This window comes from Mustelus asterias, chromosome 15 (assembly GCF_964213995.1).
Source record: "Mustelus asterias chromosome 15, sMusAst1.hap1.1, whole genome shotgun sequence".
NCBI lineage: Eukaryota > Metazoa > Chordata > Chondrichthyes > Carcharhiniformes > Triakidae > Mustelus > Mustelus asterias.
Window position 1 is genome coordinate 13,206,296 of NC_135815.1, and position 72,089 is coordinate 13,278,384.

The 72,089-nt window shown below is 44.2% G+C and overlaps 2 protein-coding genes across 2 annotated transcripts in view; both read right to left on the reverse strand.

Moving 5' to 3' along the window:
* Window positions 1–2,631: 2,631 nt before the first annotated feature.
* On the reverse strand, window positions 2,632–24,576 carry srd5a2a (steroid-5-alpha-reductase, alpha polypeptide 2a). Its single transcript, XM_078229509.1, has 5 exons — window positions 24,196–24,576; window positions 17,416–17,579; window positions 12,626–12,727; window positions 9,229–9,379; window positions 2,632–3,155 (listed from the first exon to the last, which is right to left on the reverse strand). The coding sequence occupies exons 1-5, from the start codon at window positions 24,477–24,479 to the stop codon at window positions 3,089–3,091; spliced, it is 768 nt and encodes a 255-aa protein (XP_078085635.1). The 5' UTR covers window positions 24,480–24,576; the 3' UTR covers window positions 2,632–3,088.
* A 39,669-nt stretch (window positions 24,577–64,245) lies between these two features.
* Window positions 64,246–72,089, reverse strand: part of srd5a2b (steroid-5-alpha-reductase, alpha polypeptide 2b) — a 10,620-nt gene continuing 2,776 nt past the window's right edge. Inside the window, exons 2-4 of the mRNA XM_078230526.1 lie at window positions 71,913–72,014; window positions 66,081–66,231; window positions 64,246–64,312 (exon numbers count right to left, since the gene is read on the reverse strand). Of these exons, the coding sequence (XP_078086652.1) occupies window positions 64,246–64,312; window positions 66,081–66,231; window positions 71,913–72,014 (320 nt within the window). The remainder of the gene's footprint in view (window positions 64,313–66,080; window positions 66,232–71,912; window positions 72,015–72,089) is intronic.

Consider the following 72,089-nt stretch of genomic DNA (forward strand, 5'->3'; position numbering starts at 1 on the left):
CTCCGTGTGTTTGCGTGGGTCTCCTCCCACAGTCCCACAGTCCAAAGATGTGAAGGTTAGGTTGATTGGCTATGCTAAAATGCCCCTTAGTGCCAGGGGGACTCGCAGGATAAATAAGTGGGGTTACGGGGATAGGGCCTGGATGGGATTGTGGTTGGTGCAGACTCAATGCGCCAAATGGTATCCTTCTGCACTGTGGGGATGCTATTTTTAAAAATGGTCACGATTCTCCAATCCTGCAGCGCTAAAAGATTAGCGCAGCAGGCCAGGAGATTCTCACGTCGCCCGATTTGTGGGGTTTGTGTGAGTGTTTGCTTATGTCTCCCAGTGCCGGATTTCCATAGGCATCTGTCCGTGCCAGAAATCGGCAGGGAGGCACAAAGACCATTTACATGGTCATTGTAATATAACTTAAACACGATTAGCTGGCCTAGGACTGAAGTCTCCAGGCCCGCGAGCATCTCCCACCCCGCCAGAATATTTCACTCCAGCGGGGTTTAGAGTAGCTCCTCAGTAGCAGGGAACTAGTGGCCCAACCCCACTAGAGTGAAAGGGGGCAATCTGTGCCCCCAGAGGGTTGGTAGGGGTGATGCCCCAGGGCATTTAAACCCTGGCAGTGCCCCCAGCACTGCCCAAGGGGCAAATTGCCAATGCCTATGGGGCACTTTGGCACTGTCCATTGGGCATGGGGCAGTGCCAAGGTGGCAGGGCCTGGTTGGGCAGGGAGCGATTGGTGGGGCTGGAGGGTCCCGCTCCCACTCTGCAGAGGGAATGGTGGAGGAAGTAGGGAGGCCAGCGATTGGGGCAGGTTGGGGTGGGCAAGTCGCCCAATATCTCTGGATATGTTAAGGGAACCTCCTGCATCCCATTGGAATTTGCGAGGATGGCCCCCCCACCTTGCCTTCTACAGGTCTCCCGACACTATCTCACCGAGCATTATACATCTTACCCTGTAGAAGCCTACTGGAGCATGCCACACTGGTCCCTCTGTTACAACCCACCAGAGCTAATATAACCTCTTTCATATCTTCCAATTCCTCTCCCCCTATGTTCTGGGGAGTGGATAAAGCTGAATTAATCAAAGGACATTAAAATTAATTTTACCTCTTTCGTAACATCGAGCCGGTATAAAGCCCTTTGTTGACGGGTAATCTCAAAGAACATATGGGGATCAGTAAAGGGGTCACAAATGGGGGTCTTTTTAGCTATTTCCCTTAACTGTGTTAACATATGTAGGGTTGTGTAGGTGACTGAATGCGGGTCATCTTCACCTTCCATGTGACTAATACTCACAGGATTCATTGGAGCAGAGGCAGGTTCTGGGGGCACTGAGGGATTCAATGCCGCCAGAAAGGGAGGTGGGGGTTCCCAGTCTTTAATTTGTTCGACTCAGGAAGTGTCAGGTCACATCTCCCAGGACAGGAAATGACTTGCTGCGACTTTCTCTGACCTGCATCTGTGTTTAATACAACTTGACTAAAATTCCCAGTATGCCTGATTGTAGCTCTTATCTATTCCTGTTGTCACTGTTATGGTCGCTACTGCCCTTGCCATTGGTCATCCAGCCACAAGTAGAAGGAAAGTGAGAAAATTAAAAGGCAATTTTGATGGCCACTAAGGCCATGGGAGATCATCAATAGGTCTCCCCGTGGGATTAGTGGAGTATGAGCTGCCTTACTGAGTGAGCAGAGGCTCACCCAATGAGAAGCAGTCAGCAGGGTTTATTAAACCTGTTACTCTACTCGGACCGTTTTTGCAGAACCCCAGGTGAAGACCACCTGACTAAGCCGTGGGAGCAGCCCTATCCTTTGGTGCACAATAAAGGGTGTTGGTGATGGGAAATTGGCATTTGGCTGAATTACAACAATGACCATGAAATGACTGATATAAAAACCCATCTGGTTCACTAATGTCCTTTAGGGAAGGAAACCTGCTGTCCTCACCTGGTCTGTCCTACATGCGACTCCAGATCCACAGCAATTACTTTTAAATGCCCTCTGAAATGGCCTAGCAAGCCAAGGCACAATTAGGGATGAGTAACAAATGCTGACCCAGCCAGCAATGCACACATCCCATGAAAGAATAAAAAAATCCTTTCCCTACTCATGTTTAGCCAATTTGCTATCTACTCAACTATTTGTTCATTGACTACCCGGTCACCTTGAGCCTACCATGTGATAGATTATCAGCTTGTGGATTCCATGTATTGACTTTGCTCTGTCAATATATTTTTTATAACCGTTTGCCCATGTTTTCACCGTCCATAAGCAAACCCATGACTGTGAACTGAAACTTGAATACGAAAAGTATGATTCTAAAAATGTCAGAAATTGATCATTTTCCAAGTGAGACAACACTTGAGAAAATATAGAGCAAAATAATTGCAGAAAGTATTACAATATTTAACTTGAACCTTAAACTGCTCGTAAACAAACACAAAACAGTCTGAAAAATTACCATATTTTGCAAATGACTTACTACTCCTCCATTCAAGAATAATCAAGTCTGGTTTCAGAGTTAATTATCCTATGGGATGTGGAAGTCATCATCATCTTTTGATGTGCGAGATGGGCACTCTAATTTATGAGTTCCAATAAAACGACACTTAATATTCCATAGTTAGAGGTTTCAGCAATTTATTACAATTTTTTTAGGCAAAGATCAACAGCAAGAAAGATAAGGTCTTGTGTCTTATGTGAATATCTATTTAATATCATTTTAAAAAATATAAAAATTACATTTTACATAAATGCAATTATAAAGCTCTAAATCAAAATTACTTTCAGTCTTCAAGCCCTAGTCAATCATGTAATGAAATTATCCTGTTGTACAACTACATCAAATTACATTTTTCCTTGGACATTATTTTGTCCAAAATAGTGGAAAGAGCTCCCTTAAAATAATCCCCTCATAAAAGTGAACATTACAGTTTGGTCATTAGCTAACACTTTTGTACAATGTTGTCTTTAGCGTAGCTCTTAAATATATTCAAAACACAATCCTTTAATGTTGAATTAAGCATCCAGTTTTTGCAGCCTGTAACAGAATAATTAGTTGAAACAGAAAGAAGAGCCTTTCAATTATTATTTCAAAGTAAAAAAGGAATCAGAGCTTTTCTAGATTTTGGATACTCCGGGAACTTCTCCACGTAAAACCTGGAAAAGCAACAAAACAAATAAAAATTAAAGAAAAACATAACAGTTGCCCAGTAAAGCTTCACAATGAATGCATGGATACTTTTCCCTTCTAGAATATCCAGAACACGTTTCGAACCATGTTGAAATGATGCAAACTGTAAATAATTTTGCTGGAAAAAAAACGTGTTGTCAAATTTTTTTGTCTGGCACTCATCAGGACAGATGCAAGAATGCCAAATTTCAAAAGTGAACAACAATTCATGCTGCATGAGAAGAGGGGTACTGATTCGTTGACAGATTAGTTTTGATTAGTCGAGATATTGGTTGTCATGGTGAATTTATCAGGAAACTTTAGTTTCTTTAAAAAAGAAGCATTGTCTGGACATGTTAATTTTACTTGCTGAGGACAAATACCTGCTAAAATATGCAAGTGCAAGTGAGGTATTTGTAAGTCGGACTGATACACCAACAGACAAATTAAGTTCATTTCTTAGCATACTCGGATTGTCAAGCAAATTCTGCCAAATCACATCTAACATAGACGCTGGGAGGGATTTTACGGCCTCGCTCGTCCCACCAGAGGTCAACTGACCTTCCCATTGTCCGCCCCTCGCCCACTTCGATTCCCGTGGCAGGTGGGATAGTAAAATTCCGGCATTTATGTTTTGAGTTTGCAAGCACTGGTTGGTTGAGTACAGTCAATGCTCCACCTATTTTCGGGCAACCAGAGGAATATGCTGCTTGATTCACCTGTTATTGGAACACATGGCCTACATATCTGGCATTGCACCAGCACTGAAGTTCATATACCACACTACTGATGTTGCGAGGTAAGCAGAATGTCTTTTTGGCTTGTCGGCAGCTTCCTGTTGGTGGAAAATAGCACGCTTATTTCCACTGCATAGTAGCAGCATGAACTAGCCAGCTTCACCTGTTTTTAAAGTACCTTACCCTTACAGGGTAGTTGAGGTAGATTGGCCATCTTTCAGGTCCAGAATTAGAGCCTTAGGCCCATTTGCGAGCATTATTTTATTCATTTGTGGGACATGGGCATCGCTGGCTGGCCAGCATTTATTGCTCACCCCTAGTTGTCCTTGAGAACATAGAACATAGAAAAAATACAGCACAAACAGGCCCTTCGGCCCACAAGTTGCACCGGTCATGTCCCTACCTACCTAGGCTTATATATAGGCTTACCTATAACCCTCGATCCTATTCAATCCCATGTATTCATCCAGAAGTCTCTTAAAAGACCCTATCGAGTTTGCCTCCACCACCACTGACGGCAGCCGATTCCACTCACCCACCACCCTCTGAGTGAAAAACCTCCCCCTGACATCTCCTCTGTACCTACTTCCCAGCACCTTAAACCTGTGTCCTCTCATAGCAGCCATTTCAGCCCTGGGAAAAAGCCTCCGAGAATCCACCCGATCTATACCTCTCAACATCCTGTACACCTCTATCAGGTCACCTCTCATCCTTCGTCTCTCCAAGGAGAAAAGACCGAGTTCCCTCAGCCTATCCTCATAAGGCATTCCAACCAATCCAGGCAACATCCTTGTAAATCTTCTCTGCACCCTTTCAATCATTTCCACATCCCTCCTGTAATGAGGCGACCAGGACTGAGCACAGTACTCCAAGTGGGGTCTGACGAGGGTCTTATAAAGCTGCATCATTATCTCCGGACTCCTAAACTCAATCCCTCGATTGATGAAGGCCAGCACACCATACGCCTTCTTAACCACCTCCTCTACCTGCGAGACCGATTTAAGAGTCCTATAGACCTGGACCCCAAGGTCCTTCTGATCCTCTACACAACTAAGAGTCTTACCCTTGATATTATACTCCTTCATCCCATTTGACCTGCCAAAATGGACCACTACACATTTATCATGGTGGTGAGCTTCCTTCTTGAATCGCTGCAGTCCATGTACTATGGGTTGACCCACAATACTGTTCGGGAGGGAATTCCAGGATTTTGACCCAGCGAGTGCGAAGGATCAGCAATATATTTCCAAGTCAGGATGGTGAGTGGCTTGGAGGGGAACTTGCAGGTGTCGGTGTTCCCAAGGGTGTTTGCTGCCCTTGTCCTTCTAGATGGAAGTGCTTGTGGGTTTGGAAGGTGCTGTTTAAGGATCTTTGATGAATTTCTGCAGTGCATCTTGTAGATAATACACACTGCTGCTACTGAGCTTTGGTGGTGGAGGGAATGGATGTTTGTGGATTCAGTGTCAATCAAGTGGGCTGCTTTGTCCGGATGGTGTCAGACTTCTTGAGTTTTATTGGAGCTGCACCCATCCAGGCAAGTGGGGAATATTCCATCACACTCCTGACTTGTGCCTTGTAGATGGTGAACAGGTTTGGGAAGTCAGGAAGTGAGTTACTGCCGCAGCATTCCTAGCCTCTGACATGCTCTTGTAGCCACTGTGTTTATGTGGTGAGTCCAGTTGAATTTCTGGTCAATGGTAACCCCAAGGATGTTGATAGTGGGGGATTCATTGATGGTAATGTTAAACTTCCCAGTTGCAGTCTAGTATTAAAAGATGATGCAAGTCCAGCTTCTTCACAGGTTATCATTGAATATCAAGAGGTGGTGGTTGAAGTGTCTCTTATTGGTGATGGTCATTGCCTGGCATTTGTGTGGCGCGAAAGTTACTTGCCACTTGTCAGCCCAAGTCTGGATATTGTCCAGATCTTGTTGCATTTGAACATGGACTGCTTCAGTATTTGAGTCGTCGCGAATGGTGCTGAACATTGTGCAATCATCGGCGAACATCCCCACTTCTGACCTTACGACGGAGGGAGGTTATTGGTGAAGCAGCTGAAGATTGTTGGGCCTAAGACATTACCCTGAGGGATTCCTGCAGAGATGCCCTGGGGCCTAGATGACTGACACCCCCCCCCCCCCCCGATAACCACAACCATCTTCCTTTGTGCCAGATATGACTCCAACCAGTGGAGATTTTGCCCCCCGACACCCATTGATTCTAGTTTTGCTAGGGCTCACAAATGCACACTCGGTCGAATGCAGCCTTGATGTCAAGGGCTGCCATTCTCACGTCATCTGTGGAATTCAACTCTTTTATCCATGTTTGAGCCAAGGCTGTAATGAGATCTGGAGCAAGTGCAATATACCAAGCAATGATCTTACCAGGGTAGCCATTGCCCCACAGGATAGCTTTAATGTGCCCATTTCGGCAACAGGTTTGCACGGTGAGCAAATGGCTCAGGCCTATCTAAGAGATTACCAATTAGACCAATCTTGTAGTGCATCTAAGAATCCCAAATGCATATATTGACCAGTGATGGTAGGCTTGCAGTAAACAGTAGTAGAGAACCCATTAGCGATTTATCAGCTCACACAGAGGAAAAGGAGCTCGTTACATTGCTCTATTTAAAAATATGAATTTGAAAATGGGATGGAGCACATTGGTGTTTAAGAAATTCTTACATGTAGCTGCGGATTCAAAGATAGCAAATGGATCATCTACATATCGGAAACATGCATATTTGTGTGGGACATAGTGAATCATGAGGATGAATCCCACCATAGACACCACAAGCTTGTTACTCTTGCATAAGTGTAACAAACGTTTTTGTAAATTTCGTAAGTATAACGAGCTGCCTTGTGGTGTCTGACAGGATTTGTCCACAAATGTACGTGCTGCCCAAGACACAGAAGTGGTGTCTCATTTCCTTATCTAATAACAGGTTCTGTACAACATGAACTGGCCAAGTGGTTTAGCAAGGTGCTGTAACAGTTCTGAGTGAGTGTTCCATTCAGATAAAGGATTCCTTCACTTGCAGAGATTATACGTGACTTGCATATCAACAGCAATGCTGCGATTACATGCTTGTTCAACATTGCTCCTTGATAATATCCCTTATGTGGTTTAGTGCCAAACTATATTTGATAATGCTCTAATAAGTAGTTCAGGAGGTTTTACTATTTTAAAAGTACTATATAAATACAGTTGCTCTTGCAGTGAGCACATGACAGGGGAGTATGGTGAAGCAATAGGAAGTGGAAATTACCAAGTTAGTTATTATTGAAGTAGTCTGAAACAATATTTCTAAATACTACAATAACTGGAAATGCTAATGTAAGTCTCCCAAAATACTAAAAGAAATGGGAAACCAAAAAATATCACTGGAGATTCCTTGAAAGAAACACCACCTGTGATTTACGAAACCAAAGCACGGCGCGGGCTTGGAGGGCCGAAGGGCCTGTTCCTGTGCTGTATTGTTCTTTGTTCAAGTCATTGGCATGCAACATGGAAAATGGCAAAACAGTTTGTACATTACCATAGGTTTACTGAGGCCTATAAATTTGGTGAGAGGAGGCATAGGAGTTGGCCTGACTGATCTACACTGATGTTTACACTTCACACAAATCTCCACCTACCCCATCAGTCCTAACTTCTATTCCTGTCTTCCACATATGCTTGACTTGCTCCTCTCAAATGCATGTGCACTATTTGTTCCATGTGGTAGAAATTTCACATTTAATTGATATTTCTCTCCAATTATATAGATATATTAGTGATCTTATATTCATAGGCCCTATTCTGCTCTTCCCCAGAAGGGAAACATTTTCACTACATCACCTCTATTAACTCCTTCATGATTTATATAAGATCACCTTTCAGCTTCCTCTTCTTTTAAAAGAGAAAGAGTCCCAGCTTGCTCAATAAAAGGTAGGTGAGCTCCAGATGCAGGCAAAATTGGTTTTGTTAATAGATGTAGAAGTGTTATCTCTGGTCACTGCAAATTATTAAATGAGGAGGAGAGACCAATGATACCATGTACAAACTGGGATGACTTGCAGTTGGTCAGTAGCAATGGTGAACAAACTGTCCAGATTTGTCCCTGTTAAATCATATCAATGTTGAACATGCCTTGGCACGCTGTACTCTGCAAGTAGATTAATAATTGATGGAGGTAAGTAAAGATGGACTGTTTTCGTTCAAGCTTCACCTAGGACTGGAAACATTGAAACTTTTTAAAATCTGCAAGCGTATAATAATGTTTAAATGAAGGAGTTGCTTTTAAATGCAATACATTAAATCATTTAGAAAAATATAGCATGTAGTAACTTTAACACATACAGTACAATATTCAACAGGGTAGGTTTCCTCTTCCTAATCTGGATGCTATTAGATTACCTGGGCACAGCAAGATAAATCAGGTGGGAAGCAATGAATGATTCTAAGCTAGTCTGTTTTTGATCCATCACTTTAATAGATGGGCTAATAATTTTGCTATTTCCCTCACCCATTATTTTACTTTTGTTTCCACCTCCATGTTCACTTTCCAACCAAATCCAATATCTCCCCTCTACAAGAACAGCAAAAAATTTGCTTCATTACTATAATGACTCAGGAAGTCTGACTGGTAAGGAACATAGTTAATTACAGAATACAAAGTAAAACTACTACCATGGTGTACACACACTAGTCCCTGCCTGGGACTACAGTTCAGCAGGCCCAGCCTCAGCCTGCCATATAAAAGGCTCAGGTAATGAGTTCTAGCTGGGCAGGCCTCACCCATTGCTTTACTTTCTATTCCATCTCCATGTTCATTTTCCCAGGAAATACAATATCTCCCCTTTACGAGGACAGCAAAAGATCTGCTTTATTACATTCAATCTTTAGTTGTAGGACATCATGGTATTGTCACTGGATTAGTAATCCAGAGATTCAGGCTAATACTCCAGGGACCTGAGTTCAAATCTAACCATGTCTACTGGTGAAATCTGAATTCAATAAAAATCTGAAATTGACAGCCTAATAAAACGATTGTCATGAAAAACAATCTGGTTCAATCAAGTCCTTTAGGGAAGGGAATCTTTACCAACCTTATCTACATCCAGAGCAATGTGGTTGACTCTGAAATACCCTTTGAAATGCCCTAGCAAGCCACTCAGTTCACTGGCAATTAGGGATGAGCAATAAATGCTGGCCCAACCCATGATACTCATATCCCATGAATAAATTTGAAAAAAACTATGCTTAAATGAACATAGCCGAAATGTGCACCTAAATGTGAAAGAAATAAGGAAGAAACGTTTTGCTTTATTCCTCAATATTACCTGTGATGATGCAAAGCACGAGATCCTAAGCCAAGGGCTGTAAAAATAGCAAAAGCAAAGGCTGGGAAGGTCCATGTAGCTATGGAATAACCAAACCACTCCACAATCTCACCAAAATAGTTTGCTACAGAGACATATTCAAATAATCCTCCTAAACAAAAAGAAAACAGAATTGTCAGGATGGTTATAATGTGTATCTTCAGAAACAGGAAATATAACTTCCTATGTAATTTTTACTATCTCTGAATCTTAATGCATGGCAAATTAATTCATGCCATTAGAGTTCCAAGAGTCAGATGCTTTCATTATTTTGCATAACAAATAAAGTTTTACCTTCATTTCTCTTGCGGGAATTGTTTGAAATGCTAACTTTCATTTCTGTGTCTATAATGGCCGGAATTCTCCAACGTCGTGTGCCCTGCCCTGACTGACTACCAGCCAGAATGGAGAATGTGGCACTCAGCCAAATCTCAACTCACAGCAGTGGGGCTGGAGAATCCAAACTGCAGGCAAGGTCAGAGAATTCTGGCCAATATATACATCTAGTGAAAGTAGGTACTTGCACTAGATATATATATTTCAATATATAATATATATATATATATTTAATCTGGAAGAAGATGCTACCAAGTAGTTTGCCAAAACAAATAAGGCTTTGATCATTTCTTCATTCACTGCTGACCTGTTTCAAAATTAATTCAGAGTCACAGCTGCAAAATCCATTAGGCTGATCAAATGCCAGGACTGTTTACAATTTAAAGAAAAAAAATAGTGATTAGTACTAAAACAGGTTTTTCTTTGCCTCTCCTCCCTCACATCCCACGTTAAAGTCAGTACCAGACATTCCTGGGCCAAATACAACATGGCAACTGCCAAGTGCCCTTAATTCGGACAGAAGAAACGATGGTGTAATCAAACCCTACCAAGTTAAGAACATAGAACATAGAAAAAATAGAGCACAAACAGGCCCTTCGGCCCACAAGTTGCGCCGGTCATGTCCTACCTACCTATGCTTATATATAGAGACTTACCTATAACCCTCGATCCTATTCAGTCCCATGTACTCATCCAGAAGTCTCTTAAAAGACCCTATCGAGTTTGCCTCCACCACCACTGACGGCAGCCGATTCCACTCACCCACCACCCTCTGAGTGAAAAACTTACCCCTGACATCTCCTCTGTACCTACTCCCCAGCACCTTAAACCTGTGTCCTCTCGTAGCAGCCATTTCAGCCCTGGGAAAAAGCCTCCGAGAATCCACCCGATCTATACCTCTCAACATCTTGTACATCTCTATCAGGTCACCTCTCATCCTTCGTCTCTCCAAGGAGAAAAGACCGAGCTCCCTCAGCCTATCCTCATAAGGCATGCCAACCAATCCAGGCAACATCCTTGTAAATCTTCTCTGCACCCTTTCAATCATTTCCACATCCCTCCTGTAATGAGGCAACCAGAACTGAGCACAGTACTCCAAGTGGGGTCTGACGAGGGTTTTATAAAGCTGCATCATTATCTCCCGACTCCTAAACTCAATCCCTCGATTGATGAAGGCCAGCACACCATACGCCTTCTTAACCACCTCCTCTACCTGCGAGGCCGATTTAAGAGTCCTATGGACCTGGACCCCAAGGTCCTTCTGATCCTCTACACAGCTAAGAGTCTTACCCTTGATATTATACTCCTTCATCCCATTTGACCAACCAAAATGGACCACTACACATTTATCCGGGTTGAAGTCCATCTGCCACTTCTCCGCCCAGTCTTGCATCCTATCTATGTCACGCTGCAGCTTCTGACATCCCTCCAACCTATCCACAACACCACCAACCTTCGTGTCGTCGGCAAACTTACCAACCCATCCCTCCACTTCCTCATCCAGGTCATTTATGAAAATGACAAACAGCAAGTTGTTGAATAGTTTTTTCTTAACCACTAGGTTAACGAAAACAGATCAGTGGTTCTGTTGAAATAATACATTTCATGCAAATGGGCTGATTAGCAGAGTGTAATTTAACCCAATTTATGACAATACCTTCTATTGCACGAATAAGAAGGTTTTGCATTTCCCACCTCATCTCAAATGTTGTCAAAATTTAGTGTCGAACATTTTATAATAGGGATTGGATTTACTAAAGTCGCTCAAACTGATTTCCTGTGTGCCCTTCACAGACTGCTCTAATCTGCATCGGAGTTGGATTCAAACCCAGGTGACACATAGATGACAACTGAATACAAGTGATAGCCTTTTGCTAAGCCAAGAGTAAAACCTCAGGTTTGTTAACTTTCAGCATTTATCATGGAAACTGTTTAAATTACCAAAAGTTTTTTAAGGTTTTCTTTTCCTAATTTAGGACTATATGTATCAGACAGATTCGCAAATTACTACTTCATTTGGTTAAAGTCTCAGCAAATTTAAAATCAGAAGGCAGTAGCTTCTGTGTGGGTCTAGACTCGCAGTTTCATTGCATAATGTTAATGACTACTGAAGGTTTACCAAGTCAAGTGCCTGAAACTTAAGCGAAAGCAACTATAGGTTTTAGGGCAGAAGATTGATGCACCATCAATCGAGCAAAGACTTGTTTGTATGCAAGAACAAATAGGCTTTTATTAGCAAAAGACTTGGAACACACCCATGCTGATGAACTGGTCCAGACTGAGGCAGGGGGGTGAGAAGCAGTCGCCTTTATACCTGGACTGGGGGGGGGGGGGGGGGGAGTCTCGGGTAGGGCTGGCAGAGATGTGTCCAGGCATGTCACATATACAGGTAATAAGCTAACAGTGGTTTACCACAAAGATTTTAGAGTGCAAGTTTTGTCCATTGCAAGAACCAGCCTGATCAGGTGATCTCTGAAGAGGAGCCATATGGACTCAAAAGGTCAACTCTATTTCGTGTTTCACAAATGCTGCCAGACCTGCTGAGGTTTTCCAACAGTCTGTTCTTATTTCAGATTTCCAGCATTTGCAGTGTTTTATTCTTATGATCAAATGATGCTGTTTCATTTAATCTCCAAGATATTAGGGCATTTACATTAATCAAATGATTTGTGTTTTAGATAATTAATCTCTTATACAGAGAAACATATATGCAAAGAAAACAATTTTTTTCACAGGACTGCAAGAGAGAAACTTTTGAATTTGGTTGAAAAAGACTTCACAACAATGGTACCAATTCCACTTTTACAATAACTACTGGCATCTCAGCATTTGCTGGTGGAGTTTAGCTAAAATGTAAGAGTATATATTGTGATTTTCCTGGTACTTGCATACCATAGTGGCTTCAAAAAAAGGAAACAAACATTAGCCTGTTAAATTACAAGATCTTAATTTACTATATAGATGGGAGTTGAAGAGATGCTAAATGCAAGATTCAAGCACTGGTCTCAGGAAAGAAAATTACCTGTCGGAATTTTGTAAGTTGCCTCTCCAGGTTTTCTCAACTTCCTTAACAAATGATCACTGTGGATATTGAAGGCCATTCCTAATATGAATAGCATCAGCCCTACAATACAGAAAGATACCTCATTTCTTTGAACGCAACAGAAAAAAAACATTTATGTACCATTTCAGTGTGGATCAGACTTTTATCAGACGTCATAATTTTTTAAGGCCACAGCATGGCATCATCAGATTTATTTTGTCTTCTCTTGTACTCTTTTCAACCTTGTCCAGTGGCGCAGGCCTCAGCTCATCTATATTTCTCAAGATAATGTTCCAAGATTTACCAAAGAGGATCAGATGAGTCTTGAACTCTCTTCCTCTTTTTACCCCATATTCATGCAAGGTTTTAATTGAAGATTTACCATTTACAACAGAGATTGGCAAGATGCTAACTCGCTCTCCTAAACCAGTCAAAATTGTATTAGATTACATGTGCCCATCATAACTGAAACTCAGTCCAACACTTCTCAAATGTTGCTGTTTAAGGCACTCAAGTGACTTTGTTTGCAGAACATCTTTAACAATAAACATCAAGAATTGCAATGAGCATTTTCCCTACATCAATTGACAGCCTAAAATTATCTATTCCAGTCCAGGTAGTCATCTTCTAACTGCTAAACATAATCTCAAGTGGAATTTGCCAATAAATGTATGGTAGAACTACAGTGTCCAAAACTGAGCAGTAACTGAAGTTACGTTTACAGTTTATTTACAGTGTGTCACTGACACATTTCAACAATAACAGGAACATAAAGCTTACAAACTCTTCCTTAGTAGGCAAACTATAGCACTGACTTCATCTAGACTGATTCAGCTTCTCCAAGATTTCCCTAGAAGATTGCAATGCATATGGCCCATCACTGCCTTACTTCTTTGACCATCTTCCCGTTCTAGCTTAACTAGTCTTTCATTTTAATTATCTCTCTGCATTGCGTAGTCACATTACATTAACCAGCAGCGACTTTGCAAGTCTGTTCAAAGGAGAATCATGATGTGGAAATGTGGTATTGGACTGGGGTGGGCACAGTAAGAAGCCTCACAACACCAGGTTAAAGTCCAACAGGTTTATTTGGAATCACAAGCTTTCGGAGCGCTGCTCCTTCATCAAGTGAGTGGGCCTGCTTACTTACAGAATACTGAGAAGCCTAGATAGAGTGTCCCTTCACCTCAGAGTGAAAGGGTGCTCCTTTAAAACTGAGATGAGGAGGAATTTCTTCTGCCAGAGGGTGGTGAATGTGTGGAACTCATTGCCACAAAGGGCTGTGGAGGCCAGGTCATTGAGTGTCTTTAAGATAGAGATAGATAGGTTCTTGCTCAATAAGGGGATCAAGGGTTACGGGGAGAAGGCAGAAGAATGGGGATTAGAATCATATCAGCCATGATTGAATGACGGAGCAGACATGATGGGCTGAATGGTCTAATTCTGCTCCTATATCTTATTTTGGTTAGTCGCAAGCCAGGGACTCCAATTAATTGGCAGGTATGTTTGACTTCTTCAGGGATGCTTTGAGGACATCCCTGAAATTTTCCACCATCCTCCTAGTTTTCATTTGGTACCAGTCAAGCAGGCACTATCATCTGCAAGATTCAAGTATTAACCCTTTAGTTTTACAGAATTTCTGAGTGTGATATCGAATGTCCCGCTTTCCTACAATGATACTGAATTAATATATCAGCTTACTTTGAAAAGTAATACATTTAACACCATTAGTTTTTCTATGTTAATGTGATTTTATGATGTGGAGATGCCGGCGTTGGACTGGGGTAAACACAGTAAGAAGTTTAACAACACCAGGTTAAAGTCCAACAGGTTTATTTGGTAGCAAAAGCCACACAAGCTTTCGAGGCTCTGAGCCCCTTCTTCAGGTGAGTGGGAATTCTGTTCACAAACAGAACTTATAAGACACAGACTCAATTTACATGAATAATGGTTGGAATGCGAATACTTACAACTAATCCAGTCTTTAAGAAACAAAACAATGGGAGTGGAGAGAGCATCAAGACAGGCTAAAAAGATGTGTATTGTCTCCAGACAAGACAGCCAGTGAAACTCTGCAGGTCCACGCAACTGTGGGAGTTACAAATAGTGTGACATAAATTCTGATTCTAGGATCGCATGATAAAGACTCAGGAGGAAAAAAGCAGAAATATTTATGTGAAATAGTGTGACATAAACCCAATATCCCGGTTGAGGCCGTCCTTGTGTGTGCGGAACCTGGCTATCAGTTTCTGCTCCGCGACTCTGCGCTGTCGTGTGTCGCGAAGGCCGCCTTGGAGAACGCTTACCCGAATATCAGAGGCCGAATGCCCGTGACCGCTGAAGTGCTCCCCAACAGGAAGAGAACAGTCTTGCCTGGTGATTGTCGAGCGGTGTTCATTCATCCGTTGTCGCAGCGTCTGCATAGTTTCCCCAATGTGATTTTAAACAGCATTAATGCCATAATTGGATAACATGGTAAATACAATAGCATTGGGATATCTTATTAAGAAAGTTTCCCTGTTTTCCTATAATGCTTCAGGATAAAAGTACAGTTACACAGAGACACTTAAGCCAGATGGCACCAAGCTCTTTTCTTGGCTTGTACAAACATCCCTGCCAATTAATTGGAGTCCCTGGCTTGCGACTGACCAAAATAACATATGGGAGCAGAATTAGGCCATTCAGCCCATCAAGTCTGCTCCATCGTGCTGTGCTGTGGAGCAGTCATTTTGTTTATATTGTTGAAAAATGATGATGACTGATTTCTAATGATCAAATCCCCACTTTTCCTTTTTAAAACTAACTGATGACGATAGACTTTGTCCACATAGTTAGAAATATAATGCTCTATAATTTTCTGAATGTCAATTGGTTGAGTCTGGATGATTAATAAAAATGTGAATGAAGTTTTGAGCTCTTTCTCCCTTTCCTCTGCTATGGTCTTTAGAGTGAAGGAGTGTGGTGCTAAAAATCTGCCCTAAAACATGCATTCAGTAAGAACAGTGGCCCTCTTGATGCAGACAAATCATGATTACTCCATTTGCTTACTTGATGCCAACAAGTGATTAATGAAAACCATTACATTAATTAATCTGCTAAAGTGATCTGTTAACCCCTAGTAGATTGCCAATTTACAAAACCCAAACATTTAAAGTGTACATATTTACTCTAATAGCAATTACCTTGCAGACAGCAAGCTAAAGAGTCCCCAAGTATTTACAGTATGTTCTCGATGATTATTCTTGGTGCCCAAATTGAGAAACACATTTCTTTTATTTCGTTTGTTTAGCCAGAAACCCTCTTGTAAGGAACTGGGGGGAACCGATAGATTTCTCCTTCCCCACCTCCTGCCGTCAATCCTTTCCAACCCATTTTTTTTTTTTAAATGCCCATTAGAATCATGAACAGCAAAGAAAATTGTGAACCTTGCACAAGAATCTAAACATGTAGAAAATGGTTTCCATCCTTAATATGTGTGAATGAAATACTTAGAGAGCTATCCCCCTCACCCTCAACCCCTTTCAACACTGCAATCATTTTACATGTCCTACCAAGCAACAACTACATTTGACATATTTAAAGAAAAAGCAATGTTTCTGTTGGTGATTTTTACTTACTTTCAGTGTAAACGTAGTCACACAGGACTCACATTTGAAGTGATACCTTGCTGCCAGACCACAGTCTGTAACCTTTTAAGCATGGTTTAAAAGCAAGCAAAACAACATTTGAAGTGACCAAAGACATAATATCAGTTAAACTTTCGGTTTTGAATTGTGCCTAACTTACCAATGGACAAATGGACCAAGAACCTCCATTCCAAAGCAGATTGCCTATCAATGCCCTCCACGGAGGGGAGCAGGTGATTTCAGTTTTTTAATCTTCAAAAAATCTTTTAAAAAGCAGGGTAATGTTACCCCTCCCACCATCCAACAGTCAGAGTTGTCTGCACATTTAAATCCCAGTGTCAAACATGACCAGGAGAGTTTGCAAACACATTTATTTCTACATTTCGAATGCATTGTGGAACTTTCTTTAATGAGAAAAGTGCTGTAATGCATGTCAGCACTTATATAATGGTGGTCAATGTAATGGTCAACTTACCTTTGCAGGACGTAGCCCTATGATAAATTACTGCTTTAAAACACATCAACAATACTGTATCTAATGGCGGCATTTGAAGGTGTGAAAACATTTTAAACTTAACTTTAATGTTGGTGACTCCTCAGCAGTCTTTCCCCAGTGGCCATGTACTGTCCAAGGAGGTAGTTTTTTTGAGTGCTTACAAAACCCACACCAGCACACGAAGATAAAGTGCACTCCAGAAATATAATTTTCCTGTGGTCCTCATAATGGGGATCCTGACCTCAGAAGAGGTGCATGTTTGTTTTTGCACCCCAAGCCTTCCTGATGTGGCTTTATCACACATGAAAATGGAATGATATTAGAAGGGCATTGGAAAATTATTTTTCCAGCAAGAAAATCCAAGTTCAGCATTTTATGACCCGAATTGCACTTCCATTGGGAGATTAAAAATCCAATAACTCTGTTTATCTCTCTCCACCATTGCTGCCAGATCTGCTGAGTATTTCCGGAATCTGCAGTATTCTGCTTTTGTTTAAATAAATTGAAAATCATAGCAAAAAGATGTAAAGTGTGTAGGAGTACAGTGTAACAAACAAAAGAGAAACATTTTAGGAGTGGTGGGAATCAAACTTACAGCCAGCCTGTAAGAAAAGCTTTATGCATGATCCATTATCATGGCAACTTACCAAACAAAAATCTGAAGTCGGTGAGCCAGCTATCATCATACTTAGTACAATAGAGCAGGTTGTGTCCTTGAAGGTACCCATTCCAGGTGCAAACTATAAAACCTTTCACAACAAAGTTGATTTCAACAGCTCGTCCTCTGGTGAAACATCCATAAATCAATGTTCTGAAATATAGAAAGATTGAAAGTTAGTTTTGACCCTTTGCTGACCTTATTTTATGTCCATCAGTTTTAGTTTTTAAAAAAAGACTTCAATATAGAACCGATAACAACCCCAACTGTCAAAGTGAGCAGTATCAAAGTGAAACCATTTAAACATCAAGATAACCTTGGCCCAAAGATCTTTGAGACGGGACGTACCATGAGATAGTAGGATTTAGAGTGCAAGATTTGCTTCCTTTTCTTGTGGTTGTGCAAGAAATATTTTTGTTGTTTCTTCTGCTTAAAATGAGATTTATCTTTTTATTTGAAGTATCGTCAGTTAATTCATGTTGATTCAGATTTGTGTTAATGTAAAAGTTGCAGAAAGTGAAATCTTGTTGGTAATTTGCTCTTTGGGGGTGTAGGAGTTTTTCAGAGACCTATGTATCATGCTGGCTTTCACGTGGGACATTTCTCTTTGTTAATTACAATCCTGCAAATACAAAGAATTCGTGGAGACAGTAATTCTGGTTAAAGATGTACTTTTATTGCCCAGGGCTGGTCACACGTGTGGGAGAATGGTTTGGAGCAGCCCAAACAATTCTAAATTGCACTGTTATCAGCAGTACAATTATAATTTTCCAAAAATCATCTGCCCGCTCCTTTACTCATCCAAGCCAGACAAGCCAATCATTTTAGTATGAGTCATTTACCTTTGCCAATAATAATCCACCTTCTGGCAGCATGAGAACATAGAGGTCCGTAAAGTCCAGAGGTCTCCTGGCAACTCACTATGTCAATCTGGAAAGTTCTTTCCCACCGTCTCCCAGCAACTCCGAATACTTAAGTCCGCAAAATTCAAAAGTTTCTTTCCAACTGCCTCTATCAGGAAAAATTGTATTACTTTATTCATTCTACTGTCTGGAAAGCTTGTACTGTCTATAACCCATACTGATAAAAACTGCACTCTGTGGCTGTATTGTTCTTAAAGAATGTGGTTTGTCTTTCTCAGCTTTTATCCCATCATGCAGAAAGTGAACGGTGATAAAGAAGGACTGTAAGAAAAGGGATAACCAGCCGTGGATAACGAAGGAAATTAAGGAGAGTATTAAATTAAAGACCGATGCGTACAGAGTGGCCAAAAATAGTGGAGAATCGGAAGATTGGGAAAACTTTAAGAAACAACAAAGAACGACTAAGAAAGCGATAAAGAAAGGAAAGATAGGTTATGAAGCTAGGCTAGCTCTAAATATAAAAAATGAGAGTAAAAGCTTTTACAATTATATAAAAAGGAATAGAGTGGCAAGAGTGAATGTTGGACCCTTGGAGGACGAGAGGGGGGATTTAATAGTGGGAAATGAGGAAATGGCTGAAACTTTAAATAAGTTTTTTGTGTCGGTCTTCACGGTGGAAGACCCAAATAGTTTACCGAATATTAACGATAGAGGGTTGGTAGGAGGAGAGGTACTCAATACAATTAATGTTACCAGGGAGGCAGTGCTTGGTAGACTAACAGGACTGAAGGTGGACAAGTCCCCGGGCCCGGATGGAGTGCATCCCAGGATACTGAAAGAAATGTCAGAGGTAATAGCGGATGCGTTAGTGGTTATTTATCAAAATTCGTTGGATTCTGGGGTAGTGCTGGCGGATTGGAAAACAGCTAATGTTACGCTGCTGTTTAAAAAAGGAAATAGACAAAAGGCAGGTAACTACAGGCCGGTTAGCTTAACGTCTGTAGTTGGGAAAATGCTGGAATCCATCATTAAAGAAGAAATAGCAGGCCATCTGGATATGAATGGTTCGATTAAGCAGACGCAGCATGGATTCATGAGGGGAAAGTCGTGCTTGACGAACTTGTTGGATTTTTATGAAGATGTGACTAGTGCGGTTGACGGAGGGGAACCAATGGATGCGGTGTTTTTGGATTTCCAAAAGGCATTTGATAAGGTTGATAAGGCTGAAGAAGATTGGGTCACACAGAGTTGGGGGTAGGGTGTTAGCGTGGATTGGCTATCCGACAGGAAGCAGAGAGTTGGAATAAATGGGTGCTTTTCTGGTTGGCAGATGGTAACTAGTGGCATGCCGCAGGGATCAGTACTGGGGCCTCAACTATTTACCATTTATATAGACGATCTGGAGGAGGGGACTGAGTGTAGGGTAACAAAGTTTGCAGATGACACAAAGATAAGTGGAAAGGTGAATCGTGTGGAGGGCGTAGAAGGTCTGCAGAGAGATTTGTTCAGGCTGAGTGAGTGGGCGAGGATCTGGCAGTTGGAGTATAACGTTGACAAATGCGAGGTTATTCACTTTGGAGGAAATAATAGCAAATTGGATTATTATCCAAATGGAAAAAAATTACAACATACTACTGTGCAAAGGGACCTGGGAGTCCTTGCGCATGAGACGCAAAAACCCAGTCTGCAGGTGCAACAGGTGATCAAGAAGGCAAATGGGATGTTGGCCTATATGGCAAGGGGGATAGAATATAAAAGCAGAGATGTCTTGTTGAATCTGTACAGGGCTTTGGTGAGGCCACAGCTGGAATACTGTGTGCAGTCTTGGTCCCCTTATTTGCGGAAGGATATATTGGCCTTGGAGGGAGTGCAGAGAAGGTTCACCAGGTTGATACCAGAGGTGAGGGGTGTTGATTATGAGAGACTGAGCAGATTGGGTTCGTACTCGTTGGAATTTAGAAGGCTGAGGGGGGATCTTATAGAGACCTATAAGGTAATGAAGGGGCTGGATAGGGTAGAGGTGGAGAGATTCTTTCCACTTAGAAAGGAAGCTAGAACTAGAGGGCACAGCCTCAAAATAAAGAGGGGGTCAGTTTAGGACAGAGTTGAGGAGGAACTTCTTCTCTCAGAGGGTGTTGAATCTCTGGAATTCTCTGCCCACTGAAGTGGTGGAGGCTACCTCGTTGAATATGTTTAAATCATGGATAGATGGATTCCTGATCGGTAAGGGAATTAGGGGTTATGGGGATCAGGCGGGTAAGTGGAACTGATCCACTTCAGATCAGCCATGATCTTACTGAATGGCGGGGCAGGCTCGAGGGGCTAGATGGCCTACTCCTGCTCCTATTTATTATGTTCTTATGCCTTGCAGCAGTCTGTAGTTGGCCAAAGTGTACATCTTAATATATATAAAAACATATGTTTCAAATCTTTAACAATGGTTATATGCGTTTCTATGCAAAACAGTACCTTTGTAACTCCTGGCACTTTGTGCTTTTTCTATACAATATTCATTTCTAAATTGGTCTCCCATGATTTATTAGTCTTTTTAGTACCGGATTAGCCTAAATCCCTCTAATTTGGTTAATTTTGTTATTTTACAGTTCCTCCATGGGGATTTTAACACAAGGCTGTGTGATAGCCCCCATACTATTTACAATCTACTTGACACTGTTTATTCACTTCAATGATCAACTGACCTCCGGTATCAAAGATCAACACTTCACTAAGACGGTGGTATAAATTGTGAGCTTTCTCCCCAAAATTGCTATGAAGCTCTGAAATTAACCAAATTGAGATTGAAGGATTTCTTTACGTAACAGAATTAAGGGATATGGGATCCAGGCAGATAAATTACCCATTTTGCTTTCTCTGAAAGGATGGAAGAGCAGGAGAGTTCCTCTTGATGTCATTAGCGAATAATTAACTCAATCACCATCTCTTGAATACTGGTCACGATCAAGTTGCCATTTATAGGAGCTTGCTGTTGGCAATTTGGCTGTTGCTTTTCCTACATTACAACTGGGATTAGCATTCAAAGTACTTCATTGCTAAATGTATATTGGGACATCCTCAGGTCATGATACCACTTATGAGATCCCAAGGTATGTCACAGAATACACTGGGCATCTCACAACGAGAGACAGGTGCCCAGATCTTCCGGAGAGCAATCATCATTGTCAGATTACCTCTCCTCATGAACTTTCCTCCGATTCGTCAGAGTTCCACATTCCCTTCTGGGTCTTCTGAGCCCAGCTTTACCAGAAATGCAGAGTATAGTGTCCCTCAGACAGTAGCAGCAGATCAGAGTTGGGAAGGGGGCGGGTTTTTGCAGCATAAGTTGCCATTTGGTAATGTTAAAAGTTCAGTTTGAGTGCTACTAAGTGAGTGGGTGAATGGATAGGGAGAATGGTGAGGTAAGTGGGTAGGATGGGCTGACAGGCAGGGTTCGACAAGACTGATTGGGGTGTCATTCTAGGAGGTATCTGGGTTAGACTATGGCTATAATTTCACTCTCCCCCGGGCAAGTTTTGACATGATAGGGGAGGGAAGAGTGCAGAATTGCATGGACAGGATTCCTTCTGGGTTCCTGTCCACCTGTCCGAATCTTGCAGCGATTTTACACTGGGGTGGGAAGCCCGCCTTTGCCCTTATTGAGGCCTTTATGCGGCCATAAATTGGCTACATAAGGGTCATTTCCTGCCCGGCCTCAAAAGTTAGGCTGGCGGGTGGATGAAAACGCAGAAGATGAAACCTGGAAGTAAAGTTTGATCTTGGTTAGGAAGAGGGGGAGAGGCGCCTCCTATCAGAAGCTCCTTTCTGACTGGGGCCACCCTCCTTTAAGGCCCAGTGACCTCCGGACCTCCCACCCCATTGTGGGGGCAGAACACTTTTGGTCTAACATTCTCTGGGTGACCATTCAGCTAAATATGTGGGTCTGTCCCAAGTGGGCGGCACGGTAGCACTGTGGTTAGCACTGCTGCTTCACAGCTCCAGGGACCTGGGTTCGATTCCTGGCTTGGGTCACTGTCTGTGTGGAGTTTGCACATTCTCCTCGTGTCTGCATGGGTTTCCTCCGGGTGCTCCGGTTTCCTCCCACAGTCCAAAGATGTGCAGGTTAGGTTGATTGGCTATGCTAAAATTGCCCCTTAGTATCCTGAGATGCGTAGATTAGAGGGATTAGTGGGTAAAATATGTAGGGATGTGGGTGTAGGGCCTGGGTGGGATTGTGGTCGGTGCAGACTCGATGGGCCAAATGGCCTCTTTCTGCACTGTAGGGTTTCTATGATTCTATGAAGTCTCTGACTCAGAGTTGGAGACTTTCGTGGAGCAAGGGAAATGCCCAACAGAAACTAAAGCTTCCTGGACGTAGTCCATCAGGATTTCTGCAGAGTCCCGGTACTCACCTCCAGCCATACATCCGGTCCCTGATCATCCAGAAACCAGAGCATTTAACTCAGATTTATTGTTAATTCCGAGAACACAATGCCAGACAAAACCAACAGATTGGAGCCACTTATAGAATCCAGCTGTAGACTGTGAACACTGAAAACAGTTCTTTTGACCATTTCTGGGCACATGATGGATGACAAAGCCTTGGAATGGCTGAAGATGAGATTTACTAGAATGATACTACAAATCAGGCACTTCAATTAATGCGGAAAGACTGAAGAAGCTGGAGATCTCTTTAGAGTGGAGCAGTAAATCATGAAGGATTTTACTAGTGTAAATGCCCGTACGGACTGACTCAAGAACAGCTCCTTCCCTGCTGCCATCAGACTTTTGAATGGACCTACCTCGCATTAAGTTATTCTTTCTCTGCACCCTAGCTATGACTGTAACACTACATTCTGCACTCTCTCCTTTCCTTCTCTATGAACAGTATGCTTTGTCTGAATAGCGCGTAAGAAACAATACTTTTCACTGTATGTTAATACATGTGACAATATTAAATCAAACCAAATCAAAAGAAACTATTTCCAATGGCAGACAGGCAGATAGAGGACTCAATTAAACGACTGTCAAAAGAACCAGAGGCAACAGAAGGATTTTTTAAAAAAACAGTCAGTTGGAATGCAATCTCAAAGGGCGGCAAAAAGCAGTTATCACAGTAACATTCAAAAGAGAATCAGGTAACTAATTAGAGGGGAATAAAACGTTACAGGACTACGGGGAAAGAGCGGTCGATAGTGTTGCAAATAAACACGTATTTAGCTGCTCACATGAGGGTTCGACCAATCGAAGCCCTCGCAGAGAGTTTGCTGAAATCCACGGTCTGCAGAAGAAATTGAATAATATGAAACCTGATGTTTTTCATTCATTTCTACACTTTCAGAAGTTGCAGTCTCCCAGGACTGCCTCGTACTTTTGTTGATAGTGGTTCCTATTTATAGCTAATAGGGCGGCACGGTAGCACAGTGGTTAGCGCTGCTGCTTCACAGCTCCAGGGACCTGGGTTCGATTCCCGGCTTGGGTCACTGTCTGTGTGGAGTTTGCACATTCTCCTCGTGTCTGTGTGGGTTTCCTCCGGGTGCTCCGGTTTCCTCCCACAGTCCAAAGATGTGCGGGTTAGGTTGATTGGCCATGCTAAAATTGCCCCTTAGTCTCCTGAGATGCGTAGGTTGGAGGGATTAGTGGGTAAAATATGTAGGGATATGGAGGTAGGGCCTGAGTGGGATTGTGGTCGGTGCAGACTCGATGGGCCGAATGGCCTCTTTCTGTACTGTAGGGTTTCTATGATAATGGGTTGCGCACTCTCAAACTGCAGCACTTGCTAAATCTTCTGACCACCTTCACGGAATCATACCTAAGAGCTCACACAAGCACAGTGTGCCGAGTGACATCTTTCTGCTTACTTTATGACAGCACTCAACAACTGCAATCAACACTTAGCGAAATGGATTTACCTGTGAAAGTAGTGTCCACAGAACAGCAACAGTAGCAGTTTGTTCCCTAGATTATCCAGACTATTGGATTGGTAAATTAACAGCACGGGCACAACGAACGAAGGCACCTCCTGAACAAACCAACCAACTTTAGCCGGGATGAGGCTTTTAGCGATAGATGATTCCGACCTGTATCTCCCATAAAGGACAACTTTCTTTTGTTGTTTCTTCCAATAGGCAATTCCCAGTATAATTAAGGCGCAGGATAGAAACAGCACAACGTTCTCCTTGCATTGCGAGCCCATCACTCAGAGTAATATCCGCACTAAACTGGCAGTTTCACCTTGGACAGGCAGGTCGAACTTCCAAAGACAAATAATTTCTAACGACCTGGAACTTTCGACTGTCTCGTCACCAGAGTTAATCAAGTACAGACCTCTTTGCAACATTAGGAACCAAAAACTCCTCCCACTGATTTCCTCTAAAAATTTGCAAATAAACACGTATTTAGCTGCTCACATGAGGGTTCGACCAATCGAAGCCCTCGCAAAGAGTTTGCTGAAATTCACGGTCTGCAGAAGAAATTGAATAATATGAAACCTGATGTTGTTCATTCATTTCTACACTTTCAGAAGTTGCAGTCTCCCAGGAGCGCCTCGTACTTTTGTTGATAGTTGCTCCTATTAATAATTTAACTTTCCAAATATTGATTGGAACCTTTGTAGGTCAAATAGTTTGGATGGGGCAGTTTTTGTGCAGTGTGTGCGGGAGGGTTTCCTGACACAATATGTGGATGGGCCGACTAGAGGTGAGGCCACATTGGATTTGGTACTGGGAAATGAACCGGGCCAAGTGTTAGATTTGGTTGTGGGAGAGCAATTTGGAGATAGTGACCACAATTCGGTGTCTTTTGTTATTGCAATGGAGAGGGATAGGGCCGTACGGCAGGGCAAGGTTTACAATTGGGGGAGGGGTTATTATGATGCGATTAGGCAAGAATTAGGGGGCATAAGTTGGGAACAGAAACTGTCAGAGAAAGGAACTAATGAAAAGTGGAACTTTTTCAAGGAACAAATACTGGATGTCCTTGATAGGTATGTTCCTGTCAGGCAGGGAGGAAATGGCCGAGTGAGGGAACCATGGTTCACAAAAGAGGTGGAATGTCTTGTGAAAAGGAAGAGGGAAGCTTATGTAGGGATGAGGAAACAAGGTTCAGATGGCTCGATTGAGGGTTACAAGTTAGCAAGGAATGAGCTGAAAAAGGGGCTTAGGAGAGCTAGGAGGGGACATGAGAAGTCCTTGGCGGGTCGGATCAAGGAAAACCCCAAGGCTTTTTACTCTTATGTGAGGAATAAAAGAATGACCAGGGTGAGGTTAGGGCCGGTCAAGGACAGTAGTGGGAACTTGTGTATGGAGTCAGTAGAGATAGGCGAGGTGATGAATGAATACTTTTCTTCAGTGTTCACCAAGGAGAGGGGCCATGTTTTTGAGGAAGAGAAGGTGTTACAGGCTAATAGGCTGGAGGAAATAGATGTTCGGAGGGAGGATGTCTTGGCAGTTTTGAATAAACTGAAGGTCGATAAGTCCCCTGGGCCTGATGAAATGTATCCTAGGATTCTGTGGGAGGCAAGGGATGAGATTGCAGAGCCTTTGGCGTTGATCTTTGGGTCCTCGCTGTCCACGGGGATGGTGCCAGAGGACTGGAGAATGGCGAATGTTGTTCCTCTGTTTAAGAAAGGGAATAGAAATGACCCTGGTAATTATAGACCGGTTAGTCTTACTTCGGTGGTTGGTAAATTGATGGAAAGGGTCCTTAGGGATGGGATTTACGACCATTTAGAAAGATGCGGATTAATCCGAGATAGTCAGCACGGATTCGTGAAGGGCAAGTTGTGCCTCACAAATTTGATAGAATTTTTTGAGGAGGTAACTAAGTGTGTTGATGAAAGTAGGGCAGTTGATGTCATATACATGGATTTTAGTAAGGCGTTTGATAAGGTCCCCCATGGTCGGCTTATGATGAAAGTGAGGAGGTGTGGGATAGAGGGAAAGTTGGCCGATTGGATAGGTAACTGGCTGTCTGACCGAAGACAGAGGGTGGTGGTCGATGGAAAATTTTCGGATTGGAGGCAGGTTGCTAGCGGTGTGCCGCAGGGATCAGTGCTTGGTCCTCTGCTCTTTGTGATTTTTATTAATGACTTAGAGGAGGGGGCTGAAGGGTGGATCAGTAAATTTGCTGATGACACCAAGATTGGTGGAGTAGTGGATGAGGTGGAGGGCTGTTGTAGGCTGCAAAGAGACATAGATAGGATGCAAAGCTGGGCTGAAAAATGGCAAATGGAGTTTAACCCTGATAAATGTGAGGTGATTCATTTTGGTAGGACAAATTTAAATGTGGATTACAGGGTCAAAGGTAGGGTTCTGAAGACTGTGGAGGAACAGAGAGATCTTGGGGTCCATATCCACAGATCTCTAAAGGTTGCCAGTCAAGTGGATAGAGCTGTGAAGAAGGCCTATAGTGTGTTAGCTTTTATAATGTGGAGATGCCGGCGTTGGACTGGGGTAAACACAGTAAGAGGTTTAACAACACCAGGTTAAAGTCCAACAGGTTTATTTGGTAGCAAAAGCCACACAAGCTTTCGAGGCTCTGAGCCCCTTCTTCACCTGAAGAAGGGGCTCAGAGCCTCGAAAGCTTGTGTGGCTTTTGCTACCAAATAAACCTGTTGGACTTTAACCTGGTGTTGTTAAACCTCTTACTTAGCTTTTATAAACAGGGGGTTGGAGTTTAAGAGCCGTGGGGTTATGCTGCAACTGTACAGGACCTTGGTGAGACCACATTTGGAATATTGTGTGCAGTTCTGGTCACCTCACTATAAGAAGGATGTGGAAGCGCTGGAAAGAGTGCAGAGGAGATTTACCAGGATGCTGCCTGGTTTGGAGGGTAGGTCATATGAGGAAAGGTTGAGGGAGCTAGGGCTGTTCTCTCTGGAGCGGAGGAGGCTGAGGGGAGACTTAATAGAGGTGTATAAAATGATGAAGGGGATAGATAGAGTGAACGTTCAAAGACTATTTCCTCGGGTGGATGGAGCTATTACAAGGGGGCATAACTATAGGGTTCGTGGTGGGAGATACAGGAAGGATATCAGAGGTAGGTTCTTTACGCAGAGAGTGGTTGGGGTGTGGAATGGACTACCTGCAGTGATAGTGGAGTCAGACACTTTAGAAACATTTAAGCGGTTATTGGATAGGCACATGGAGCACACCAGGATGATAGGGAGTGGGATAGCTTGATCTTGGTTTCAGATAAAGCTCGGCACAACATCGTGGGCCGAAGGGCCTGTTCTGTGCTGTACTGTTCTATGTTCTATGTTCTATGTTCTATAATAATTAATGGTTGCGCGCTCTGAAACTGCAGCACTTGCTAAATCTTCTGACCACCTTCACGGAACCATACAGAACAGAAGGAGATCATTCAGACCATTGTACTTCTACCAGTCCTCGTTAGCGCAAGCGACAATATAGTTTCATCAGCAAGATATATGTAACTGTTTATTTTACTTTATTAACGTAGCTGTAAGGTAAGGGTTGGCAGCAATGTAGTGCTATTGCCGCAAAACTGCCTCCCGGATTGCCTGGATCCACTACATTTGGCCTACCCCCACAGGTCCACAGCAGATGCCATCTCCCTGGCCCTGCATTCAACCCTGGAACACCTAGATAACAAAGACAACTGTGTCAGACTCCTATTTATTGACTACAGCTCAGCCTTCAACACCATTATTCCTGTGAAACTCATCTCCAAAATCTGTGGCCGAGGCCTCGACTCCTCCCTCTGCAACTGGATCCTGAACTTCCTAACCCACAGACCACAATCAGTAAGGATAGGCAACAACACCTCCTCCACGATCATCCTCAACACCGGTGCCCCACAAGGCTGTGTCCTCAGCCCCTTACTATACTCCTTATACACCTATGATTGTGTGGCCAAATTCCCCCCAACTCGATTTTCAGGTTTGCTGATGACACCACTGATCTCAAACAATGATGACACAGAGTACAGGAATGAGATAGAGAATCTGGTGAACTGGTGCAACAACAATAATCTCTCCCTTAATGTCAACAAAACGAAGGAGATAGTCATCGACTTCAGAAAACGTAGTGGAGAACATGCCCCTGTCTACATCAACGGGGACGAAGTAGAAATGGTTGGGAGTTTCAGGTTTTTAGGTGTCCAGATCATCAGATAGATCGCCATACTTTTACAGATGCACCATAGAAAACATTCTTTCTGGTTATATCACAGCTTGGTATGGTTCCTGCTCTGCCCAAAACCGCAAGGAACTACAAAAGGTCGTGAATGTAGCCCAATTCATCACGCAAACCAGCCTCCCATCCATTGACTCTGTCTACATGTCCCGCTGCCTCAGCAAAGCAGCCAGCATAATTATGTACCCAAAAACCCCAGACATTCTCTCTTCCACCTTCTTCCGTTGGGAAAAAGATAAAACGTCTGAGGTCACGTACCGACCGACTCAAGAACAGCTTCTTCCCTGCTGCTGTCAGACTTTTGAATGGACCTACCTTGCATTAAGTTGATCTTTCACTACACCCTAGCTATGACTGTAACACTACATTCTGCACTCTCTCGGCGGCACGGTAGCACAGTGGTTAGCACTGCTGCTTCACAGCTCCAGGGACCTGGGGTCGATTCCTGGCTTGGAGACACTGTGTGGAGTTTGCAAAATCTCCTCGTGTCTGCGTGGGTTTCCTCCGGGTGCTCCGGTTTCCTCCCACAGTCCAAAGATGTGCGGGTTAGGTTGATTGGCCATGCTAAAAAATTGCCCCTTAGAGTCCTGAGATGCGTAGGTTGAGGGATTAGTGGGTAAAATGTGTAGGGATATGGGGATAGGGCCTGGGTGGGATTGCGGTCAGTGCAGAATTAAAGGTGCTGAATGGCCTCTTTCTGTAGGGTTTCTATGATGCTATATTTCCTTCTCTGTGAACGGTATGTTTTGTCTGTATAGCATGCAAAAACAATACTTTTCACTGTATGCTATTACATGTGACAATAATAAATCAAATCAAATCAAATAACCTGTCCTGGTCCCCCCTTGCTGACACTATAGTTAAGAAAGCCCACCAATGCCTCTACTTCCTCAAAAGACTAAGGAAATTTGGAATGTCCGCTTTGATTCTCACCAGCTTTTACAGATGCAACATAGAAAACATTATTTCTGGTTGTATCACAGTTTGGTATGGCTCCTGCTCTAACCAAGACCACAAGGAACTACAAAGTGTTGTGAATGTAGCCAGTCCATCACGCAAACCAGCCTCCCATCCATTGACTCTGTCTACACTTCCCGCTGCCTCGGAAAAGCAGCCAGCATAATCAAGGACCCCACACACCCCGGACATACTCTCTTCCACCTTCTTCCGTCGGGAAAAAGATATGGGGATGAGGTCACGTACCAACCGACTCAAGAACAGCTTCCTCCCTGCTGCCATCAGACTTTTGAATGGACCTACCTCGCACTAAGTTGATCTTTCTTACATCCTAGCTATGACTGTAATACTACATTCTGCACTCTCTCCTTTCCTTCTCTATGAATGGTATGCTTTGTCTGTATAGCATGCAAGAAACAATACTCTTCACTGTATACTAATACATGTGACAATAATAAATCAAATCAAATCAAGATTGGCTACCTGCAGGAGAACTGTATTCCACCACAATCTTTAACCTCATGGTTATTCCCCACTCTATCATTACCAACAGTCAAGGGATCAATCCTTATTAAATCAAGAGTGCAAGAGGGCAACCATACCTAAAAATGAGGTGTTAAACTGATTAAGCTACAACACAGGCATGCCAAACAACGGAGGCAGCAAGTAATAGACACAGTTAAGTGTTTGCAAAACCCACAGTGCTGCCACATCCAGTCATGAATGGTGGTGGACAATTATGCAACTAACTGGATGAGGAAGGTCCACAAGTATCTTTTATATTAATGATTTGGATGAGAATATAGGGGGCATGGGTAGTAAGTTTGCAGATGACACCAAGATTGGTGGCATAGTGGACAGTGAAGAAAGTTATCTCCAATTGCAACAGGATCTTGATCAATTGAGCCAGTGGGCTGACGAATGGCAGATGGAGTTTAATTTTGGTAGATTGAACCAGGGCAGGACTTACTCAGTTAATGGTAGGGTGTTGGGGAGAGTTACAGAACAAAGAGATCTAGAGGTACATGTTCATAGCTCCTTGAAAGTGGAGTCACAGGTGGACAGAATGGTGAAGAAGGCATTTGGCATGCTTGGTTTCATCGGTCAGAACATTGAATACAGGAGTTGGGACGTCTTGTTGAAGTTGTACAAGACATTGGTAAGGCCACACTTGGAATACTGTGTGCAATTCTGGTCACCCTATTATAGAAAGGATATTATTAAACTAGAGAGAGTGCAGAAAAGATTTACTAGGATGCTACCGGGACTTGATGGATTGAGTTATAAGGAGAGGCTGAATAGACTGGGACTTTTTTCTCTGGAGCGCAGGAGGCTGAGGGGTGACCTTATAGAGGTCTATAAAATAATGAGGGGCATAGACAAGGCAGATAGTCAATATCTTTTCCCAAAGGTAGGGGAGTCTAAAACTAGAGGGCATAGGTTTAAGGTGAGAGGGGAGAGATACAAAAGTGGGGCAATTGTTTCACACAGAGGGTGGTGAGTGTCTGGAACAAGCTGCCAGAGGTAGCAGTAGAGGGGGGTGCAATTTTATCTTTTTAAAAGCATTTAGATAGTTACATGGGTACGATGGGTATAGAGGGATATGGGCCAAATGCGGGCAATTGGGATTAGCTTAGGGGTTTTAAAAAAAAAAGGCGGCATGGACAAGTTGGGCCAAAGGGCCTGTTTCCATGTTGTAAACCTCTATGACTCTATCCCCATCCACAATGATGAAGGAGCTCAGCACATCAATGCAACAGATATGGCTGAAGCATCTGCAACAATCTTTAGCCAGAAGTGCCACATGGATGGTCCATCTCGGCCTCCTCCAGATGTCACCAGCATCACAGACATCAAGAAACAGCTGAAAGCACTGGTTACTACAAAGGCTATGGGCGCTGACAATACCCCAGCAGTAGTACTAAAGACTTGAGGGCCAGATCTTGTTGCACCCTTAGTCAAACTGTTCTTGTACAGCTAGAACACTGGCGTCTCCCCAGCAACGTGGAAAATTGCCCAGGTATGTTCAATCCACAAAATGCAGGACAAACCTAACCCAGCCAATTACTGCCCCATCAATTTATTCTCAATCATCAGTAAAGTGGTGGAAAAGTGCTGATCACTTTTACGATCAAGTGGTACTTTCTTAGCAATAATCTGTCTTCTAACATTCAGTTTGGGGTTCACTAGGGTCACTCAGTTCCTGACCTCATTACTGCCTTGGTTCAAACATGGAACAAAGAGCTGAATTCCAGATGTGAGGTGAGAATGACTGCCCTTGACATCATGGCAGCATTTCACTGAGTATGGTACCAAAGAGCCCGAGCAAAACTGAAGTCAATGGAAATCTGGAGGGAGACTCTCCACTTGATGGAGTCAGACCTAACACAAAGGAAGATGGTTGTGGTGATTGGAGGTGAATCATCTCAGCTCTAGGACATCACTGCAGAGTCCTAGGTTCCACTATCTTCAACTGCTTCATCAATATCCTTCCTTCCATCGTAAGATCAGATGTGAGGATGATTGTACAATATTCAGCACCATTCATGACTCCTCAGATACTGAAGTAGTCCATGGCCAAAATGCAGGAAGACTTGGACAATATCCAGGCTTGGCCTGACAAGTGGCAAATAACTTTGCATTACACAAATGCCAGGCAATGACCATCTCCAACAAGAGAGAACCTAACCATCGCCCCTTGACATTCAATGGCATTACCATTGCTGTCAGCATCCTGGGGTTGTCATTGACCAGAAACTGAAATATTGTGGCTGCAAAGCAGGTCAGAAGCTAGGAACTCTGCGGAAAGTAACTCACCTCCTGACTCCCCAAAGCCTGTCCACCATCTACAAGGAGTGTGATGGAATACTCTCCACTTAACTGGATGATTGCAGCTCCAACAACATTAAGATGTTTGACACCATCCAGGAGAAGGCAACCTGCTTTATTGGCACCTTTTCCAAACTCTCTCCCTCCACCATCAACAAGCAGTGGCAGCAGTGTGTACCTTCCACAAGATGCATATAGGAACTCACCAAGGCAAGGCATTAGAAGCAGTTCAAAGGAGGCTTACTAGACTAATACCAGGAATGGGCAGTTATCTTATGCAGAAAGGTTGGAGAGGTTAGGTTTGTATTCACTAGAGTTTAGAAGAATAAGAGGCAATTTGATCCTGAGGGGTATTGACAGGGTGGATGTGGAGAGGATGTTTCCTTTTTTCAGAGAATCTAGGACTAGGGGGGTCACTGTTTAAAAATAAGGCATTGCTCATTTAAAACAGCGACGAGAAGAATTTTTTCTCTCATAGGGTCATGAGAGTCTGGAACATCCCTCCTCAAAAGGCAGTGGAAGCAGAGTGTTTGAATATTTTTAAGGCAGATCTAGATAGATTCTTGATCAACAAGGGGGTTAAAGGTTATTGGAGTTTGGCAGGACTGAGGGGTTGAAGTTACAATCAGATCATCTTATTGAATGGCGAATCAGATTTGAGAGGCCAAGTGACCTATTCTTAATTCATGTATTCCTTAGGGAGCACTTTCCAAACCCACGACTGCTCCCATTCAAAGGACAAGGGCAGCATACACATGGAAACACCACCAGTTGGAAGTTTCCCTCCAAGTTACTCAACACTTTGAACTGGAAATAGTCACTGGGTCAAAATCCTGGAACTCTCTTTCTAATAGCACTATGGGTGTACCTTCACATCAGGGACTGCAGTGGTTCAAGAAAGCAGCCTTCTCAAACGTAATTAGGGATGGGCAAAAAATTCTGGCCAGGCCAACGAGAGACTAGATTTCAAGCTTCTCTGAGATCAAGAGTCAACAGAGGTACATTCCATCTACTAAATGGCCAAACAAAACAAACTGCTAGACTTCTGAATATGGGACCAAGCTACAGAGATTAGAAGGTCATCAACAGAGTTGGTAAATACCTCTTAGTCACCAATAATTTGCTCAATTCAGATTAGGTTCTGCCAGGATGATTTGGCTGCAGAACTAATTTCAGACTTGTTCCAAGCGTAAATATAAGAACTCAATTCCAGAAGTGAGTTGAGAGTGACTACCTTTGACATCAAGGCAGCATTTAACCCGAGTGACACGGTAGCCCATGAGAGCAAGGGGAAAATTCTCCAATGGTTGTAATCAAATCAGACCACAAGGCTGTGCTCCTGCTCCCGGCTTACAAGCAAAAACTGAAATGAGAGAATCTGATAAAGAAAGTCGTGCAATGTTGGTCTGAGGAATCGGATGATCTCCTATGGGACTGCTTGGAGTCAGTGGACTGGTCAATATTTAAAAACTTGGCGACCAGCCTGAACGAGTACACCACTACAGTAACTGACTTCACTAGTAAGTGTGTAGAAGACTGTGTGCCAAAGAAGCAAATCCATGTGTTTCCCAACCGGAAACCATGGATGAACAGGGATATCCACTGCTTGCTGAAGTCCAGGTCTGAGGCGTTCAAGTCAGGTGACCCTGACCGATGAAAGAAATCCAGATACGATCTAAGGAGATCCGTCAAAGATGCCACAAGACAGTACCGGACAAAGCTAGAGTCCCAGATTAGCCACACAGACTCCCACTGACTATGGCAGGGTCTGCAAGATGTAACAGGCTACAAGATGAAGGCATGTAGAATCGCTGGCACCAGTGCACCCCTCCCGGATGAGCTCAATGTATTCTATGCCTGTTTTGAGCAAGAGCTCAGCGAGAGCACGCCTCCTGCCCCAGAAGCCTCGGCCGAACCGGTATCCGAGGTCACCATCGCAGACATCATAGAAATCATAGAAACCCTACAGTGCAGAAGGAGGCCATTCAGCCCATCGAGTCTGCACTGACCACAATCCCACCCAGACCCTACCCCCACATATTTTACCTGCTAATCCCTCTAACCTACGCATCTCAGGACTCTAAGGGGCAATTTTTAACCTGGCCAATCAACCGAACCCGCACATCTTTGGACTGTGGGAGGAAACCGGAGCACCCGGAGGAAACCCACGCAGACATTAGGAGAATGTGCAAACTCCACACAGACAGTGACCCAAGCCGGGAATCGAACCCAGGACCCTGGAGCTGTGAAGCAGCAGATCAGGCTTCTCGAAAGTCAACCCATGGAAAGCGATTGGCCCTGATGGGATACCTGGATGAGCACTCAGATTCTGCACGGACCAGCTGGCGGGGGTATTCGCAGACACCTTTAACCTCTCTTTACACTAACCTGAGGTCCTTATCTGCTTCAAAGAGACGACTATCATCCCAGTACCAAAGAAAAGCCAGGCAGTGTACCTTAATGACTATCGCGCTGTGGCTCTGACATTTATAATTATGAAGTGCTTCGAAAGATTAGTCATGGTATGAATCAATTCCGGCCTCCCAGATTCCCTGGATCCACGAAAGTTCGCCTACAGCCACAACAGGTCCACAGCAGACGCCATCTCCCTAGCCCTACACTCAACCCTGGAACACCTGGATAACAAAGAAACCTATGTTAGACTCCTACTTATTGAGTACAGATCAGCCTTCAACACCATTACCAGTTAGCTGAAAGAAAGGCTTGTTGCCATGCTGCAGTAAATAATCTGTGTTTTGGTATTTTGTGGAGCTGATCTGACTACAAACTGTTCTGAGTTTCCAAGACCATTTGAAATTAGCATTCAACCCAAGGAACTGGATTCCAGTATCATGTGAGTTTTAGCCTGTGCAGTGATAAATCTGTTTAACGGGTTTTGTTTATTGGATATTGGTTTTGATTGGAACATCTGATATATATTGGTTAAGGGTTATACATTATTGTGGTTGTTTTGTTTTCACTTGTAATTGATAAAAGCTATTACTGATTTTTGCTCCGTATATGTTCACTATATTCTTAAATAAACTTTGTTTGATAAACACTTCCTAGTGGGTCCTTTGAATCATACCTGAAATGGAACATATCATGCTTATCCTCACCAAATTCAAGATGCAAAACTTGTGATTCAGGTGGGCTTCATAAAACACTTTGGAATTTCTAAGCTGAACCATAACAAAAGGCAACAACACCTCCTCTGCGATCATCCTCAACATTGGTGCCACCACCCCGCCCCCCCCCCCCCCCCCCCCCCCAAGGCTGTGTCCTCAATCCCTTACTATATTCTTTATACACTTATGTCTGTGTGGCCAAATTCTCCTCCAACTCGATTTTCAGGTTTGCTAATAGCACCACCATAGTGGGTCGGGTCTCAAACAATGGTGAGATGGAGTACAGGAAAGAGATAGAGAATCTAATGACTGGTGTGATGACAGTAATCTATCCCTCAATGTCAGCAAAACAAAGGAGATAGTCATTGACTTCAGGAAGCGTAGTGGAGGACATGCCCCTGTTAACATCAATGGGGATGAAGTGGAAATGGTCAAGAACTTCAAGTTTCCAGGTGTCCAGATCCCCAAAAACCTGTCCTGGTTCCTCCATGCCGATGCTATAGTTAAGAAAGCTCACCAACGCCTCTCCTTCCTCAGGAGGCTAAGGAAATTTGGTATGTTCCTATGATTCTCATCAACTTTAACAGATGAACCATAGAAAGCATTCTTTCTGGTTGTATCACAGCTTGGCATGTCTCCTGCTCTGCCCAAGACCGCAAGAAACTACAAAGAGTTGTGAATTTAGCCCAGTCCATCTTGCAAACCAACCTCCTATCCATTGACACTGTCTACATTGCCTGCTGCCTTGGAAAAGCAGCCAGCATAATTAAGGACCCCATGCATAGTCTCTTCCACCTTCTTCCACCGGGAAAAAGATACAAAAGTCTGAGGTCACGTACCAACCGACTCAAGAACAGTTTGTTTCCTGCTGCCATCAGACTTTTAGAAATATAAAGAAATAGAAAGAAACTTTTGAATGTACCTATCTCATATTAAATTGATCTTTCACTGTATACTAATACATGTGATAATAATAAATCAAATCAAATCAAAAATCTTCCTGACACAAAGGAAGTTGGTTGTGGTTGTTGTAGGCCAATTATATCAGATGTTCCTCAAGAAGGAAACAAGGTTCTATCAACGGCTTCATTATTGAGGAAGGATATTAGCATAGATGATGTGGAATGTGTTTGGGTCGAGTTACAAAACAATAAGGGGAAAAAAGCATTGGTGGGGCTGGTATACAGACCACCAAACTATAGTGGTAATGTTGGGAAAAGCTTAGACAGGAAATCAGAGATGCATGTGTTAAATGAATATCTGTGACTTTAATCTGCATATAAATTGGGAGAGTCAAATTAGTCACAGTACAATAGAGGAGGAATTTCTGGAGTGTATATGGGATGGTTTTCTGGAGCAATATGTTGAGGAACCAACAAGGGAACAGGCCATCTTGGACTGGGTGTTGTGCAATGAGAAAGGATTAGTTGGCAATCTGTGGTAGAATTCTTTGTCAAGGTGGATAGTGATGTAATTGATTCTGAGAACAATCTCAATAAAGGTAACTATGATGGTATGAGGCATGAATTGTCCTTGATGGACTGGGAAACATTACTGAAAGGAAGGACAATGAACAGGCAATGGCAGGCATTTAAAGAATGAATAGGTGAACTCCAGAAGTTGTTTATTCCTGTTTGGCACAAGAATGGTAAGGGGATTGTGACCAAACCATGGTTTTCACGGGAAATTAGAAACAACATCAGATTCAAGGAAGAAGCATACAAATTGGCCAGAAAAATCAACAGGGCTGAGGATTGGGAGCAGTTTAAAATTCAGCAAAGGTAGACCGAGGGATTGATTAAGTAGGGAAAAATAGAGTACCAAAGTAAGCTGGCAGGAAACATAAAAACTGACTGTAAAAGTTTATATAGGTATGTAAAGGGAAAAAGATTGATAAAAACGAATGTTTTGGTCAAAAAGTCAGAAACAGGAGAATTAATAACAGGAAATAAAGAAATGGCCGAGGAACCAGCCTCCCATCCATTGACTCTGTCTACATTTCCTGCTGCCTCGGTAAAGCAGCCAGCATAATTAAGGACCCCATGCACCCCGGACATTCTCTCTTCCACCTTCTTCCTTCGGGAAAAGATACAAAAGCCTGAGGTCACGTACCAACCGACTCGAGAACAGCTTCTTCCCTGCTGCTATTAGACTTTTGAATGGACCTACCTTGCATTAAGGGGCGGCACGGTAGCACAGTGGTTAGCACTGCTGCTTCACAGCTCCAGGGACCTGGGTTCGATTCCCGGCTTGGGTCACTGTCTGTGTGGAGTTTGCACATTCTCCTCGTGTCTGCGTGGGTTTCCTCCGGGTGCTCCGGTTTCCTCCCACAGTCCAAAGATGTGCGGGTTGGGTTGATTGGCCATGCTAAATTGCCCCTTAGTGTCCTGAGATGCGTAGGTTGGAGGGATTAGTGGGTAAATATGTAGGGATATGGGGGTAGGACCTGGGTGGGATTGTGGTCGGTGCAGACTCGATGGGCCGAATGGCCTCTTTCTGTACTGTAGGGTTTCTATGATTTCTATGAAGTTGATCTTTCTCTACACCCTAGCTATGACTGTAACACTATATTCTGCACTCCCTCGTTTCCTTCTCTATGAACGGTATGCTTTATCTGTATAGTGCGCAAGAAACAATACTTTTCATTGTATGCTAATACATGTGACAATAATAAATCAAATCAAATCAATTCGTACTTTGCTTCAGTCTTTACAAAGAAAGACATGACTAATGTCTGGAATGTACTGCCTGAGAGTCTTCAGCAGGCAGGTTTAATCAAAATATTCAAAAGGGAATTAGACTGTTATCTAAAAAAAGGATTATATGGAAGGTTATGGGGAGATTGCAGGAAATAAAACTTGGTGAATTGTTCAATCAGACAGCCAGTGCAGACACAATGGGCTGCACTGTAACAATCCGTGATCCAGTCCAATATTGTGTCCAAAAGATATAGATGAACCTCACTAATGTTGACAGCAAATGGGTATAATATGGGTGCCAAAATATCCCATCACTCATACTTAATGTAAGATTTAAGAAAAATGTAATATATGATTCAGTACCAGCATTAATCACCGAGTGCTCAATGTGGTGAGTCATAAATCTTTTATTGATTGCGTAAGGAAAAAATTTAAAGCTAGCTGGCTTGGTTTCAATTAGTTTAAATTATTATTAGAGAAAGAAACATGCCCTAGAAATTGGTTCCTAACAGAGTGCAGGAAATAATCCCTGTTTGGGCAGCACGGAGGCATTGTGTTTAGCACTGCTGCCTCACAGCACCAGGGACCCAATTTTAAAAAATACCAATAACTTACAATCAGAACGCAAAAGAGTTTCCGTAGGATAACTGGCTTTCTGAGGAATATAGGGTGCCATCAGTGGAATCCACTTTGCTTTAAGATCCTTCTTATTGATATGGCTTCATATTCAAATCCTCAATGTTCAATTTATCCAATGCCCCCCAGCAGCATATCATAGAATCATAGAATCCCTACAGTACAGAAAGAGGCCATTCGGCCCATCGAGTCTGCACCGACCACAATCCCACCCAGGCCCGAATCCCATATCCCTACATATTGTACCCACTAATCCGTCTAACCTACGCACCTCAGGACACTATGGGGCAATTTTAGCATGGCCAATCAACCTAACCTGCACATCTTTGGACTGTGGGAGGAAACCGGAGCACCTGGAGGAAACCCACGCAGACACGAGGAGAATGTGCAAACTCCACACAGACAGTGACCCAAGCCGGGAATCGAACCCAGGTCCATGTGTGTCATGTGTGTCAATGTCTATTACCCTGGGAACATCCATGGTACCTTCAGTCTAATGCCGTTCAATGTTCCTGTCATTGTTCAGGAACCTGATTTATACCTGGTTGGCTCTTGAAGGCGGCCCAAGAATACATTGGGCCTGTTGTGGTTGATTAGCTCCTGTACAATTAGCAAGGTGCAAAATTCAGGAGAAAAACAATGAAGCATAATTGACCATGGATCAGCCAGGACGGAGCTTTCTTATATTCCAATTAGAGGTTCTCTAGGACAGATAAAGAATATCAAGGAGAGCTGCTGCAAGTTTAATCAGGAAGCTGGTTATCCTCCTCAAATTGCCAGTCATTAGAAATCCAAGATCACTCCAAGTGCTGTAGGCAGGCAACTCAAAAATACCTTCACTTAGTTAAAACTAATATATATGCACCTCATCCATATAATTTATTTATCATCATTCCATTTGGAGAGATGATGAATCCATTACAGTGAGAAGTTGGCATGCTTTTGGCATACAAATATGATAACATTTATTAGTCCAGAATTATTGCATTCCTGCTGGGAATATTCATCATGGTGCTTTATTCTTGCACTTTTCCTGTAAAGTAGATCATTTTATTTCACTTCCCTTCTGCAAGGTCTCACCAGGATCAGCAATCATGAATTGGATTCCTAGCTGATGTTTTTTCTTACCTTAACCCAGAGGTGACACGGCCATTTGTAAAACCCCCAAGAGCTGCCACAGCCGAGGTGAAAAGATAATTACAAAGGGGGAAAGCCATTATCGCATCTTAGCTCATCCACCCTGAAAAATACCCAAGGTTCCACCCACTGCCCCCCCCAACCCAGCATTACTGTATTCAACAGTTTCTTAAATGCTGTATAACATAAACTGTGTTGAAAATGAATCACAATACTTATTCATCATTAGAAAAATTATAACTATCTCAACTATCTCCTTTCCAAAATAATATTTGCTCAAGACACTGCTCCTTTAAAATCGGATGACTGGACAAAATCTTTGTTTGGGTCTAGATTTTGTATTTTAGTGTTATGCTTGAGTGCATGAAATATGCATGACTGATTCACTGGAATTCTACACTTGGGACAAGAATCTGTCTACAGGAGGCCAGTTCTGTAGTCATACATTGACCACATACAAACCTGACAGTAAAGTGACCCTGTATGTACTCAGTACTGTGTGCACTATTTAGACACAATTGTTACCTTTGTTACCATAATTCTACATTCGAAATTCAATTAGTTGGTACATTTTGACTTAGTTCTGTCAAAGCATTAGATCCTGGTCTAAATATGACTTTCCAGCATTTATAAATTTATAATACATAGAATTCCTTCACTTTTCTGTCCCCAGTGATTGCTTCAGTTGTTTTTCTTCATCCACCAACAAGAATATATTCAAACTGCACTGAGCTGCTGTTGAAATATGTGATCTTGACTGCCATGTTCTATTTCACAGTCGGTCATTATGAAAATGAGCACCAGTCAGCACACAGGCCCCTCGCTAATTGAAAGTATTTGATTCAAAACTTGGACGTGAAACATGAAACACATATTTGTTTCATCGGGAATAGCAAAAACCATCTCTCAAGTGAGGGCTGAATGTTAGTGGGTTGCAGTGTAGAGGAAGCTGATGAGTTTAGTATGTAATCATCAGTAACAAGACATAGAACTGGATGACAAGTAGAGGAGGGGACTGACATTCCTCAGCTAAAACCTGCATTTCTAAAAAAATACAAACATCAAACCTGAAAGTTACAATGGCGCTCAATCTTTACAGCAGTGGCTCCTTCCAGGTCTCCACCGGTGACCTCTGCAGGATTTTGCAAGCCTCCACAAAAGAGCATCCAGGAGGTGACAGATGCAATCTTCGTGGGGGGCACAAAACCGTGTCCATTTCAACCAGGGTCAGGCAAGCCAGGATGCAAGAGTGGTGGGCTTTGTGCAAATCTCTGGCTCCTCACAGGTGCAGAGTGCTATCAACTGCTCTCATGTGGCATTCAGATCTCCAGGGTATCAATCAATGAACTATGTAAACTAGGTGAGCACCACTATCTTCACTGAGACCAGGGAGTCCAAGGAGACAGAGGCCATTGGCCAGCTCCACAGAGGGGTGCGGGGGGTTGGGGGTGTGAGCGAAAGAGGAGGGTAGCTTTCAGGGGCATAGGGCTGTACTTGTGGGGTGGGGTGAGGGGTGCAGTTGGTGGTCATGGTCTCTGCTGTCTCTGTTTTGTGAGTAAGCTTTAGTGCTGTGTAAACCTGCTGTCTGTGGCATGAAAGTCTGGTGGGGAATGGGTGTGATGAGAGTCAAGGAGCGAGGCCTATTGGGCTGGTTGGATGAAGCTCATGTCTGAGTGAGGTTCAGCACTCATTCCTTTGTCCCTTTCTGTAGTGGGGGATTAGGGATGAGGGTCTAGAGTTCACTGAATCATGCCTGAATCCTAATACTATGAAAGAAACATTCACACTGAGAGATCCTAGCCATCTGGTGGGCATGGAGGGTCAGTGAAAACACTCGGGGGAGGCTTTAAGATTTTAAGACATTAAAGTGGTGAGCAACAATCATATTTAATTCAGTAACATATCCAAATGTTATAAGTGACAACATTCTCCACTACTATGTCTAAGTTTACCAATGCCCACAGTGTGCCCACGCTGTTCCCCTACAATCCCTTAGACTTGTGTACTGTCCTACTATGTCCAGGTGTGTTACCAGAACGCACATCATGCATGCCCTGTTGCCTGGGATGCCCTTGGTGGGTATCCTCTGGATGGTTGAGACTTAGACGGCCCCGGCTACTTTCAGGTAGCACTGATGTTGTTGCATCACCATATTCTGCCCATTGTGCCTGAGTTTCACCAGTCTCAGGATGGAGGCAGAATTCAGATTGGCTGTTCACTCCTAGGGCCTCCTGGGTAGAAGGCCCTGGGCTGTGCATCAGTGGATCGTCCTCCTTCCGGGTGCTCATGAGGTTGCTCTGGGTTACTCCAGGGGAGAGAGGGGGAGCTGGAGTGAGTTCCAGAAGCCTCAGTGTTATCTGGTGCTTCCAGTCCTAGAGGCTTGCCATTATCTGAACCACACATGTGAAACCTTCAGCCATGGTCCTCAGGGACTGAGCCATGCTTTGGAGTTCTCCCGTCATAGATCTGATAGCTTGTCCCAAACTTTCCACAGTGTACGCCACCCTTGCAGTGTTGGGCTGGGTGCCATGCCGGCATGCCCTTGGTGGGTATCCTCTGGATGGTTGAGACTTAGAAGGCCCCGGCTACTTTCAGGTAGCACTGATGTTGTTGTATCACCATATTCTGCCCATTGTGACAGAAAGCATTGGGACTCCTCCATTCGACCTTGCAGTTGCAGGAGTTTCACTGACATCTTTTCCTGGTATTCTCGGCCCTGCTTTTGCATCTCAAGCAGCTGAGGGTCGAATGTGTCCAGAGGCACAGCACCTGGCTGGGGCACAGTTGTGTCCTGGGATCCAGCAGACCTCCGACTAAGTTTAAGTTTATTTATTAGTGTCAGAAGTAGGCTTACAGCTTACATTAACACTGCAGTGAAGTTACTGTGAAAATCTCCTAGTCACCACACTCCGGCGCCTGTTCGGGTACACTGAGGGAGAATTTAGCATGGCCAATGCACCTAACCAGCACGTCTTTTCGATTGTGGGAGGAAAACGGAGCACCCGGAGGAAACCCACGCAGACACGGGGAGAACATGCAGATTCCACACAGACAGGTGATGAATGAATACTTTTCTTCAGTGTTCACCAAGGAGTATTTTTGAGGAAGAGAAGGTGCTACAGGCTAATAGGTTGGAGAAAATAGATGTTCGGAGGGAGGATGTACTGGCAGTTTTGAATAAACTGAAGGTTGATAAGTCCCCTGGGCCTGATGAAATATATCCTAGGATTCTTTGGGAGGCAAGGGATGAAATTGCAGAGCCTTTGGCTTTGATCTTTGGGTCCTCACTGTCCACGGGGATGGTGCCAGAGGACTGGAGAGTGGCAAATGTTGTTCCTCGGTTTAAGAAAGGGAATAGAAATGACCCTGGTAATTATAGATCGGTTAGTCTTACTTCGGTGGTTGGTAAATTGATGGAAAAGGTCTTTAGGGATGGGATTTACGACCATTTAGAAAGATGCGGATTAATCCGGGATAGTCAGCACAGATTCGTGAAGGGCAAGTCGTGCCTCACAAATTTGATTGAATTTTTTGAGGAGGTAACTAAGTGTGTTGATGAAGGTAGGACAGTTGATGCCATATACATGGATTTTAGTAAGGCGTTTGATAAGGTCCCCCATGGTCGGCTTATGATGAAAGTGAGGAGGTGTGGGATAGAGGGAAAGTTGGCCGATTGGATAGGTAACTGGCTGTCTGATCGAAGACAGAGGGTGGTGGTGGATGAAAAATTTTCGGACTGGAGGCAGGTTGCTAGCAGAGTGCCACAGGGATCAGTGCTTGGTCCTCTTCTCTTTGTGATTTTTATTAATGACTTAGAGGAGGGGGCTGAAGGGTGGATCAGTAAATTTGCTGATGACACCAATATTGGTGGAGTAGTGGATGAGGTGGAGGGCTGTTGTAGGCTGCAAAGAGACATAGATAGGATACAAAGCTGGGCTGAAAAATGGCAAATGGAGTTTAACCCTGATAAATGTGAGGTGATTCATTTTGGTAGGACTAATTTAAATGTGGATTACAGGGTCAAAGGTAGGGTTCTGAAGACTGTGGAGGAACAGAGAGATCTTGGGGTCCATATCCACAGATCTCTAAAGGTTGCCACTCAAGTGGATAGAGCTGTGAAGAAGGCCTATAGTGTGTTAGCTTTTATTAACAGGGGGTTGGAGTTTAAGACCATGGGGTTATGCTGCAACTGTACAGGACCTTGGTGAGACCACATTTGGAATAGTGTGTGCAGTTCTGGTCACCTCACTATAAGAAGGATGTGGAAGCGCTGGAAAGAGTGCAGAGGAGATTTACCAGGATGCTGCCTGGTTTGGAGGGTAGGTCTTATGAGGAAAGGTTGAGGGAGCTAGGGTTGTTCTCTCTGGAGCGGAGGAGGCTGAGGGGAGACTTAATAGAAGTTTATAAAATGATGAAGGGGATAGGTAGAGTGAACGTTCAAAGACTATTTCCTCGGGTGGATGGAGCTATTACAAGGGGGCATAACTATAGGGTTCGTGGTGGGAGATACAGGAAGGATATCAGAGGTAGGTTCTTTACGCAGAGAGTGGTTGGGGTGTGGAATGGACTGCCTGCAGTGATAGTGGAGTCAGACACTTTAGGAACATTTAAGCGGTTATTGGATAGGCACATGGAGCACACCAGGATGATAGGGAGTGGGATAGCTTGATAGAACATAGAACATAGAACAGTACAGCACAGAACAGGCCCTTCGGCCCACGATGTTGTGCCGAGCTTTATCTTAAACCAAGATCAAGCTATCCCACTCCCTATCATCCTGGTGTGCTCCATGTGCCTATCCAATAACCGCTTAAATGTTTCTAAAGTGTCTGACTCCACTATCACTGCAGGCAGTCCATTCCACACCCCAACCACTCTCTGCGTAAAGAACCTACCTCTGATATCCGTCCTGTATCTCCCACCACGAACCCTATAGTTATGCCCCCTTGTAATAGCTCCATCCACCCGAGGAAATAGTCTTTGAACGTTCACTCTATCTATCCCCTTCATCATTTTATACACCTCTATTAAGTCTCCCCTCAGCCTCCTCCGCTCCAGAGAGAACAGCCCGAGCTCCCTCAACCTTTCCTCATATGACCTACCCTCCAAACCAGGCAGCATCCTGGTAAATCTCCTCTGCACTCTTTCCAGCGCTTCCACATCCTTCTTATAGTGAGGTGACCAGAACTGCACACAATATTCCAAATGTGGTCTCACCAAGGTCCTGTACAGTTGCAGCATAACCCCACGGCTCTTAAACTCCAACCCCCTGTTAATAAAAGCTAACACACTATAGGCCTTCTTCACGGCTCTATCCACTTGAGTGGCAACCTTTAGAGATCTGTGGATATGGACCCCAAGATCTCTCTGTTCCTCCACAGTCTTCAGAACCCTACCTTTGACCCTGTAATCCACATTTAAATTAGTCCTACCAAAATGAATCACCTCACATTTATCAGGGTTAAACTCCATTTGCCATTTTTCAGCCCAGCTTTGCATCCTATCTATGTCTCTTTGCAGCCTACAACAGCCCTCCACCTCATCCACTACTCCACCAATCTTGGTGTCATCAGCAAATTTACTGATCCACCCTTCAGCCCCCTCCTCTAAGTCATTAATAAAAATCACAAAGAGCAGAGGACCAAGCACTGATCCCTGCGGCACACCGCTAGCAACCTGCCTCCAATCCGAAAATTTTCCATCGACCACCACCCTCTGTCTTCGGTCAGACAGCCAGTTACCTATCCAATCGGCCAACTTTCCCTCTATCCCACACCTCCTCATTTTCATCATAAGCCGACCATGGGGGACCTTATCAAACGCCTTACTAAAATCCATGTATATGACATCAACTGCCCTACCTTCATCAACACACTTAGTTACCTCCTCAAAAAATTCTATCAAATTTGTGAGGCACGACTTGCCCTTCACGAATCCGTGCTGACTATCTCGGATTAATCCGCATCTTTCTAAATGGTCGTAAATCCCATCCCTAAGGACCCTTTCCATCAATTTACCAACCACCGAAGTAAGACTAACCGGTCTATAATTACCAGGGTCATTTCTATTCCCTTTCTTAAACAGAGGAACAACATTCGCCATTCTCCAGTCCTCTGGCACCATCCCCGTGGACAGCCAGGACCCAAAGATCAACGCCAAAGGCTCTGCAATCTCATCCCTTGCCTCCCACAGAATCCTAGGATACATTTCATCAGGCCCAGGGGACTTATCGACCTTCAGTTTATTCAAAACTGCCAAGACATCCTCCCTCCGAACATCTATTTCCTCCAGCCTATTAGCCTGTAACACCTTCTCTTCCTCAAAAACATGGCCCCTCTCCTTGGTGAACACTGAAGAAAAGTATTCATTCATCACCTCGCCTATCTCTACTGACTCCATACACAAGTTCCCACTACTGTCCTTGACCGGCCCTAACCTCACCCTGGTCATTCTTTTATTCCTCACATAAGAGTAAAAAGCCTTGGGGTTTTCCTTGATCCGACCCGCCAAGGACTTCTCATGTCCCCTCCTAGCTCTCCTAAGCCCCTTTTTCAGCTCATTCCTTGCTAACTTGTAACCCTCAATCGAGCCATCTGAACCTTGTTTCCTCATCCCTACATAAGCTTCCCTCTTCCTTTTCACAAGACATTCCACCTCTTTTGTGAACCATGGTTCCCTCACTCGGCCATTTCCTCCCTGCCTGACAGGAACATACCTATCAAGGACATCCAGTATTTGTTCCTTGAAAAAGTTCCACTTTTCATTAGTTCCTTTCTCTGACAGTTTCTGTTCCCAACTTATGCCCCCTAATTCTTGCCTAATCGCATCATAATTACCCCTCCCCCAATTGTAAACCTTGCCCTGCCGTACGGCCCTATCCCTCTCCATTGCAATAACAAAAGACACCGAATTGTGGTCACTATCTCCAAATTGCTCTCCCACAACCAAATCTAACACTTGGCCCGGTTCATTTCCCAGTACCAAATCCAATGTGGCCTCACCTCTAGTCGGCCCATCCACATATTGTGTCAGGAAACCTTCCCGCACACACTGCACAAAAACTGCCCCATCCAAACTATTTGACCTCCAAAGGTTCCAATCAATATTTGGAAAGTTAAAGTCCCCCATGACAACTACCCTGTGACCCCCACACATATCCATAATCTGCTTAGCAATTTCTTCCTCCACATCTCTATTACTATTTGGGGGCCTATAGTAAACTCCTAGCAACGTGACCGCTCCTTTCCTATTTCTAACTTCAGCCCATATTACCTCAGTGTGCAGATCCCCCACGAAGTGCCTTTCCGCAGCCGTTAAACTATCCTTGATTAACAATGCCACTCCTCCACCTCTTTTACCAGCTTCCCTACACTTAGTGAAACATCTATACCCCGGAACGTCCAACAACCATTCCTGTCCTTGTTCTACCCACGTCTCCGTAATGGCCACAACATCGTAGTCCCAAGTACCAATCCACGCCCCAAGTTCATCTACCTTGTTCCGGATGCTCCTTGCATTGAAGTAGACACACTTCAACCCACCTTCCTGTCTACCAGTACCCACCCTTGACCCTGATACCTTCCCCAATACCTCACCACCCTCACTGACTTCTGGACTACAACTCCCTTTCCCACTCCCCTGACAAGTTAGTTTAAACCCCCCTGAAGAGCCGTAACAAATTTCCCTCCGAGGATATTGGTGCCCCTCTGGTTCAGGTGCACCCCGTCCTGTTTGTACAGGTCCCACCTTCCCCAGAACGTGTTCCAATTATCCACGTATCTGAAACCCTCCCTCCTACACCATCCCTGCAACCACATATTTAACTGCACTCTCTCCCTGTTCCTCAACTCGCTATCACGTGGTACCGGCAACGTACCAGAGATGACCACATGTTTCGTCTTGGCTCTCAGCTTCCAGCCCAGCTCCAGAAATTCCTGCTTTAAATCCCCGTCCCTTCTCTTACCTATGTCATTGGTACCAATGTGCACCACGACTTGTGACTGTTTCCCCTCCCCCTTCAGAATCTGGAAAACACGGTCTGAGACATCACGGACCTTGGCATCCGGTAGGCAACATACCATCCGTGAGTCTCTTTTGCTGCCACAGAACCTCCTATCTATCCCTCTAACTAACGAGTCCCCAATAACTATCGCCCTCCCGCTCTCCCCCTTTCCCTCCCGAGCCACAGAGACGGACACAGTGCTGGAGATCCTCTCACTGCGGCTCCCCACTGGTATGTCATCCCCCTCAACCGTATCCAAAGCGGAATACTTGTTGCTAAGGGGAACGACCACCGGGGATCCCTGCACGGACTGCTTCCTCCCAGCCCCTCTCACCGTCACCCATCTGTTTTCAATCCTCGGAGTAACTGTATTCCTAAAGCTTGTGTCTATGGCCATCTCTGCGTCCCTGATGATCCTAAGTTCATCCAACTCCAGCTCCAGTTCCCTAACACGGCTTTGGAGGAGCTGCAGATGGGTGCACTTCCCACAGGTGTAATCAGTAGGGACACTGTCGTCGTCCCTCACCTCAAACATAGTGCAAGAGGAACATTGCACTGCCTGCACACCCATCCCCTCTAGATACCTTGCCAGTACCAGGTAGAAAGTGCAAAAATGAATTCAACTCACCCCTGCTCGCCCTTTCAGCCTAAGCCGTGTGAGCCAAAGTCTTATAGCTCACACTCTGCTTCCCACACACTACACTGCCCGCTCCCGACGCTGCCCGCTGTATACTGCAGCCTACCTTTTATACTTCACGCGCTTAAAAAACCCTTCCCAGACTCCTTTGCTGCCCACTTCTAGTTTTCACTTTAAACTTGAAAAACTGCTGTTAAAGTAAAGGCCAAAAAAATACACACACTAGCTGACTAATTAAATAAATAAACAATCCAATTAATCTCTCACCAGCACTGCTGCCTTCAATCACCCCTCTCAGCTTGCTCCAGTGGATCAATGAGGGGGAACCTCCCAGGTAACTGACTTTTAAAGTTAAAATAAAAACCCTTCCCAGACTCCTTTGCTGCCCACTTCTAGTTTTCACTTTAAACTTGAAAAACTGCTGTTAAAGTAAAGGCCAAAAAAAATACACACACTAGCTGACTAATTAAATAAATAAACAATCCAATTAATCTCTCACCAGCACTGCTGCCTTCAATCACCCCTCTCAGCTTGCTCCAGTGGATCAATGAGGGGGAACCTCCCAGGTAACTGACTTTTAAAGTTAAAATAAAAACCCTTCCCAGACTCCTTTGCTGCCCACTTCTAGTTTTCACTTTAAACTTGAAAAACTGCTGTTAAAGTAAAGGCCAAAACAAATACACACACTAGCTGACTAATTAAATAAATAAACAATCCAATTAATCTCTCACCAGCACTGCTGCCTTCAATCACCCCTCTCAGCTTGCTCCAGTGGATCAATGAGGATCTTGGTTTCAGATAAAGCTCGGCACAACATCATGGGCTGTGCTGTACTGTTCTATGTTCTATGACAGTGACCCAAGCTGGGAATCGAACTGGGTCCCTGGCGCTGTGAGGGAGCAGTGATAACCACTGTGCCACCGTGACTGTCCCTGGGATGTTCCTGTCTCCACTTGATGTGCATCAGCAGTGTGGTGCTCATCAGATAGTGATACAGAAACCTGTCTTCTAAGATCACCCACAGAGGTTTGTGTCTCTGCGCTGGTGGATGGTGCGGGTGATACCTGTGATGCTTCTTCTGTGTTCTCCTCTGACACCTCAACCAATGTCACGTCGAGGGTGGGAGGTGGAACACTGCTGGTGGATGGGCAAGGCTGTTCGGGTGATGTTCCTGCAAAGCAAGGAAGATGGTATCAGTACATGGCCTGGTCAAATATTTGGAATACACAGAGTGCACTTGAGATGAACCTGCAGTGGCTCCTCACTTTTCTCTTGCAGCCCACCTCACTTTCAGCTCAGGTCCGTTCCTGTTTATCCCCTGCAAGGTCCAGGACTCTCTCCTGGAATGGGGCCAGGATCTCCAGCTCAGGCATCCCACTGCCCTTCTTCTCTCACTCTTGGTGGTTGTGGACAAGCTTATCCTGCAGGAACACAAATTTATTTTTTATTCATTCATGGGATGTGGGCATCGTTGGGAAGGCTGCATTTATTGCCCATTCCTTATTGCCCTTGTTCAAGAGCCATTTAAGAATCAACCAAAGATCCAAAGATCCAAAGATGTGCGGGTTAGGTTTATTGGCCAGGTGAAAAATTGCCCCTTAGAGTCCTGAGATGCGTAGATTAGCGGGTAAATATGTGGGGGTAGGGCCTGGGTGGGATTGTGGTCGGTGCAGACTCGATGGGCCGAATGGCCTCCTTCTGCACTGTAGGGTTTCTATGATTCTATGATTCTAACCACATTGCTGTGGATCTGGAATCACATGTCGGGTCAGGCCCAGTAAGGATGGCAGATTTCCTTCCCTAAAGTACATTAATGAACCAGATGGGTTTTTACAACTGTGGTGAACCATTGTTGGTTCCCACCAGGTAGTGCTGAGCCATGGTCTGGCCAGTACTATGAGTCTGTATATATGTTACTGTTGGGGTTAGGGTTGGGCTGTTCTACCTGTTAATATAGTTGTTATGGTACACCCCAGTCGACTCCGCCTCCTGGGAGAGGTATAAAGGCCACTGCTCTGCCTGGTGTCCCTTTAGTCTGGGATCGTATACTGTATATGGTAGCTCTGTTATTGTTGGCAATAAAAGCCTTTATTTCCCGAGTACATCACACCTCTCGTGTGTTATATCGCGCATCAATTTTATTGCCAACAAGTAAATTCTTTTTTTTTTGGAAAAAAAAACGACAAAGAAAACATGGAGCAAATGCTTAAACCCGAACGGCTTACGTTGGACCCACGTGCGGCGGGAGCATCGAACACTTTCGACCACTGGTTGAAGTGTTTCCAGGATTACCTCGACGCCTCCACAGCGGTCACCGACGACGCCGACATACACCGGGTCCTCCACGCGAGGGTAAGCGACACTGTATACCTAGCGATCCGTGGGGCCACCTCGAGCTTCTCAAGAAGCGGTACAACAAACCGCCGAATGAGATGCATGCTCGATATCTTCTAGCCACTCGACGGCGGCAGCCTGGCGAAACGACGGAACAGTACGCGTGCGAGCTTCAACAGCTAGCCAGAGCCTGCAACTGCAAGTCAGTGTCGGCAGACCAGTACATGAACGACCTAGCTCGAGATGCGTTCGTGGCGGGAATCGGCTCGTCGTACATCCGCCTTCGGCTGTTGGAGCAAGGTAACCTCGATCTCACTAAATCCATAGAGTTAGCTGACGCTCTAGAAACGGCCTCCAAAAGTCTGGCGATGTACCCTGACGACCACGTGGAGACAGCGTGGCAGGGGCAGTCACAGACCCCACTTCATTCAGCGGGACCGAAAAACTGCGCGATTGCGTTCCCAGCCTCGGACCTGACGACGGCAGCAGCCCCAGGTGGCTCGCGGTGTTACTTCTGTGGGGGGGGTGAAATACCCTCGGCAGCGATGTCCAGCTAAAGCGGTGTTGTGCTCCGCCTGCGGCAAGAAGGGACATTATTCCAAGGTATGCCGGTCCAAACTTCCATCCAAGAACAGCAGTGCGGCGTGTGACTCCCCGGAGCCGGCCTCCTTGTCTTCTGCATCTTCAAGGTCTTCTGCCACGTGCGATTCCAGGACGTCGCCATTCCGAACGACGGAGTCGCAAGACACGTGAGACCTGCAGGGGCCGCAGGTTTTGGCGCCATCGTCCACGTGCGACCTATGGGGGCAGCCATTTTGGTCGGCACCGACCGCGAATGACCAGCAGGGGTCGTCATCAACCATCTCAGCTGCCTGCAGTTGCGCCCACGAACCAATGGTGGCATCGATCATCCTGGACCAGGCCAAGCCTCACAGACTCGACAAGTCCATGATGGACATACAAGTAAACAAACGCCCAATTTATTGTTTGTTTGACAGCGGGAGCACGGACAGCTTCATTCATCCAGACACCATGAAGCGGTGTGGTCTCCAGATTCGGACTGTCAAGCAGACAATTTCGATGGCGTCAAGGTCCTGGTCTGTCACCGTGCTAGGGAGTTGCGTGGTCAATCTGACGGTGCAGGACACAGTCTACGAGAACTTCAAGCTCCTTGTGTTACCGCACCTTTGCGCGCCAATACTCCTAGGACTAGATTTTATGGTCCACTTGAAGAGTGTAACCCTGCAGTACGGTGGGCCACTCCCTCCACTTTCAGTGGGAGACCCGCAGCCTCTAAATTGCCCAACGCGCTCCACATGTAGTCTCTCAACGCTTAGGATTACCACACCCTCCCTATTCCAGAATCTCGTGCCAGGCTGCAAGCCCATCGCAACAAAGAGCAGGCGTTACAGCGCTGAGGATCGGATCTTCATTCGATCTGAAGTTCAGCGGCTCCTCAAGGAAGGGATCATACAACCTAGCGCTAGTCCTTGGAGAGCGCAAGTCGTGGTGGTTAAGAATGGGAACAAACCCCGGATGGTCATAGACTATAGTCAGACCATTAACAGATACACGCAGCTGGATGCGTATCCCCTCCCGCGCATATCTGACATGGTCAATCAGATTGCGCAGTACCGGGTGTTCTCCACCATCGACTTAAAATCTGCTTACCACCAGCTCCCCATTCGCCCAGAGGACCGACAATACACGGCCTTTGAGGCGGATGGTCGCCTGTACCATTTTTTAAGGGTTCCTTTTGGTGTCACGAATGGGGTCTCGGTCTTCCAGCGTGCTATGGACCGAATGGTGGACCAGAACGGACTGCGGGCTACCTTCCCGTACCTGGATAACATCACCATCTGCGGCCATGACCAGCAGGACCACGATGCCAACCTTCTTAGATTCTTACGCACTGCATCTCGCCTGAATCTGACCTACAACAGGGAGAAGTGTGTATTTCGCACGTGCCGCCTAGCTATCCTCGGATACGTGGTGGAAAACGGGGTCCTTGGCCCTGATCCAGACCGTATGCGTCCTCTCCTCGAACTTCCCCTGCCCACTAGCGTCAAAGCACTGAGAAGATGTTTAGGCTTCTTCTCATACTACGCACAGTGGGTTCCCAATTACGCGGACAAAGCGCGTCCGCTCATCAAGTCTACCTCTTTTCCCCTAGCACCAGAGGCTCGCCTAGCCTTTGCAAGAATAAAAGCCGACATCGCGAAAGCCACGATGCACGCTATCGATGAGTCCATCCCCTTCCAGGTGGAGAGTGATGCATCTGATTTCGCCCTGGCCGCCACACTTAACCAGGGGGGCAGGCCCGCCGCCTTTTTTTCTCGCACCCTCCAAGGCCCTGAAATTCGACATTTGGCGGTGGAAAAGGAGGCCCAGGCCATTGTGGAGGCCGTCCGGCATTGGCGCCATTACTTGGCGGGAAAACGGTTCAATCTGCTCATGGATCAGCGGTCCGTGGCGTTCATGTTCAACAACACGTTACGGGGTAAGATCAAGAATGATAAGATCTTGAGGTGGAGAATCGAACTCTCCACCTACAATTATGATATCATGTATCGTCCAGGGAAGCTCAACGAGCCCTCGGATGCCCTGTCGCGTGGAACATGCGCTAGTATGCAGGAGAATCGATTGCAGGCTCTCCACAATGACCTCTGCCATCCGGGGGTCACTCGGCTCTTCCACTTCATAAAAGCCCGGAATCTACCCTACTCGGTGGAGGATGTCAGGTCCATAATCAGAAGCTGCCGGGTATGCGCAGAATGCAAACCACACTTCTACCGACCTGACAGGGCACAACTCGTTAAGGCCACTCGTCCCTTCGAAAGACTGAGTGTGGACTTTAAGGGCCCCCTTCCCTCGACAGATCGGAACGTGTACTTCCTCAATGTGGTGGATGAGTACTCATGATTCCCTTTTGTCATTCCCTGTTCTGATATGACCGCTGCCACGGTTATCAAGGCATTTCGTGATCTTTTCACCCTGTTCGGTTACCCCTGTTATATCCACAGCGATAGGGGCTCGTTGTTCATGAGCGATGACTTGAGGCAATACCTGCTCTCATATGGGATTGCCTCTAGTAGAACCACGAGCTACAACCCAAGGGGTAACGGACAGGTCGAATGAGAGAATGCTACAGTCTGGAAGGCTGTCTTACTGGCGTTGAGGTCTAAAGGTCTTCCAGTCTCCCGTTGGCAAGAGGTACTCCCTGATGCGCTCCACTCCATACGCTCACTCCTGTGTACGGCAACCAACGCTACTCCTCATGAGAGAATGTTTTCATTCCCTAGGAAGTCTTCCTCTGGGACCTCATTACCGTCTTGGTTGACGTACTCAGGACCTGTCCTCCTGCGGCGGCATGTTAGGACCCGCAAGTCCGACCCTTTGGTTGAACAGGTCCATCTCCTCCACGCCAACCCTCAGTATGCCTACGTGGCATATCCTGACGGGCAAGAGGACACGGTCTCGATTCGAGATCTGGTGCCAGCAGGGGGCTTGGAAACCCCTGTCGCTCCCACACCTCCTGTTAGGGACCCCCCAACCATTATTTCCCCTCCTGACACGGCGCGGGCAGTATCGGGACCACCACTTAACCCTCTTACTCCTGTGTACAGCTTGCCTGAGTCCAGGAGATGGTCGCCACTTCAAGGCGTGCCCGAGTTCAGCGGATTGTCACCACCTCGTGGTCTACCGGCCCGTGAGGCACTGGAGGAGTCACTGGACACCGCCTTGGAGAGAACGTCACCGCGATTGCCTGAACCGGTGTCATCGCCGGTGTTGAGGAGGTCACAACGACGGTGCGGTCCCCCAGACCGTTTGAACTTATAGATAGATGAACAATTGTTCTGTGTTTTGTACCCCGCCGGCCTTTGTTTTCAAAGGAGGGGTGAATGTGGTGAACCATTGTTGGTTCCCACCAGGTAGTGCTGAGCCATGGTCTGGCCAGTACTATGAGTCTGTATATATGTTACTGTTGGGGTTAGGGTTGGGCTGTTCTACCTGTTAATATAGTTGTTATGGTACACCCCAGTCGGCTCCGCCTCCTGGGAGAGGTATAAAGGCCACTGCTCTGCCTGGTGACCCTTTAGTCTGGGATCGTATACTGTATATGGTAGCTCTGTTATTGTTGGCAATAAAAGCCTTTATTTCCCGAGTACATCACGCCTCTCGTGTGTTATATCGCGCATCAACAACAATCGACAATGATTTCACAGTTACATTTTTAGGGGTCCTTTTTCATGATGGCAGCCGGTGACTAGTGGTGTGCCTCAGGGGTCAGTGCTGGGACCACAGCTTTTCACAATATACATTAACGATTTGGAAGAAGGAACTTAAGGCACTGTTGCTAAGTTTGCAGATGATACAAAGATATGTAGAGGGACAGGTAGTGTTAAGGAAGCAGGGGGGCTGCAGAAGGACTTGGACAGGTTAGTAAAGTGGGCAAAGAAATGGCAGATGGAATACAATGTGGAAAAGTGTGAGGTTATGCATTTTGGGAGGAGGAATGGAGGCATTGACTAATGGGAAAATGCTTAGGAAATCAGAAACACAAAGGGACTTGGGAGTCATTGTTCAAGATTTTCTTAAGGTTAACATGTAGGTTCAGTCGGCATTTAGGAAGGGAAATGCAATGTTAGCATTCATGTCGAGAGGGCTAGAATACAAGAGCAGGGATGTACTTCTGAGGCTGTATAAGGCTCTGGACAGACCCCATTTGGAGTATTGTGAGCAGGATTGGGCGCCATATCTAACGAAGGATGTACTGGCCTTGGAAAGGGTCCAGTGGAGGTTCACAGGAATGATGAGTTTGTCGTATGAGGAACGGTTGAGGACTCTGGATCTGTACTCGTTGGAGTTTAGAAGGATGATGGGGGATCTTATTGAAACTTACAGGATACTGCAAGGCCTGGATAGAGTGGTTGTGGAGAGGATTTTTCGACTGGTAGGAGAAATTAGAACCAGAGGGGACAACCTCAGGCTAAAGGGGCGATCCTTTAAAACAGAGATGAGGAGGAATTTCTTCAGCCAGAGAGTGGTGAAAGTGTGGAACTCTTTGCCACAGAAGAATGTGGAGGCCAGGCCATTGACTGTCTTTAAGACGCAATAGATAGGTTCTTGATTAATAAGGGGATCAGAGGTTATGGAGAAAAAGCAGGAGAATGGGGATGAGAAACATATCAGCCATGATCGAATAGTGGAGCAGACTCGATGGGACGAGTGGCCTAATTCTGCTCCTATGTCTTATGGTCCTTTAATTCCAGATTTTTTAGTGAATTCAAATTTCACCATCTGGTGTGGTGGGATTTAAACCCAGGTACCCAGGGCATTAGCCTGGATCTCTAGATTGCTAGTCTATTTATATTACCACTATGCCACCATCTCTCAAATGGGGATGATGTGAGCTGGCTCCTTGGCACGTCAGGTGTCGATGATACCTGGCATGTGTGGGCACTGCACGCAAGGGAAGGGTTCTGATGAGGACTATCAGTGGTATGTGAGGAAGCTTGTGGGGCATCAGGTGCTGGGGCCCAGCTAGGTGGAGAAATGTGGGATCAAGGTGACATTCCAAGAGGTGACAGCAAGATGGAGTGCAGAGAGGAGACAGGGAGCACTTACCCTGGCAGAATGGAGGAGGTCAACTATCTTCTTATGACATTGTACCCCAGTTCTTTTGTGCAGACTGTTGGCACTGACCAGTGGTGTGACCATCTTCTAGGTGAGATTGGTTACCTTTCTGGAGGAACTCCTACCAGCACAAGGGTTGCCCGTATCTCCTCCATGGCATCCAGCATACTGGTGAGGGCGCCCTCCATGAATTGAGGCGCAGGCTTCCTCGCTGCCATCCTCCTGACTTGAATGAAGAGCAAGTGATATGGAGCTGTTTAAATACAGTGCTCCCTTCGTTAAAGGGTTCCGATGACCCCCGGGGTGGGTGAATTAGATATGCCATGCTGGGAAAAAATTCTTTCTTTTAAGTCCCTGAAAATTATGGTCTGAATTGTGCCATTGGGCCAGCAGGAATTGCACTGATTTTCACGCTGAACATTACACGTTGTCATGTTTTCAGAAAGTTCCACCCAGAATGTTCTACTGTGGTGCTACATTTTTGACACTGTTAGGTATAAAGTGAATACTGATTAAAAATAAATAAAGTAAAATAGACTCAAAAATACCTAGATATTGTATTGGAACTGAATTTTAGTTAACTTAATTAGAAAATTAAACAAAAGTGTATTAAAAGTTTTTTATTCAATACTTCATCACTTTAGGAATAAGCTTCCAGGATAAAGAGAATGGCCGGGATTCCCCCCCAAAAAAATCTAAGTCCCCAATTTGCATGAAAACAGGATTAACACCCGCCGATTTTTTTTTAGTGTGATTTTCACATTGCATCTCTGACACTCTGTGCATCACATTCCCTCTGAAAATCTGTGTCACCCTCAATGTCTGTTAAAATTAAGTTATTTAAACTATTCAGATTACCTTACTTTTATGTGAGTTAATCATTCTATATCATTTTGGACATAATACAATTTGGATTTGGACATAACAGTAGCATAATTTGGACATAACAGTAGCATACCTTGAGGCCTAAACTGTATATTCATTTCATTCACAATTTGTCAAATTGCTTTGAGTGCTTTATCAAACACTTCTAAGACAAATCAAACAAAGGTGAGGTTTGATATGGATTAATAAACTGCTTTATTTCACAGTGAATTGACATGCAGAGCAAAGATACCATAAGGAAAGTACAGTCATGATCAGATCCACTTTATTCAAACAGTACAACATGTCTTCACATGATATTGCAAATTGTTGAACAGAAAATCCTCCAGGAACCAGCACAATCAGCTAGCTTTTTAAAATGCAATTCCTTTTTCTTGCATTAAAAGATATTCCTTGATATATTTAAGAAGCAGTTTTATTAAGCAGAAAATGTGTTACTGAGAAAAATAACCATTTTCAACAAGTCCACCACTTGATCTTAAATAACCAAAAATGACTAAAAAAATTATTCAGAATCATTTATTCATTTCAGTGTTGTATTATAGACAGGGACTTATTAGGGAGAGTCAACATGGCTTTGTGCGTGGTAGGTCATGTTTGACCAATCTATTGGAGTTTTTCGAGGAGGTTACCAGGAAAGTGGATGAAGGGAAGGCGGTGGATGTTGTCTACCTGGATTTCAGCAAGGCCTTTGACAAGGTCCCTCATGGGAGGTTAGTTAGGAAGGTTCAGTCGCTAGGTATACATGGGGAGGTAGTAAATTGGATAAGACACTGGCTCAATGGAAGAAGCCAGAGAGTGGTTGTGGAGGATTGCTTCTCTGAGTGGAGGCCTGTGACTAGTGGTGTGCCGCAGGGATCGGTGTTGGGTCCATTGTTGTTTGTCATCTATATCAATGATCTGGATGATAATGTGGTCAATTGGATCAGCAAGTTTGCTGATGATACAAAGATTGGAGGTGTAGTGGACAGTGAGGAAGGTTTTCAAAGCTTGCAGAGGGATTTGGACCAACTAGAAAAATGGGCTGAAAAATGGCAAATGGAATTTAACGCAGACAAGTGTGAGATATTGCACTTTGGAAGGACAAACCAAAGAAGAACGTACAGGGTAAATGGTAGGACTCTGAAGAGCGCAGTTGAACAGAGGGATCTGGGAATACAGGTACAGAATTCCCTAAAAGTGACGTCACAGGTGGATAGGGTCGTAAAGAGTGCGTTTGGTACATTGGCCTTTATAAATCGGAGTATCGAGTATAAAAGTTGGAGTGTTATGGTAAGGTTATATAAGGCATTGGTGAGGCCGAATTTGGAGTATTGTGTACAGTTTTGGTCACCTAGTTACAGGAAGGATGTAAATAAGATTGAAAGAGTGCAGAGAAGGTTCACAAGGATGTTGCCGAGACTTGAGAAGCTGAGTTACAGAGAGAGATTGAATAGGTTGGGACTTTATTCCCTGGAGCGTAGAAGATGGAGGGGAGATTTGATAGAGGTGTATAAGATTTTGATGGGTATAGATAGAGTGAATGCAAGCAGGCTTTTTCCGCTGAGGCTAGGGGAGAAAAAAACCAGAGGGCATGGGTTAAGGGTGAAAGGAGAAAGGTTTAAAGGGAATATTAGGGGGGGCTTCTTCACGCAGAGAGTGGTGGGAGTGTGGAACGAGCTGCCGGATAAAGTGGTAAATGTGGGGTCACTTTTAACATTTAAGAAAAACTTGGACGGGTTCATGGACGAGAGGGGTGTGGAGGGATATGGTCCAAGTGCAGGTCAGTGGGACTAGGCATAAAATGGTTCGGCACAGACAAGAAGGGCCAAAAGGCTTGTTTCTGAGCTGTAATTTTCTATGGTTCTATGTTCCATTTCTTTGTAAATTAAATATTTCTTAATATTTAAAAACTTTTTTGAATACTCTCAGTTTTAATTGGTCCACTATTTAGGCAGTGCCTTCAGTTGTCTCGGTCCCAAACTCCTGAAGCCCCTACCCCCGGATCTCTCTACCATGCACTCCTCATTTACTCCTTTAATCTACTTCTTTGAGCAAGCTTTTGGTCACCTGACTTAATATCTCCTCATGTGTCACTTGCCCGGTTTCATATTTTGTCACCTCATTACAGGAAAGATGTTGAAGCCATTGAAAGGGTGCAGAGGAGATTTACAAGGATGTTGCCTGGATTGGGGGGCATGCCTTATGAGGATAGGTTGAGGGAGCTTGGTCTCTTCTCCCTGGAGAGACGAAGGATGAGAGGTGACCTGATAGAGGCTTACAAGATGTTGAGAGGTCTGGATAGGGTAGACTCTCAGAGGCTATTTCCAAGGGCTGAAATGGTTGCTACGAGAGGACACAGGTTTAAGGTGCTGGGGGGTAGGTACAGAGGAGATGTCAGGGGTAAGTTTTTCACTCAGAGGGTGGTGGGTGAGTGGAATCGGCTGACGTCGGTGGTGGTGGAGGCAAACTCGTTGGGGTCTTTTAAGAGACTTCTGGATGAGTACATGGGATTTAATGGGATTGAGGGCTATAGATAGGCCTAGAGGTAGGGATATGATCAGCGCAACTTGTGGGCCGAAGGGCCTGTTTGTGCTGTGGCTTTCTATGTTCTATGTTTTATATTATTCCTATGAAATGTCTTTACATATGTGAATATAAATTGTTGCTGTTAAAAGGTTCCTTGCCTCTAAAAGAAGATAAATTTACAGAGCCTCCATGAGGGTCTGCATGCAGATTCAATTAATGGGAATTTTGCCTTGGTGATTCATTCAATCTGAGGCAGTGGCAGTTTTGGGGGCAAGGCCAAACTATAGCGCGAGGTTTTTTAAACTAGCACAAACTATTGTGGAAAGTCGATTTGCAAAGGATGTAGTCTGTGCTTGAAATTGCACAATCTTTTACATTAGTTTTGACAATATTGAATGACTCCCGCTGAAAAGATCCAAGGCTAGTGAACAGAAACATCTGAATGCATTTCAGATCTCTTGATGTTATGAACAGAAACTTTCATAAGATGGTTATGTTTGAAAATTTCTCTTTAATTCAAGTTAAAATGGCATCATGAAATTAGTTCTGCTTGATGATAAACTTGTGTGGCCTGGTTACTATGGAGGCAAAGGACCCAGATTGAGTGGTATTGAAATCCATTTGCCAATTTAACACCTAAAAACAAAGGACAGAACAGCTGGCTTTGCCATGGATTGACTTACAGACCCACATGCAATCTGATTAACAAACCTTGGACAGAGAGAGAAGGATGATGTTATGGACAGTAGGGGAAAATGCTATTCTCTGGTAGCTACCAGGCAACATGCTGATGGGAGCACATTCTCTAAACAGATGAAAATTTAAGGATACTGGAAAATTGACCCCGGTGAGGCTAGGAGAAGCAATTACCAGAGTGAGCTTTGCTGTTGAAAATTGGTTCAGGGATTCTCAGAAAATTGAAGAAAATAGCTTTCAATTTATTAATTAGTGAAATTGGAAGAAGTGAACCCATTGGATGTTGTGGGTAACTATGTATTGGTTCCTGTAAAGCCTATAATTCTGTGGAGATTGTGGTACTATGTATTGACATGGCATGGGGTTATCAATCATGTTAAGAAATTAACAAGGGACATCTTTTCTAGAGTTTAGAGATTGATTGCATACTGAGTAATGTCTAGTCAATGCTGGTTTTAATTCTTCTGTCGCAAATAAAAGGCTTAAAACCTGAAATAGTATTGTGTGATTCCTTTCAGTTGGTCATTGGGAATTCAAGTTTATTAAAAAAGTTATTGGTCTTAATGGGGATTGTAATGTCAATCTCAGCCAAAGATTCTTAGCTTTCTGCTGAAAGCTTTAACTGGTTGTTAAAATGCTTCTTTCTCAGTGATTTTGTTCTCTCTTTCTATCTCACCTGTTCACAAGCAAATGGAGATTACAGGAGTTTCCAACTCAATGAGCTTGAGATGCTCTTTAATGACCTAAATTACAAGAGTTAATGTATTTCAAAGGTACTACATGAATTGTGAAACTCTTTAGGTCAGGAAAATGCTCTATCAGTTAATTCATTCATTCAATCATTCACTTTATTTGTTTCAATAGACAAGCTAAGAAATAGCCATTTATCTAATCTATCATTAAACAACTTCCATTTAGCACAATAATCATCTTTTTCCTTGATGCCTTATACTGTTTGCTTGAAAAATTAAAATCAGAAGTTACTCTTTTCTGTTGATCATTTATATGTGAAAATATCTTTTACATAATTTGTACATAGTGACTCTATGACTTGCGGGGATTCTGCAGGTTCAGCATCAGAGTTTCAGTGTGTAACTGGTCTAATCCAGAGGAGAATGGCAAAGATCCAATTGCACAAAGTTCCTACCATTTCAAAGGTATTGTAGGACGCAAAGCCTCCGTCTAGCCCTTAGAAAACATAGGAGCAAACGGACAGTAACTCTCTGTACCAAGTCCCATTGGCTTCAGTGGAATCTGCCATATTGGTGCTGCCCATTGTTTGTTCATTTATTGTTGTCACAAGTAGGCTTACATTAACACTGCAATGAAGTAACTGTGAAAACCCCCTAGTCGCCACACTCCGGCACCTGTTCGGGTACACTGAGGGAGAATTTTTAGCATGGCCATTTCACCTAACCAGCATCTCTTTCAGACTGTGGGAGGAGACTGGAACACCTGGAGGAAACCCATGCAGACACAAGGAAAATGTGCTGACTCCGCACAGACAGTGACCCAAGCCGGGAATCGACGTTGTGAAGCAGCATTGCCAACTACTGTGCTACCATGTCACCCTGTACAACACTTAATCTACTGGCAAGTTAAAAAACTACAAAGCGACTTCAATTTCTGTAGAATGTTTAATGCACCCAGGATATCCTAAATCACTTTACAGCTCATGAAATATTTTGTATAATGTAGTCACTGCTGTAATTTAGGAAATGCAGGAGCCACCCAGAAGGAAAAAACAGTTTGGATCAGTATTCTTATTTCCATGTTTTACTGGAGTTCCATTTTAATGTATACAAGACCCGTTCAGACCAGATTCATATTTCCCCATTTTACTCCATTTTCCTTTCCACAGAAAGTAATGAGATAATCTTCCCTTTTAGCTGTGTTTGAGAGATAAACATTGGCGAGAACCTGGTCTTCAAAATAGTTTAGATTGTAGCTAGCCTTGGCTTAGGCTATTGTAATTACAAGTAGGCCTAGTCATATAGGCGGTACCCAATTCCCGATTGGCCCCGAGGATTTCAGATAACGGATACTCGGCCTGGACGGAGAGATCATTTCAGGAGGTAATGAAACTCCCAACAGGGCTAACACTTATTGCCTTGTGGTTCTCGAATTCAAAGCTTGCTTCCATGAAGATTTTATCAACATTTTTATTATAGCAAAAATGAGAATCATGTTGCCAAAACAAAGATCAGGAGCGAGTCGAGAAGACAAAATGTCACAAACACAGTACTACAAAAATCAGTCATTTCTACATTTCACATACATTATTTCTTTACATGGATTCCTGTAGAATTGAACCAATGGCAGTGGGTGGACTCTGTTCAGCTACCTATTGTCTAATTTGTGTATTTGTAGGCTGAGTGTAGTGAAGCTCGAGAGAAGATCAGCAACTTCATCAACCTGTTCTTTCGTGCTGGTCATCTGAAGCTTTGTACAAAGATCATCCAGCTGCTCAGTCTCCTGATGGTTACCCAGTCTTTCCAAGTATTCACGCAGCATCTGAATGATCTGTTTCACCTCTACACGAAGGGCCTCCAGGCTCCGTGAATGTCCATCTTGTAGGATGTTGAGTTTAGAACGGGCAAGGTGGAGCGGAGTCCTTCCTGCTCGGTCCAGGGCATCCACTCTAGCACCTCCTCTTAAGAGTGTAGTGATTACAGGTATGTGGTTTGTACAGGCAGCCAAGTGCAATGGTGTGTTTCCCAGTCCATCCCTCTGGTTAGGGTCTGCTCCATGATCCAACAACAACTGTAGAATTGAACTGTTTCCATTACAGGAGGCAATCCTACAGGAATCCATGTAAAAAAATAATGTATGTGAAATGTAGAAATGACTGATTTTTGTAGTACTGTGTTTGTGACATTTTGTCTTCTCGACTCGCTCCTGATCTTTGTTTTGGCAACATGATTCTCATTTTTGCTATAATAAAAATGTTGATAAAATCTTCATGGAAGCAAGCTTTGAATTCGAGAACCACAAGGCAATAAGTGTTAGCCCTGTTGGGAATTTCATTACCTCCTGAAATGATCTCTCCGTCCAGGTCGAGTATCCGTTATCTGAAATCCTCGGGGCCAATCGGGAATTGGGTACCGCCTATATGACTAGGCCTACTTGTAACTTCAAAATAGTGCCATGGAATTTTGTGCACCCTCCTGAGAGGACAGGTGGGGGCCTTGGTTCAGCATCACATCTGAAAGACGGCACCTACCAGCAATGCAACACTCTCAGGACTGCATTGGAGTGTCAACCTAGAACTTGTGCTCAAGTTCCTTGGATGCTGGTGAGGGCTATCACTAAATCACAGCTGAACCAAAGTAGGTGCCACAAATGTGACCTGATTGCCAAAGTATCGATTAAAGTATCGATTTAAAATAAGCCAATTATGCTGTTAACCCAGGAGTTCCTTCAATCTCGCACTGTGAGCTCCTGAGTAAATTCAAGACCAAACTGTAGACAACACGTACTTAATAGATCTGATGGTTTCTCCAAACTGAAAGAATCTAGCACTTGACTGTATATTAGAATTGAAAAAAATATATATTTAATCACCAGTTATTAATATTATGTAACTGCATAAATCTGTTACAGTATGTGTAAAATCAAGTCAAATATCCCTTGTAACTTTAAATTTGCTTATCAAAATGTTAGGCTTGATTTGAAGCTTGTATCCTGAGTTTGATATGATTGTTCCCAGCTGTATATATGTCAGAATATGAGAGGAATCAGAGCTTTCCTTGATTTTGGGTAGTCATCAAACTTTTTCAGATAATATCTAAATGCATGAAAATAAAAGCAATCAGTACAATGCAGAGTAGAACAGAGTGACAATCAATGGGTTACAAAATGCAGGGAAGAAATCTGAGAATGCCATTCAAGTCATGGAAGTTATTTAAGGTTCTTTTACGGGATGTGGGTTTTGCTGGCTAGGCCAGCATTTGTTGTCCATCCCAAATGATCCTTGAACTGAGTTGCTTGCTAGGCATTTCTGAGGGCAGCTAAGATTCAATCATATTACTGTGGATCTGGAATCACTTGTAGGCCAGACCAGGTAAGGATGGCAGATTTCTTCCTTAAATTAATGCCCACTTAAGGGCCACCACTTACCACAGTTGTGATTTTGTCTGCAGCAGGATAGGCTAATGCCAATGTCTAGTCCAACCAGTGAAACCTGGTGGCTGGGCAAGAGGGCGGTGTCCTCTTTTATGTTCCCGTGTCAATCAGAAGACCACAGTCGGTATTTCCAATTCCAGCATTTCCCCACTCATTCCGCCTTGTCAACCATGATTCCCCCCCCCTCCCCAGTTACCCCTGCTTTTCCCCTCACCAGCTCCTGCCAGCCTGACCCTGGCAAGACCCCTGGATCACCTTCAAGTCCAGCTCCATTGTTGCTTTCTTTTTTCTGGACTGATTGCAGTCCCGGCAGTGGCCACTGCTCCCAATTGTGCTGTTGGGACCAGACAGCTGCCAGCCATTTGATTGCCGATTGGGACACAGGTCTTGCCGGAAGCCAATTAACAGCCCGACAGCTGTTAAATGGCTGTGGGGCGAACCAGCCGAAGCAGGAGTGGGTGCAGCCCTGACTTTTATGCCAGGGAGTGGAGACCATCACTTCTCCCCACTCCTCACCCCTGCCCAGCATTGATATGCAGCCATTTGTTTCAAAGACAGCAATGCTACTCAGTATATTGATGCAGAATTTTGCAGCAGAGGTCAACCAATATAATCAATCCACACCAGTATTTATACTCCATACGAGCCTCCTTCAACCCCTTTACATCCAACTTTCCCAACATATTCCTTTCTCCCTCAAGTGTTCATCCAATATCCCCTTAAATGCATCTACATTACTCGTCTCAGCCACTCCTTTTGATAGTGCATTAATCTCCCCTACCTCCTTTCTCCATCATGAACAAGACAGTATAGCGGGATAAAAATTTCAACATATATGTAAAAATCATTGAAAGATGGGCTGTATTGCAATTTTGTGACAGGCCTCAACTGAGTGCTTTCCTGAAGCCAGCAGGAGTCTAATTTAGGCTTTATCAAAAGTAACACACCAATTTCATGTCAAAAAGCCCTGACAGAAAGCATTAGGTCAAGAGGCAGTCATTCGCAAGTCTGCTTAAACTGCTTTCAGTTAAGGATGAAAGCATAACCAGAATTTTCATTTTCTTCATTATTTGGGAGATTTCTATGGTATTTGAACTTCCATGTCACTTCAACTTGCTGATCCATGGATATTTTTCAAGGCAGGTATTCAAACTTAAAAGTTTGCTGATCAACCTTCCACTCAAAACACATTGTGGGGTCATTTTAACCTCACGTAGAATGGGAAACCCACAGGATCCAGCAGAACGTCTGCTTTTGCACTCTGTCCAGCATTGCCTTCTCTTGAGTTCAAAGGAGAATACAATCAGGATGTATGTTAAACCAGTGCTGCAACTGATCCTGATTTTTTTGATGGGTGTGTTTGGGCTAAAATTGCCCCATTGCACCAACAGACCGATTGCAAACACATAGGATGCAAACTCACAAATTACCTGTGATGGTGCCAAGCACGAGCTCCCAAATTACAGGCACTGAAAATGGCAAAAGCAAAGGCTGGCAAAGTAGAAGTTGCAATGGCATAACCAAACCACTCCACTATTTCACCAAAGTAATTGGCTGCCGCGACATATTCAAATAATCCACCTGCAAAAACAGGAGAGATGATAACAGATTATCCAAAGTTCTGTTTGCTATTTATTAGCTGTTTTCATTAATACCTTCATAGATAGAAATCATAGAAACCCTACAGTGCAGAAGGAGGCCATTCGGCCCATCGAGTCTGCACCGACCACAATCCCACCCAGGCCCCACCCCCACATACCTTACCCGCTAATCCCTCTAACCTACACATCCCAGGACTCTAAGGGGCAATTTTTTTTAACCTGGCCAATCAACCTAACCCGCACATCTTTGGACTGTGGGAGGAAACCGGAGCACCCGGAGGAAACCCACGCAGACACGAGGAGAATGTGCAAACTCCACACAGACAGTGACCCGAGCCGGGAATCGAACCCGGGACCCTGGAGCTGTGAAGCAGCAGTGCTAACCACTGTGCTACCGTGCCGCCCTACCTTGTTTACATATGGCACCATTATCATAATAAACCTTCTCCAAAGTGCTGAATCACATTTTATACTTTAGGATTATTGAATACTAACAAGTTGGTTAGACGTAAGATGGCCATTATGATTTGCGCATTCAGCAGCTGAAAATTACATATTAGTGCAATGTTTGCTGCTAGATTCTCCACTCCGACCCACCAAGAAACCCGTCATGGGCAGGATGGGAAAATTCCACCCTAAAATTCAGGCCCATATTTTGACTACATTAAAGGTTCATGTCATAGATAGGCCTTCATAATCTAACTATTCCTGAATCCTTTGAAGATGTCTACTCACGTAAACAGTTGTAACTCACCTCACACCAATAGGCCTTAAGCTTGCATTTTTGCCATTCTCCATCACGATCATGAGGAGACTCTCAGGCATTTTCTTATCGTTTGGCACATACCATACAATTCTCCCCGTGTCTGCGTGGGTTTCCTTCGGGTTTCCTCCCACACGCAAAAGATGTGCGGGTTAGGTGGATTGGCCATGCTAAATTGCCCCTTCGTGTCCTAGGGGGGACTAGCTATTATCAGTCTAATGCTATGGGTGGACACTTTCGGAGAGCAACAAGATTGAAAAGAGTCAGAGAATAAATGATGTAAAACAAGAATTTGTAGGTGGGTTACATCAAGCTTGCTGGGTGAATATTGTAAATTGTAGAAGGAGGTGGACATCATAGGAAGTAAAGGGCTTCACAATCTTGAGGACCCAGAAAAGAATGAGTTGGATATAATAACAATGCAACTGCACCCAGAAAACCATAGGGCCTCAACATTGCCTGATTTCAGGTAAATGAGAGATGGATAAAGATTGGAAATATTTACCACACTCTATCCTTCCTATCAAAAGTGATAGTGATCATTGACTATATCCAACAAATATGAGAAGTGTATTTAAAGTAACAGCAACGATGGGATGAAGTTATTGTAGCATAACTACAGTCTGCATAGGATTGATACTGATGTCCAGCATTGTGACAGTGAGCAGGGAGAATTTAAAAGCCACATTTCAACATGTAACGCCTTCTTCCTTCACCCTGAAGACAGGTAGGAGAATTCTTAATAGTGTAGTTGTAGATTTTCCTCCTCCTGCAGCTTGGTCTCTGCAATTGTAGGCAGGAATCCATTTCAAATGATTATAATTAGGCTGATCCTGGGAAATTGGCCAGAGTGATTTTTGGAACAAATGAATAGGCACTAGTCCAAATCCAGCAACAGATACAATGAGATTCCACCACGATGGGTAGTCCCCATTGTAAATCCAATGTGGCACTTTTGTAATACATCAAGAATCTAGCAGCGCTGAAGTACAAGTCTAAGTGGGCTGCATCTTTCCTTTTGAGAACTAACTTACTCCAGTGCTATTAGGTTCTTCACCATTGCAGATTTTTTTTAAAAACTCAGCTTCTGAATTGTATGGTATGTGCCAAATGATAAGAAAATGCCTGAGAGTCTCCTCATGATCGTGATGTAGAATGGCAAAAATGCAAGCTTAAGGCCTATTGGTGTGAGGTGAGTTACAACTGTTTACGTGAGTAGACATCTTCAAAGGATTCAGGAATAGTTAGATTATGAAGGCCTATCTATGACATGAACCTTTAATGGGCCTGAATTTTAGGGTGGAATTTTCCCATCCTGCCCATGACGGGTTTCTTGGTGGGTAGGAATGGAGAATCTAGCAGCAAACAAAAAGTCAGAAACCCGCCAGAATAAAAACAGATTGCAATTATCCCATAGGCAGGTTAATGGTGGGTCAGTTATCTGATTAACTATTGGTCTAAACATCATTTGCATTCCTTAACATCTCATGAATGCTCATTAAAACAGCCACTTGCTGGAATCTCTTCACAACTTCCAATCTTGTGTCAGGTCAGCGAGAAATTGCGTTGGCTTGACACCCATTTGAAAATGGGTAGCATGCAGAAGTCAGTACTCAGTTCGCTTGTGACTTCAAGGTGAGTGGAACATACATAGCTTACTTGTCATAGCACTGCACTGCTCTTACTGCGATCAATGCCACGTTGACCATATGATGGAGGGAAGGTCATTGATGAAGCAGCTAAAGATTGTTGGGCCGAGGACACTACCCTGAGGGACTCCTGCAGAGATGTCCTGGAGCTGAGATGACTGACCCTCCACAACCACAACCATCTTCCTACGTACCAGGTATGATTCCAACCAGCGGAGAGTTTTCCCCCTGATACTGATTGATTCCAGTTTCACTAAGGCTCCTTGATGCCACACTCGATCGAATGTGGCCTTGATGTCAAAGGCCGTCACTTTCACCTCACCTCTGGAATTCTGTTCTTTTGTCCATGTTTGAACCAAGGCCATAATGAGATCAGGAGCTGAGTGACCTGGCGAAACGCAAACTGGGCATCACTGAGCAGGTTATTGCTGAGCAGGTGCTGCTTGATAGCACTGTTGATGGCCCCTTCCATCATTTTACTGATGATCGAGAGTAGATTGGGTGGTAATTAGCTGGGTTGGATTTGTCCTGCTTCTTGTGTACAGGACATACTTGGGCAATTTTCCACATTGTTGGGTAGATGTCAGTGTTGTAACTGTACTGGAAGAGCTTGGCTAAGGAAGCAGCAAGTTCTTGAGCACAAGTCTTCAGTACTGTTGCCGGAATGTTATCAGGGCCCATTGCCTTTGCAGAGCCTCCAACCGTTTCTTGATATCACGTGGAGTGAGTTGAATTGGCTGGAGACTGGCATCTGAGATGCTGGGGACCACTGGAAGAGGCCGAGATGGAGCATCCACTCGGCATTTCTGGCTGAAGATTGTTTGCGAATACTTCAGCCTTATCTTTTGCACTGTTGTGCTGGGCTCTTCCATCATTGAGGATGGGGATATTTGTGGAGCCTCTTCTTCCAGTGAGTTGTTTAATTGTCCACCACCATTCACGAGTGGATGTGGAAGGACTGCAGAGCTTAGATCTGATCAGTTGGTTGTGGGATTGCTAAGTTCTATCACTTGCTGTTCATCTACATTACAATGCAACATTTAATAGTGACATTTGAATTTGTGAAAATATTTTACACTTACCTTTCAGAATGTTGCCAACTCCTCCATAGGCTTCCTTCAGTTATCACAAAGTCTCCAAGGAGGTACATTTTTTTAGGACTTACAAAACCTGCACAAAAAGTGCATGGGAGGAAATACAGTTTTCCTGTTGTCCTCACAATGAGGACCCTGATCTTGGAAGAGGTAGGTGTGTAGTTTGCACCTAAGGCCTTCCTGACATGGGAAATGGGGCGGCACGGTAGCACAGTGGTCAGCACTAATGCCTCACAGCGCCAGGGACTCAGGCTCGATTCCCGGCTTGGATCACTGTTTGTGTGGAGTTTTGCACCTTCTCCCCGTGTCTGTGTGGGTTTCCTTCGGGTGCTTCGGTTTCCTCCCACATTCTGAAAGACATGCTGGTTAGGTGCATTGACCCGAACAGGCGCCGGACTGTGGCAACCAGGGGAATTTCATGGTAACTTAATGCAGTGTTAATGTAAGCCTTACTTGTGACTAATAATAAATAAACTTTAAAAAATGACCACATGAAAGGCAGAGGAAAATTGTTTTTCCTGCGATCCAATTCATGCCTACAATGGGAGATGAAAATGCAACTCACGGTGTATGATGGAGCATGATTCTCAAATTTCCAAGGCTCCCTTAACCAAACTTTTTCAGCCTCTACCACTTTGAAGGAGAAGAGCACACAATGTGGGCGCACGAACACCTATAGTTCCCCTCCAAATCACACACCAACTTGACTTGGAAATATATTGCCATTCCTTTGCTGCTGGATGAAAAGCTTGGAACTCCCTTCCTAACAACATGATGGGTGTTCCTACAACATATGGATTGCAGTGTTTAAAAAAAGGCGCCTCTCCACCAACTTCTCCAGGGCAATTAGAGGTAGGTGACATTGGCCTTGCCGGCATTGCTCACATCCCAGGAACAAATGAAAATAAAATCTTCAGAGGTCCTGAAAGATAGAAAGAGTGGCAAAAAGCCACTTTCTGTGGCTAGTTGGGCCCACCAGCTCTCCCAGGGAAAAATTACATTTGTTCTGTATACTCATCATCAAGCATTCAAAATGTGTTGTAAACCAAAGGAAGAAGGAGTATGAGCACAAACAACCTCTTACCTTCATCCACTCGCTGCCTGCAAATGTGCCTATGGTTCCCTGACCCATCCAATCTTTGCGGCCCACTGCCTACCCACAACAATCAGAAAGCAAAGAGACTCCCTTCCTATGATTATTGATTGCCAGTCTTTTTCCTTCCCCCAAGGCCTGATATTTATATAACTCATGGACCAAAGTATTCAAAGAAAATAAAAGGAATACAATTATTTTGATGCTGCAATGATTTTTCTCCTCCACCTGTTGCCTTGCATTAGATTTTTAGGAATTAATCTTTAATTCCTGAAGAGCACAGGGCAATCTTGGAGGATTGGCAACCCTACCCTAGGAGGATAATACCAGTAAATATGTTCAGTAGATCCAATCTTCTTGTACGCATTGAGGTAACGTTTAACAAGTTTAGGTCAAGATAACGTTTAAGACAATGTTGAAAAATATTAAACAGCTTTGATCAAAATAAAAACAATAAAAATGATGGCACAGCAAACATGAACTTTTTTATTCTAAAAAAATAAGGGGATCTGAGATTTGGAGAGGGTTTGGCAAGAGGGTTCTCATCATAGAAACCCTACAGTACAGAAAGAGGCCATTCGGCCCATCGAGTCTGCACCGACCACAATCCCACCCAGGCCCTACCCCCATATCCCTGCATATTTTACCCACTAATCCCTCTAACCTATGCATCTCAGGACACTAAGGGGCAATTTAAGCATAGCCAATCAACCTAACCCGCACATCTTTGGAATGTGGGAGGAAACCGGAGCACCCCGGAGGAAACCCACGCAGACACGAGGAGAATGTGCAAACTCCACACAGACAGTGACCTAAGTCGGGAATCGAACCCAGGTCCCTGGAGCTGTGAAGCAGCAGTGCGAACCACCGTGCTACCGTGCCGCCCAATTCTGGGATATTGTGCATGGTGCAACCATCTCAATAGCAGCATGTTTCTGGCAAACCATTTTCACAGTTTGCAGTACATAAATATGTTATATCAGGCAGTACCATTTTAAAGGAATTGTATTATTTGGCATTGATGCCTATGGATTTTTATTCCAAAATTGTGGAAGATGTTACCTTGAGGGATGTAATATCCAAAGTCACCAGGTTTCCTTAGGCCTAGTAATAGGCAATCACTGTGAATGTTAATTGACATCCCCACAAAATATAGCACGGTGCCTAATATATAGGAAAAATAAAAACAGTGTGTTTATCATAGTCCAGAAATGAAATAGGAACAAATGTGTTCTTACT

What these genes read in the sequence shown, in the direction of transcription:
- srd5a2a (XM_078229509.1), bottom strand. Translation starts at nt 24,479, where the DNA reads ATGGGCTCGCAATGCAAGGAGAACGTTGTGCTGTTTCTATCCTGCGCC. An exon ending in CGACTTCAGATTTTTGTTTG is followed by an intron (nt 12,728 to 17,415) that starts GTAAGTTGCCAT and finishes TCTGTATTGTAG; the next exon opens with GGCTGATGCTATTCATATTA. An exon ending in CGTGCTTTGCATCATCACAG is followed by an intron (nt 3,156 to 9,228) that starts GTAATATTGAGG and finishes TTGCTTTTCCAG; the next exon opens with GTTTTACGTGGAGAAGTTCC.